This window comes from Archocentrus centrarchus, chromosome 4 (assembly GCF_007364275.1).
Source record: "Archocentrus centrarchus isolate MPI-CPG fArcCen1 chromosome 4, fArcCen1, whole genome shotgun sequence".
Classification (NCBI taxonomy): Eukaryota; Metazoa; Chordata; class Actinopteri; order Cichliformes; family Cichlidae; genus Archocentrus; species Archocentrus centrarchus.
The window spans coordinates 30,593,945-30,666,033 of record NC_044349.1 but is presented as its reverse complement, the minus strand read 5'-3'; the positions used below and the strand labels follow the sequence as shown (position 1 = coordinate 30,666,033).

Below are 72,089 nucleotides of genomic sequence, written 5' to 3'. Positions count from 1 at the left end.
TAACAATAACCAAAACCTAAAATAAATACACCCTGTATGGAAGTTAACCTCCTTTGTTGTCCCTTTAAATGATATACAAAAACACACACATGAAACAGAAGCTAAAAAGAACATGACGTACATTAGACAGGGATGTGTGCGTGTGTGTGCATGTGATACACAAGCATACCTGATACAGAGAATACCCTGTCTTTGATTTTCAACATGCTATTATTAAGACATAAATTGAGATCACCACTGGCGTCAATAAAAGAAGGTGTGGCAATGTTATCAGAAAGCAAAATTCCCCTGTGTGAAAAACAGTCCAATTCACTATTTAAGTATTTCAAACATGTTAAGCTTTAAACATATTGGAGATACAGCTTCATCCAAATGGTAAACAGACTGGTTCTTATTTCTACTCTACTGGAGCACTGTTTTCTACCACATGCCTCATTCACCCAATTCACACAAGCACATTTTTCTACATCAAGTGCTTTCTATCCAACATCCACACACATTCACATTCTAACAAATGGATTGGAGAGCAAGTTGGGGCTTCATTTTCTTGCCCACGCATACTTTGGCAGACTGGAGATGAAATTACCAAATATCTGGTGAGCAGATGACCTGCTCTGCTTCCTGAGCCACCCCCATCTGTACTTGGTGATCTATTTGAACTTTCAAATAAACATAATAAGAGACAAATGCACAAAGTCCAAAATGTACATGTATGAAACATAAAACAGAAATTTGAGCTAAATTATAATTAACTACAGGAGCTGAGTTTAAGTACAGTTACTTCACTGTATAAATATGGATGTGACCCTGAAGGTAAGACTGCTCCCACACTTCCTGCTGCAGGAGTTTTAAATGTCTGATTAATTTTACTGAACAAATTGGTTACTGTTTTTTTTCCAACAGTCCAGAGAAGCAGAATAAACAAAAGTACAAGCAAACAGAGCAATATGACAAGTGTTCTTAATATCATTCCTTTGTTCATTTTTGAGACAATTACCTCCCTGTTAAAGTTATGTCCCATTCTATGTTCTATGCATTCTGAAAATGCTGACATTTTCACAATAAATCAACCATTAATTAATGAGATCATGAGCTACATGAGATATTTTAAGAAAAATAATTGCCATTACATGCACATTAGAATTTGCAGTTCACAGTGGATCTATATAGGCACAAAAACCTTCACATCTTGCATTTTTTACAGAAAACAATAAAAGGGTTAAAATCTAACCCCACTGCAATGTTCACACTTTGCAAAGCCATCCATGGACTATTTGAATGGTCATGGCGAGATGTGGTGAAAATTTCCAGTGATTATTTTTACTGCTTGCAGCTTTGCATTCATTCTTATTCATCAAGGAACATTGAACTAACTATCTATCTATCTATCTATCTATCTATCCATCCATCCATCCATCCATCCATCCATCCATCCATCCATCCATCCATCCATCCATCCATCGGGTAGGCAGTTACGAGGTGCAGAGGCAGGGTACACCCTGTACAGGTCACCAGTCAGTTGCAAGGCCAACACAGAAAAACAACCAGTCTCAGTCACATTCACTCCTATGGGCAAGTTAGAATCACCAACTGAGCGAGCCCCACTTCACTGAACTATAGCATACACTACACAACATAACACTATAGAAATAGTGCATCATCCTTTGCATAAACGATTTGACTGCTTGTAGCTCCAGTCAAGGAGTTGCATTGATTATGGCTGTGAAATAGTTTTAGAGCCATAATCAGCCAGACAGACAAGTTTCCATGGTCAGTGCATCTTATACAACTTGTTTGTTGTGTTAAACCTTTTGAAAAGAGTGATAGAGTGAAAGCATAATTGAAAAGGTAGATACAGCAATATTTCCCTAAACTGTAAAGGACAGCAGATTAAATCTTCAGAGGGTTTTGAAGGAATTCAAAAATACTGTGACACAACATTTCATTTAGTCCTGTCTAAATAGACTAAATAGACTGGAAGATCTCCCCATGATTATTCATTCCATTCTCTATCAGCTTTTATCAATACAGAAACAAGCATTCATGGACTCATGTTAATTTAGTAAGGAAAGAAATCCAAATAAACGTGCATGAACAAATAACCTAAATAATTTCAGATGGTAAAAGAATAAATGGACAGGGACACATAAAAGGAGATGATTTTCATTCATTTATATTTAGAAATTAAAAAGCTATTGTGTATATTTTTGTTTCAGTGACCAGTTGAAAGAAGGGTGTGGCATAATGATTTGACAAAAGAGGGGCTTACTGTCTGAATGGCCATATTGCTAAAACGTAAACACACCCAATCCTGAGGTCACATGTGTAGTATAAAAGGTGTAGTTTAGCTCCTGAGCTTTAGTATCAGAGTCCAGGGAAACTAATTGCAGTACTTACCTGTTCATCACAATGAAGCTGAATTCTCTGATACTCCTCTTGGTACTGTCCAGCACAGGTAATGCTGCCTTTTCTTATCATCCAGGATCTAATTTAAAGATGTCAAGTCTAAATCTACAGTAAAAGAAACAAATATAACTTTAAAATAATTTTATATAGATGTCTTTCATTTAAAGTATAATACTTTCACTGTTTCTCCTGAGTGCAGCTGGAGCCCTTCAGTGTCAAACCTGCACAGATCAGATGTGCTCAAGCACAGCATCAAATAACTGTTCCTCAGAGACAATGTGTGTTACGACCACCATTCTAGGTAGACTTTTCTTCATATTCAATTCAATTTTTATTTCAATTCAATTTTATTTATCCAGTGCCAAATCACAACAAATTATCACCTCAAGGCACTTATATCTTCTGATACTTTTCACTAAATTGCAAAGACTGTGACATTATGTGTGTTTTCCATCAACATTAATGAACTGCACTTTGAATTTGCAGCTAATTCATCTGGAACTCTGGGAAAGCAAATATTCAAGGCATGTGCAACTTCTTCCTTGTGTCCACTTATGGGGACTCAGACATTTTCAGTTGACCTGGGCGTTCAAAGTGCTCTTGCATCTGCCAAGTGCTGCAACACAGATAACTGTAACTCAGAAACTCTGCCTGGTAAGTACAAATCAATAAGTTCCTTATTAAAGGCAGGATAAAAGAAAAAGGAAAGAAAAAAAATGTTCTGTTTGCTGAAAGTTTTTTTTTTGTTCTAAAATAAAATAATGCCCTTCTCTGTTTTAGACCCTGCTCCTCAATCAGGTAATGGTTTTTTATGTAACGTTTGTGACCCCTCGACCTCACAGTGCACCTCTACATTACAATGTGAAGGAGTGGAGAACTTCTGCTTTCAATCAACTAGTGAGTTGCTGTTGTTGTATACTTCATCAAAGCTCATCTTTAAAGGTTTTTTTTCCTAAAACTATTCCAGACTAACACTATTCCTGAAACAATCAGATGTTTCAGATCTCAGTCCCAGTGTCTTTTGAGACACTGTGGAAGAAAACTTGTTTTAAAGCATTTTTACAAGTATTTCTAACAAGTGTTACTTCATAATTTAACCTTGTAGATTTCATTGATAGCTGTTATTCATAAATGCTACAGATCTGAGCACTATCTGTAAATTAGTTAAAGAGCACTTCTCTGACCATTTAGAAACCAATAACAATAGTGCACAATAAACATTTTCTTTTATAACACTCTGAAGAACTTTATACAATGGCCAAAATTCAGGGTTTTACTCTTCTTTCAGATTAAAATTGCTGAAAAGGGTCTGTCCTGTTCTATCATTTTATACACTTCAGTTTTTATGCTGACCACTTATTGACCTAGACATGTAAAATGATGGGATGATGCCCTTTCTTATCAGTTAAAAAACAAAATATAGATATTGCCACAATTTTTGAAAATTTTTTCAAGCTCTTATACAAGTGTGATGAACTGCTAGTAATTAGCGTATTATATTATGCAAACTATGTATAAACATATGACTAAAATGAAATTTTATTCTTTTCAAAAGAATCCAAATTGTTTACATTTTATGTTTACATTTTAATAGAGCAGTAGCTAATGCACTAGCCAGTGTAAAACTAGAAAAGTACATGGATTAGCCACAGGTTTAAAGGTAGCTCCTCTCTTATAGAATGGTCAAAATATTTTTAGTTGAAAAGTTTGTGCCATTTACCAAAGTTAAGAATATGTATTTGTTAAACATTAGTAACTAAAAAAATAAAAATAAAAAATGGTAAAGGCAGCCTGGTAATTCATAATTTTTTTTGTTCCACCTTCACGGAATTTGAGTTTCCTCTAAAGTACACAGTGGTATCTTTCCATCAGAGCTTTTTAAAGGGCCAGTTCAACCAAAGGAATTAAATAAACATAACTAGGTAACTATATACTGACTACTAACTATATACTGAACTGTTTACAAGTTACAGGCTTGAAAAGATACAGTATGAATCATTATTCTCCAAAGCCAATGGTTATTATTTTTAAGAATTTTTGTAAGCCATTATCAGACTGTTTACGTTAACTATGAGAAATTGGAGATTAGTAGGAAATTAACAATGGGTTTCTTTCTGTCTTCCTCATTTTCTTTTGGGCTTGCTTTAATTCAGGAGAGTCGGTCATACACTAATTGTCCAGTCTGCATGTCCTTGGGCCATATTCTGAGCACAAAAGTGCCCAAATGAATTAATTGGAATGCTACAGATTACAATTAGACTTACGATAAAAGTGCTGTATGAATGTGTGTGTGAATTGTTGCGTCAGTTTGAATAAAAAGCACTTTGATGGCTTTACCATTTAATATTTTTTATGAGTCACTAAGTGATATCGAACTACATACAGTAATGGATAGACTGTATATCAGTAAGCACATTAAAAAAAATTTTAATAAGTAAAGCCAAAAAGTAAGCAACTAAAAAAGCAAAACACAAAATATATGGAATTACTGAAAATCTGCTTTTCCATCTGCAGTGAATAATGGTATCAAGAGTTTCCCAGCTTTCGGCTGTGCATCTGAAAATCTCTGTGGAAATGCTTCAGCTGTAAATGCTTTACCTTTCCTGAGAAATGTTGGTACCATAATGAGTGGCCCAAACTGTTTTGAACCTACAAAACCTGCAACAACAACTACAACAACAGCCTCCTCAACCACAACAGTTGCACCAATCACAATGACAATGGCAACCACAACACCAGCTGCCCCAACAACAACAGCGTCACCATCTACAACAGATGCCCTAACCATGACAACAACTGCTCCAACAACAACTGTGGCTCCCACAGGTTCCCCAACAATGCCAACAGCTGTCCCAACCACAACAACTGACACAACAACAGCTGCACCACCTACAAAGGAGGACCAAACCACGACAACAGATGCACCAACGACAACTGTGATGCCACCCGCAATAGCAGCGGGCCCAACCACAACAACAGCTGCCCCAACAACAACAACTGTCACAACAACAGCTGCACCAACTACAACAGCTGCATCAACTACAATAACAGCTCCAACAACCACAACTGCAATAGCAGCCCCAACCACAACAACTATCACAACAACAGCTGCCACAATAATGACAACTGTGACACCAACCACAACCACAGCTTTGCCAACCACAACAACAGCTGCACCAACCACAACAACAACTGCACCACCAGTAACAGCTGCCCTAACCATGACAACAGCTCTGCAAACCACAACATCTGCAAAAAATTCAACAGCTGCACTAACCTTTACAACTGTGATACCACCCACAACAGCTGACCAAACCACAACTGTCACAACAACAGCTGTACCATCTACAACAGCTTTACCAACCACAACAACAGCTGCACCAACCTCGACAACAACTGCACCAACCTCGTCAACAACTGCACCAACCTCATCAACTGCCATTACAACAGCTGTCCCAACTACCACAACAGCTGCCCCAATCACATCAACCACAATGACAGCTGCACCACCTACAATGCCTGGCCCAACCATGGCAACAGCTGATCTAACCTCAACAGCTGCCCCAACCACAACAACAGTTGCCCAAACAACAACAAGTGTCACAACAACAGCTGCACCACCTATATCAGCTGCCGCGACAACAACTGAGGATCCAACCACAACAGGTTCTCCAACCATGACAACGCATGCACCAACCACAGCAATGGCTGCCCCAATCACATCAACTATCACAACAACAGCTGCACCACCTTCAACAGCTGCCCCACACACAACAACAGCTGCCCAAACCATAATAACAATGGCCCAAACAATAGCAACGGTCACAACAACAGCTGTAGCACCTACAATGGCTTTACCAACAATAACAACAGCTGCAACAACAACAACAGCAACAATGACCACAACCACTGCGATAGCGGCCCCAACCACAACAATTATCACAACAACAGCTGTACCACCTACAACGGCTTTACCAACCACAGCAACAGCTGTACCAACCTCGTCAACAACTGCACCAACCTCATCAACTGCCATTACAACAGCTGACACAACTACCACAACAGCTGCCCCAATCACATCAACCACAATGACAGCTGCACCATCTACAATGCCTGGCCCAACCATGGCAACAGCTGATCTAACCTCAACAACTGCACCAACCCCAACAACAGCTGCCCAAGCCACAACTATCACAACAACAGCTACACCACCTACAATAACTGCCTTAACCACGACAACAGCCATGCCAACCACAACAACAGTGGTGCTGCCCACAACAACAGCTGCACAAACCACATCAAAGGCTGCCATAACTACAACAACAGCTGCCCCAACCACAACAACTGTCACAACAGTTGCATCACCTACAACAGCTTTCCAAACAACTTTGTCTCCCACTACAATAACAGGTTCCTCAGCTACAACAGGAGGTTCCCCAACCACAACAACAGCTGCACCACCTACATCAGCTGCTGCAACATTGACCACTGTGGCTCCCACCACAACAATGGATTTTCCAACCACAACAGTAGTCCGATCACCAACAACAGTTCCCTTAACTACCACAACAGCTGCACCAACCTTGACAACTGCAATGTCACCTGTAACAACAGCTGTGCCAACTACAACAACAGTTGCCCAAACAACAACAAGTGTCACAACAACAGCTGCACCACCTATATCAGCTGCTGCAACAACAACTGAGGATCCAACCACAACAGGTTCTCCAGCCATGACAACCCCTGCACCAACCATAGCAATGGCTGCCCCAATCACATCAACTATCACAACAACAGTTGCACCACCTTCATCAGCTGCCCCAACCACAACAACAGTTGCCCAAACAACAACAAGTGTCACAACAACAGCTGCACCACCTATATCAGCTGCCACGACAACAACTGAGGATCCAACCACAACAGGTTCTCCAACCATAACAACGCATGCACCAACCACAGCAATGGCTCCCCCAATCACATCAACTATCACAACAGCAGTAGCACCACCTTCAACAGCTGCCCCAAACACAACATCTGCCCAAACCATAATAACAATGGCCCAAACAATAGCAACGGTCACAACATTAGCTGTACCACCTACAATGGCTTTACCAACAATAACAACAGCTGCAACAACAACAACAGCAACAATGACCACAACCACTGCGATAGCAGCCCCAACCACAACAACTATCACAACAACAGCTCTACCACCTACAACGGCTTTACCAACCACAGCAACAGCTGCACCAACCTTGTCAACAACTGCACCAACCTCATCAACTGCCATTACAACAGCTGACCCAACTACCACAACAGCTGCCCCAATCACATCAACCACAATGACAGCTGCACCACCTACAAAGCCTGGCCCAACCATGGCAACAGCTGATCTAACCTCAACAACTGCACCAACCCCAACAACAGCTGCCCAAGCCACAACTATCACAACAACAGCTACACCACCTACAATAACTGCCTTAACCACGACAACAGCCGTGCCAACCACAACAACAGTGGTGCTGCCCACAACAACAGCTGCACAAACCACATCAACGGCTGCCACAACTACAACAACAGCTGCCCCAACCACAACAACTGTCACAACAGTTGCATCACCTACAACAGCTTTCCAAACAACTTTGTCTCCCACTACAATAACAGGTTCCCCAGCTACAACAGGAGGTTCCCCAACCACAACAACAGCTGCACCACCTACATCAGCTGCTGCAACATTGACCACTGTGGCTCCCACCACAACAATGGATTTTCCAACCACAACAGTAGTCCGATCACCAACAACAGTTCCCTTAACTACCACAACAGCTGCACCAACCTTGACAACTGCAATGTCACCTGTAACAACAGCTGTGCCAACCACAACAACAGTTGCCCAAACAACAACAAGTGTCACAACAACAGCTGCACCACCTATATCAGCTGCTGCAACAACAACTGAGGATCCAACCACAACAGGTTCTCCAGCCATGACAACCCCTGCACCAACCACAGCAATGGCTGCCCCAATCACATCAACTATCACAACAACAGTTGCACCACCTTCAACAGCTGCCCCAACCACAACAACAGCTGCCCAAGCCACAACTATCACAACAACAGCTACACCACCTACAATAACTGCCTTAACCACGACAACAGCCATGCCAACCACAACAATAATGGTGCTGCCCACAACAACAGCTGCACAAACCACATCAAAGGCTGCCATAACTACAACAACAGCTGCCCCAACCACAACAACTGTCACAACAGTTGCACCACCTACAACGGCTTTCCAAACAACTTTGTCTCCCACTACAATAACAGGTTCCCCAGCTACAACAGGAGGTTCCCCAACCACAACAACAGCTGCACCACCTACATCAGCTGCTGCAACATTGACCACTGTGGCTCCCACCACAACAATAGATTTTCCAACCACAACAGTAGTCCGATCACCAACAACAGTTCCCTTAACTACCACAACAGCTGCACCAACCTTGACAACTGCAATGTCACCTGTAACAACAGCTGTGCCAACCACAACAACAGTTGCCCAAACAACAACAAGTGTCACAACAACAGCTGCACCACCTATATCAGCTGCTGCAACAACAACTGAGGATCCAACCACAACAGGTTCTCCAGCCATGACAACCCCTGCACCAACCACAGCAATGGCTGCCCCAATCACATCAACTATCACAACAACAGTTGCACCACCTTCAACAGCTGCCCCAACCACAACAACAGCTGCCCAAGCCCCAACTATCACAACAACAGCTACACCACCTACAATAACTGCCCTAACCACGACAACAGCCATGCCAACCACAACAATAATGGTGCTGCCCACAACAACAGCTGCACAAACCACATCAAAGGCTGCCATAACTACAACAACAGCTGCCCCAACCACAACAACTGTCACAACAGTTGCACCACCTACAACGGCTTTCCAAACAACTTTGTCTCCCACTACAATAACAGGTTCCCCAGCTACAACAGGAGGTTCCCCAACCACAACAACAGCTGCACCACCTACATCAGCTGCTGCAACATTGACCACTGTGGCTCCCACCACAACAATAGATTTTCCAACCACAACAGTAGTCCGATCACCAACAACAGTTCCCTTAACTACCACAACAGCTGCACCAACCTTGACAACTGCAATGTCACCTGTAACAACAGCTGTGCCAACCACAACAACAGTTGTCCAAACAACAACAAGTGTCACAACAACAGCTGCACCACCTATATCAGCTGCAGCAACAACAACTGTGGATCCAACCACAACAGGTTCTCCAGCCATGACAACCCCTGCACCAACCACAGCAATGGCTGCCCCAATCACATCAACTATCACAACAACAGTTGCACCACCTTCAACAGCTGCCCCAACCACAACAACAGTTGCCCAAACAACAACAAGTGTCACAACAACAGCTGCACCACCTATATCAGCTGCCCCGACAACAACTGAGGATCCAACCACAACAGGTTCTCCAACCATGACAATGCATGCACCAACCACAGCAATGGCTCCCCCAATCACATCAACTATCACAACAGCAGTAGCACCACCTTCAACAGCTGCCCCAAACACAACATCTGCCCAAACCATAATAACAATGGCCCAAACAATAGCAACGGTCACAACAACAGCTGTACCACCTACAATGGCTTTACCAACAATAACAACAGCTGCAACAACAACAACAGCAACAATGACCACAACCACTGCGATAGCAGCCCCAACCACAACAACTATCACAACAACAGCTCTACCACCTACAACGGCTTTACCAACCACAGCAACAGCTGCACCAACCTTGTCAACAACTGCACCAACCTCATCAACTGCCATTACAACAGCTGCCCCAACTACCACAACAGCTGCCCCAATCACATCAACCACAATGACAGCTGCACCACCTACAATGCCTGGCCCAACCATGGCAACAGCTGATCTAACCTCAACAACTGCACCAACCCCAACAACAGCTGCCCAAGCCACAACTATCACAACAACAGCTACACCACCTACAATAACTGCGTTAACCACGACAACAGCCGTTCCAACCACAACAACAGTGGTGCTGCCCACAACAACAGCTGCACAAACCACATCAAAGGCTGCCATAACTACAACAACAGCTGCCCCAACCACAACAACTGTCACAACAGTTGCACCACCTACAACGGCTTTCCAAACAACTTTGTCTCCCACTACAATAACAGGTTCCCCAGCTACAACAGGAGGTTCCCCAACCACAACAACAGCTGCACCACCTACATCAGCTGCTGCAACATTGACCACTGTGGCTCCCACCACAACAATGGATTTTCCAACCACAACAGTAGTCCGATCACCAACAACAGTTCCCTTAACTACCACAACAGCTGCACCAACCTTGACAACGGCAATGTCACCTGTAACAACAGCTGTGCCAACCACAACAACAGTTGCCCAAACAACAACAAGTGTCACAACAACAGCTGCACCACCTATATCAGCTGCTGTGACAACAACTGAGGATCCAACCACAACAGGTTCTCCAACCATGACAACCCCTGCACCAACCACAGCAATGGCTGCCCCAATCACATCAACTATCACAACAACAGTTGCACCACCTTCAACAGCTGCCCCAACCACAACAACAGCTGCCCAAGCCACAACTATCACAACAACAGCTACACCACCTACAATAACTGCCTTAACCACGACAACAGCCGTGCCAACCACAACAATAATGGTGCTGCCCACAACAACAGCTGCACAAACCACATCAAAGGCTGCCATAACTACAACAACAGCTGCCCCAACCACAACAACTGTCACAACAGTTGCACCACCTACAACGGCTTTCCAAACAACTTTGTCTCCCACTACAATAACAGGTTCCCCAGCTACAACAGGAGGTTCCCCAACCACAACAACAGCTGCACCACCTACATCAGCTGCTGCAACATTGACCACTGTGGCTCCCACCACAACAATGGATTTTCCAACCACAACAGTAGTCCGATCACCAACAACAGTTCCCTTAACTACCACAACAGCTGCACCAACCTTGACAACTGCAATGTCACCTGTAACAACAGCTGTGCCAACCACAACAACAGTTGTCCAAACAACAACAAGTGTCACAACAACAGCTGCACCACCTATATCAGCTGCTGCAACAACAACTGTGGATCCAACCACAACAGGTTCTCCAGCCATGACAACCCCTGCACCAACCACAGCAATGGCTGCCCCAATCACATCAACTATCACAACAACAGTTGCACCACCTTCAACAGCTGCCCCAACCACAACAACAGTTGCCCAAACAACAACAAGTGTCACAACAACAGCTGCACCACCTATATCAGCTGCCACGACAACATCTGAGGATCCAACCACAACAGGTTCTCCAACCATGACAATGCATGCACCAACCACAGCAATGGCTCCCCCAATCACATCAACTATCACAACAGCAGTAGCACCACCTTCAACAGCTGCCCCAAACACAACATCTGCCCAAACCATAATAACAATGGCCCAAACAATAGCAACGGTCACAACATTAGCTGTACCACCTACAATGGCTTTACCAACAATAACAACAGCTGCAACAACAACAACAGCAACAATGACCACAACCACAGCGATAGCAGCCCCAACCACCACAACTATCACAACAACAGCTCTACCACCTACAATGGCTTTACCAACCACAGCACCAGCTGCACCAACCTTGTCAACAACTGCACCAACCTCATCAACTGCCATTACAACAGCTGACCCAACTACCACAACAGCTGCCCCAATCACAACAACCACAATGACAGCTGCACCACCTACAATGCCTGGCCCAACCATGGCAACAGCAGATCTAACCTCAACAACTGCACCAACACCAACAACAGCTGCCCAAGCCACAACTATCACAACAACAGCTACACCACCTACAATAACTGCCTTAACCACGACAACAGCCGTGCCAACCACAACAACAGTGGTGCTGCCCACAACAACAGCTGCACAAACCACATCAAAGGCTGCCATAACTACAACAACAGCTGCCCCAACCACAACAACTGTCACAACAGTTGCACCACCTACAACGGCTTTCCAAACAACTTTGGCTCCCACTACAATAACAGGTTCCCCAGCTACAACAGGAGGTTCCCCAACCACAACAACAGCTGCACCACCTACATCAGCTGCTGCAACATTGACCACTGTGGCTCCCACCACAACAATGGATTTTCCAACCACAACAGTAGTCCGATCACCAACAACAGTTCCCTTAACTACCACAACAGCTGCACCAACCTTGACAACTGCAATGTCACCTGTAACAACAGCTGTGCCAACCACAACAACAGTTGCCCAAACAACAACAAGTGTCACAACAACAGCTGCACCACCTATATCAGCTGCTGTGACAACAACTGAGGATCCAACCACAGCAGGTTCTCCAACCATGACAACCCCTGCACCAACCACAGCAATGGCTGCCCCAATCACATCAACTATCACAGCAACAGCTTCACCACCTTCAACGGCTGCCCCAAACACAACAACAGCTGCCCAAACCATAACAATAATGGCCCAAACAATAGCAACGGTCACAACAACAACAGCAACAATGACCACAACCACTGTGATAGCAGCCCCAACCACAACAAATATCACAAAGACAGGTGCACCACCTACAACAGCTTTACCAACCACAGCAACAGCTGCACCAACCTTGACAACAACTGCCCCAAACTTGTCAACTGCCATGCCACCCATGAGAACAGCTGACCCAATTACCACAACATCTGCCCCAATCACAACAACCACAATAACAGCTGCACCACCAACAATGCCTGGCCCAACCATGGCAACAGCTGCCCAAGCCACAACTTTCACAACAACAGCTACACCACCTATAACAGCTGCCACAACAACAACTGTGACTCCAACCACAACATCTACTCTACCAGCTGCAACAAGTGTTACAACCCCAACAGCTTCACCACCTACAATAACTGCGCTAACCATGACAATAGCTGTGCCAACCACAACAACAGCAGTCCCAAACACAACAACTGCTGCCTTAACTTTGACAACAGCTGCACCAAACTCGACAACAACAGCAAAAACCACAACAACAGCTTCTCTAACTATGACAACTGCGCCAACCTCAACAACTGCAATGCCACCCACAACAACAGCTGCCCAAACCACAACAACAGCTGCGCAAACCACAACAACAGCTGCGCAAACCACAACAGCTGCGCAAACCACAACAACTGTCACAACAACAACAACACCTGCACCACCTACAATGACTTTACCAACAGCTGCACCAACCTTGGTGACTGCAATGCCACTCACAACAACAGCTGCACCAATGACAACAGCTGGTCTAACCTCAACAATTTCACCAATTACAACAACAACTGAACCAACAACAACAGCTGCAACAACAACAACTGTGACAGCAACCACAGCTTTGTCATCCATGACAACGGCTCCATCAACCTCAACATCTGCTCTACCAGGCACAATAGGTGTTACAAAAACCACAACAGCAGCTGCACCAACCTCCACAACAACAGCTGCCCTAACTACGACAACAGCTACACCAACCTCAATAAATGCAATGCCACCCACAACAACAGCTGCATCACCTACAATGCCTTTACCAACCGTGACAACTACGGCTCCCACCACAACAACCGGTTTCCCAACTGCAACGACTGCCCGAACCATGACAACAGCTGGTCTAACCTCAACAACTGCACCAACTACAACAGGGGCCCCAATCATAGCTATAGCCCCACCATCCACAGCCACTGTCACAAAAACTACAACAACAGCTGCTGCAACAACAGCTTTGATGCCAACCACAACCACAGCTGTGTCATCCATGACAACAGTTCCATCAACCACAACAGCTGCCCCACCAGCCATGACAACTCTTACAACAACCACAACAACCACTGCTCCACTTATAATAGCTGGCCTAAACACAACAACAGCTGTGCAAACCACAACAGCTGAACCAACTTCAACAACAACTATACCAACCTCGACAACAGCAATGCCACCCACAACAACAGCTGCTCCAAGCACAACCACAGTTGGTCTAATCTCAACAAGTGCAACAACAACAGCTGCCCTAACTACAACAACAGCTACACCAACCTTGACAACTGCAATGCCACCCACAACAACAGTTGCCCCAAACACAAAAACAGCTGACCCAGTCACAACAATTGTCATAACAACAGCTGTATTGCCTACAACAGCTTTGCCAACAATAACAACTATGGCTCCCACCACAACAGGTTCCCCAACTACAACGGCTGCCCCAACCATGACAACAGCTGGTCTAACCTCCACAACTACACCAACTACAACAGGTGCTCCAATCACAACAACAATTTTGTCAACTACGACACCAACTTCACAAACTGCAACAACAGCTGCCCCAACCATGACAACAGCTGCACCAACCTTGGACACTGCAATGCAACCCTCAACAACAGCTTCCCAAACCACAACAACTGTTACAACTGCTGCATCACCTACAACAGCTTTACCAACCACAACACCAACTACCCCAACTACGACAACAGCTGGACCAACCTTGAAAACTGTAATGCCACCCATAACAACAGCTGCTCAGACCACAACAACAGCTGCCCAAACCGCAACAACTGTCACAATGGCTGCACCATCTATAATGGCTTTACCAACCATGACATCTGCACCACCTATATTAATTGGCCCAACCACAACACCAACTACGACAACAGCTGGACCAACCTTGACAACTGTAATGCCAGCCACAACAATAGATGCACAAACCACAACAACAGCTGACCCAACTATGACAACAACTGCACCAACCTCAAAACCTGTAGTGCCACCCACAAAAACAGAGGCCCCAACCACTACAACAGAGGCCCCAACCACAACTACTGAGGTCCTAACCACTGCAACACAGGAATCAACCATGACAACTGAGACCCCAACCACAACAACTGCGATAGTAGCCATAACAACACCTGCCCCAACCACAACAACTGTGACAACAACCACAACAACATCTGGACAACCTACATCACCTGCCCCAACCACAACATCTCTGGCAACAACATCCACATCCACATCCACACCCACAGCAACACCAACTACAATAACAGCAGCACCAAAGTCATCAACTGAGATACCAATCACAACAACTGTTCCACCTACAACAGTGGCCCCAACCACAACTGTCACAACAACCACAGCCGCAGCAACACCTACAACAATGGCCCCAATCACGACATCAGCTGCACTAACCGAAAAAACAGCTGCACTAACCTCAACAATTGACCTAACTACAATCACAGCTGCCCCCACAACAACCATAGCTGCATTAAATAAGACAACAGCTTTATCAACTGCAACAACAGGTGCACCAACAGATGCATCCATGAGAACTGGTGTAGCAACCATGACAACAGCCACGACAACTGCTACAAGAAGTGCCCCAACCACAACAGCTGTTACAACAGTTGCAGCAACAGCTTCATCAACCATAACAATCATCCCACCAGCCATGACAACAGTGATACAAGCCACAACAACAGCTGACCCAACCACAATAGCTGTCACAACTGCTGTACCACCTACAGAAGTTGCCCTAACCGCAACAGTAACTGCCCCAACAACGACAACTATGGCAACCACCATAACAACAGGTTCCCCAACCACAGCACCTACCATAACAACAGCTGCACCATCTACAACAGCTGCTGCAACAACAACAACAACAGCTGCACCAACCATGACAATGCAATCCACAACAACAGCTGCAAGAACCACAACCTCAATACCTCAATCACCCACAACTACAACAACAAGTAATGCATCCTCCATCAGAATGAATGTAATCCATTTTCTGCTTGGACTCCTACTCTTTACCCTGTATTAGAAAAAATTAACTCACAGATGGAAAGCTACACAACTATTTAAAAAAACTATTAAAGGACCCTTTGAAGCGCAGACCTAGGTTTATTTTTTAGTTGGAAATATTTTAGTTGGAAATCATAATGTGTAATATTAATAAATGTTTTAATATGCAAAAATATTTTTTGATATCCAAATATAATTATCTATGCAATCATATGAATAGAAATAAATATCTATATACTAATAATAAAACATGTTTTCAGGAATGTTCTTTTTATTTCAAGTGGACCACTAGTCATCTGGGGATTTTTTATACTTTGATTTAATATGAGTTTTACATTACTGCAAAAATCCAATTAATTTGATATTCTTTGACAGCATTTTTAAAATCAGTGATGATCTGCCATTTATTTGCTTTTGCAAAAATCCCATCTTCAGTAGATTACTTGTATGGGAGACAAAAATGAGGTAAGACAATATTTGTGTTTTGTATATCAAAATTAATCTGAATGCCACTTTTTTATGTCATTTTTCAGCTTTTTGAATTGCCTGTAGATTTCCTTCATAGAAATGCAAATGTGGATAGTTGAAAATAAAGAGGTATTGAAGTATTTTCACTTATACTAATTTCTAAACTTTATTTCTAGTCATCGGGTTTCAATAAAAAATAATTAAGTCCTCTGATCTTTAATGGTTCTAAAAGTTACTGACTATTTGCTTCCTCTTTTATAACTTCTTAAGTGCTTTGAGTGGTCAGTAAGACTAGAAAGGTGCTGTATAATTGTTTGTACATTATAAAGCAGTGTATAATGGGCTTGACACACAGGGAGTGACAAACCACAGTGACAAATGGCCTTCATTGCCACTGGGGTGAACCCCAGCACACGGGATGGGATAGCAATGGCAGCATTGCAAATCACGCACTCACATCACATGAAAGAAATTTGATTGGTTATGAAATTGGAGGGATTTTGACATTTTCAAACCAGTCCGTGTCAGACAAAGCAATGAAGATAAAGAGTCAGAAGATTTTCAGCCTGGTGTCAGCAAGTTCCCATACGGCTGCCTTTTTATGTGTATCTCTGTGTGAAGTGTCATATAATATAGGAAAGTCAAACACAGCTAAAATGATGCTTTTCTCCATGTTGAAAGTCATTGCAGACTGTAGCGTGTTGGGGCAGATAAGTGGTCCTGGGGTTGTCCTGGGGTTGTCCTGGGATGTCTCACAGCATGCAAAGAAACAGTTAAGTTCCCCTGCTAGCAGCACACTCAGGTCTCCTCCTGTCACATCACAGCCTTTGTAGTCTTTGATGTTTTGAATGCCCTGCCACACCTCCCATGTGTTTTTGCTGAACAGGTGGGACTCTAGTCTGCCTTGGCTTTTTTGAGGGCAGCTCGAGCAGCACTATATAGAGCTCTGTCGCCTGACCTGAAGGCAGAATTTAGGTTTTGAAGTGTGAACGGACCTGGTTGTTCATCTAGGGTTTCTGGTTAGGGAAAACCCAGACGACATTTCTGATACAGAACTTAATGTAGTACAGTACCGTCCCTGTGAATGTTTCCAGGTTCTCGTGTTCAAATACAGTGGTATGAAAAGGTTCGAGCACCCCTGATGATTGGTTATGTTATGTCCAGATAACTCAATTTTGGTTTCATCAGTCCACAGCATCTTATTCCAAAATGAAGCTGGCTTGTCCAAATGTGCTTTAGCATACCTCAAGTGACTGTTTGTGGCGTGTGTGCAGAAAAGGCTTCTTCTGCATTACTCTCCTATACAGCCTCTCCTTGTGCAAAGTGCACTGAATATTTTTTTTTAATTTTTTAATTTTTTTATAAAGCCCGTCATGTCTGGCAGATCTTGCAAACAGAACTGTGATCTGAATGCGTTGTTGTGCCAAACATATTTGATATTTCAAGGTGAGCTCTATAGGTTCTCTATAGGCTTCTCTTGTTAGTGTGTGATCCTTTATTTTATTTGAGTTATTTTTAGCATACTGTGTGACAAATTTTGCCAGACCTGACAGTCTTAGGAAAAAGAAAAGAAGAAAAGAAAAAGGGAGAGAGAAAGAGAGAGGGGAAAAAGAGAATAGAGAGAAAAAAATAGGAAAGAACACAAGTAAATAAACCAAATAATTAGTCACTTGTTAAACATAAAAGATACTGACAATACTTGCAAATTAAAAATTGTGTGGGGAAAACAAAAATTGCTTGGTTACACAAACCAACCATTTTGTAATATGATTACGTGAGTGTTTGTGTCTGTGTCTGTGTCATGAAATGTACTTACCAATGAGGGCACAACGCTGCAGCTCTGCCCATCAGAAGCTAGAGGCAGGCAAAGAGAGCCCCAGGAAGCCCAGGCCACCAGCAGCCCATCAAGACCTACGAAGACCTGCGGCCACTCATTCCAAAGACTACCGTACACCCAGCCCAGCAGACGGGGGAGGGAGGTCTCAGACGGAGTCCGCCCAGTCAAGGCGCAAGGGCACCAGAGAATCCGAGCCAGCCCCCCCCCAGCAGCCAGCTCCCTGAACAGCAGGGCCCCAGGGCCCCGGCACCCGAGGACCGCCCGAGCCCCCACAGAACCCCCCCCACGCCAAAGAAGCCAATGCAGCCCCGTGCCGCAGCCCCCAGGGGGGCTGAATAGTTGAACAATGCACAGTGACACCATCTGCAGCAAGATGATGTTGTAGGTCTTTGGAGCTCCTTCGCCTCTGTCTATCCGAGATTTTTCTTAGCCTGCCACATCGGGCCTTAACTGGAACTGTGCCTGTGGTCTTCCATTTCTTCACTATGTTCCTCACAGAAGAAACTGACAGCTGAAATCTCTGAGGGGTACCCAAACTTTTGCATACCACTGTATACAGTGGGTACAGAAAGTATTCAGACCCCTTTACATTTTTCACTCTTTGTTTCATTGCAGCCATTTGATAAAATCAAAAAAGTTCATTTTATTTCTCATTAATGTACACTCAGTACCCCATCTTGACAGAAAAAATGGAAATGTAGAAATTTTTGCAAATTTATTAAAAAAGAAAAACTGAAATATCACATGGTCATAAGTACTCAGACCCTTTGCTGTGACACTCATATTTAACTCACATGCTGTTCTTCTGATCCTCCTTGAGTTGGTTCTACTCCTTCATTGGAGTCCAGCTGTGTTTTATTAAACTGATTGGACTTGATTAGAAAAGGCACACACCTGTTTATATAAGACCTCACAGCTCACAGTGCATGTCAGAGCTAATGAGAATCATGAGGTCGAAGGAACTGCCCAAGGAGCTCACAGACAGAATTGTGGCAAGGCACAGATCTGGCCAAGGTTACAAAAGAATTTCTGCAGTACTCAAGGTTCCTAAGAGCAGAGTGGCCTCCATAATCCTTAAATGGAAGACGTTTGGGACGACCAGAACTCTTCCTAGACCTGGCCATCCAGCCAAACTGAGCAATCGTGGGAGAAGAGCCTTATTGAGAGAGGTTCCACAAAATCAACTATCACTGCAGCCCTCCACCAGTCGGGGCTTTATGGCAGAGTGGCCCAACGGAAGCCTCTCCTCAGTGCAAGACATATGAAAGCCTGCATAGAGTTTGCCAAAAAACACATGAAGGACTCCCAGACTATGAGAAATAAGATTCTCTGGTCTGATGAGACAAAGATTGAACTTTTTGGTGTTAATTTGAAGTGGTATGTGTGGAGTAAACCAGGCACTGCTCATCACCAGCCCAATACAATCCCAACAGTGAAACATGGTGGCGGCAGCATCATGCTATGGGGGTGTTTTTCAGCTGCAGGAACAGGAAGACTGGTTGCAATTGAACGAAAGATGAATGTGGCCAAGTACAGAGATATCCTGGAAGAAAACCTCTTCCAAAATGCTCAGGACCTCAGACTGAGCTGAAGGTTCACCTTCCAACAAGACAATGACCCTAAGCACACAGCTAAAATAACAAAGGGGTGGCTTTGGAACAACTCTGTGACCATTCTTGACTGGCCCAGCAAGAGCAAAAGCTCAAAATTCAATTCAGTTCAATTCTATTTATATAGCGCCAAATCACAACAAACAGTCACCTCAAGGCGCTTTGTATTGTGGGTAAAGACCCTACAATAATACAGAGAAAACCCAACAGTCAAAATGCCCCCCTATGAGCAAGCACTTGGTGACAGTGGGAAGGAAAAACTCCCTTTTAACAGGAAGAAACCTCCAGCAGAACCAGGCTCAGGGAGGGGCAGTCATCTGCACTTGGGCTGAGGGGAGACATGCTGTGGAAGAGAGCCAGAGATTAATAATACCTAATGATTAAATGCAGAGTGGAGTATAAACAAAGTAAATAAGGTGAATGAAAAGAAACTGCATTATGGGAACCCTCCAGCAGCCTAGGCCTATAGCAGCATAACTAAGGGGTGGTTCAGGGTCACCTGATCCAGCCCTATCAGCTTGATCAAAAAGGAAAGTTTTAAGCCTAATCTTAAAAATAGAGAGGGTGTCTGTCTCCCAAATCCAAGCTGGGAGCTGGTTCCACAGAAGAGGGGCCTGAAAGCTGAAGGCTCTGCCTCCCATTCTACTCTTAAGTATCCTAGGAACCACAAATAAGCCAGCAGTCTGAGAGTGAAGTGTTTGGGTAATATGGGACTATGAGGTCTTTGACATAAGATGGGGCTTGATTTTTCAAGACCTTGTATGTGAAGAGAAGTATTTTAAATTCTATTCTAGATTTAACAGGGAGCCAATGAAGAGAAGCCAATATGGGAGAAATCTGCTCTCTCTTTCTAGTCCCTGTCAGTACTCTAGCTGCAGCATTTTGGATCAGCTGAAGGCTTTTCAGGGAGCTTATAGGACAGCCTGATAATAATGAATTACAATAGTCCAGCCTAGAAGTAATAAATGCATGAATTAGCTTTTCAGCATCACTCTGAGAAAGGATGTTTCTAATTTTAGAAATATTGCGCAAATGCAAAAAAAGTGGTCCTACATATTTGTTTAATATGTGCATTGAAGGACATATCCTGGTCAAAAATGACTCCAAGATTTCTCACAGTGTTACTGGAGGCCAAAGTAATGCCATCCAGAAAATTTTAAAGGGGTCTGAATGCTTTTTGTACCCACTGTATGCAGTGCCATCCAGAGTAAGTATCTGGCTAACCCCCCCCCCCCACACACACACACACACACACACACACACACACTTACCGTATTTTGCGGACCATAAGGTGCACCGCATTATAAGACGCAATACCAATGAATGGGTCTATTTTCATATAAGGCACATTGGGTTTTAAGACACATGATAAAACAAATGTAGAGCGAAGCAAAAGTGTCAGGTAAGTCGAACTATATTCAACTCATTCACAATAACTCAGAATATTGTTCATTTGTAACAAATACAGAAAAATACACACATTTTAAATCATTCATCTTCCACAAATCCATCAAATTCCTCATCTTCAGTGTCTGAGTTGAACAGTTGGGCTATTTCGGCATCAATGCTGGCCGCTCGATCGCCAGATTACGCACAAATATACGGTCCAGCATAGATGAAAATAGGCCAAATCCATCATAGTTTTCTGCGGTTTTCTGCATACATTTTCTATTTTTGGAACAATGCTTACACTTCTTTTTGAATTTATCTCCGGTGGCTTTGGCTGCTTTCCACACCTGCTGCGCCGCACTCACAGCTTATTCCTGTCTAATATTGTCAGGAGAGTCATTTTGTGAATCTATGATGGACTATTTTAGAGAATTCAATGAGGCCTTTGAACTGATCTGCCAGACCATGCAATGGTGCAGTGGTGTGGATGCCACAGCCATCTGTGGTCAGACGGCAGTGCTCAACTACTTGAAAAGCGTATGTTGGGTGTTACCCCCCTCCACCCTGTCGTACGCTTTGTACGCTCTGGAAAATGTCAATATTTGTTAAGCTCCCTTACCAAAGTTGCACTAAAACATTTTGATAGATTATTGAGCACAGTGTAACACATAAAATTGGTTCAAGGTCAGTAAGCAAAACAAGAATTCATACATGAGGCGCACCAGATAACAAGGCGCAGTGTCGTTTTTTGAGAAAATTTAAGGATTTTCAGCGTGCCTTATAGTGCAAAAAATACAGTACATACATTTGTTATGAAAGTTTTTTTTTTTTTTTTGGACAGTTATCCTAAAAGAAAGAAGAAACTATTCCACTAGATTTGTACAATTGTAACAATACTGTACTAATTTAATGAATAGGCTACATGCTGACTTGCAGCGTGCATTTGTGCTCCAGGTGACCTGATGGTCCACCAGTTGCGGTCATTTGTAGATGAAGCTACAAAACAGAAATGCGACAGAAAGGACCTGTCCCTCTGGGGCAGAGAGGAGGGAAAGGAGAAGATTAGGAAGAAAAAAAAGACAAAGGTATGTTTCCATGAGTAATTACAATACATTTAGTTGGTAACCAACAAAAGCAGTTAGCTGGCATGTTGTTGTTTGTATCATGTTGTTATGTCTCTGTCAAAACACAACTTGTCAGCCTGTGTCACCATCCTCAGTGCGTTACTAGTTAATATATGATATGCTTGGATCTTATCATCACGGTCCTGGCTTTATAACCCAGCATTTTTAACTCAAAGACTTTCATTTTTCTATTTCTATTTGTTAATGTTACTGTCATGGTCCTGGGCCAGTTTCCCAGTGTTTTGAGTTCCTTTTTGTTTAGTTCTCTTTTGTTGTAATTTTGGGTTGTGTTCTTACAGTTTAGTGTTCTTAGTTTGTTGTGTCTTTGTGTAATGTCTGCTCCCCTTGTCACGTTTTCTGTGTTGGGTCTGTGTGTGTTATGTTACTCACTTCCTGTTTTATTTTGGTAGTCTTGTGCTCCTTGTGTGTTGTGTTCAGTTTACGTCTCCTGTGTTATTAGGCTAATTTGTTTCACCTGTTGGTTCCACTCTCCCTGATTTCCTTGTGTGTATTTAAGCCCTTAGTTTTCCTCTGTTCTTTTTTCGGGTCCTCGTCATTGTTTACGTCCAGGTGGATGTGCCTGCTGTGTGCTTTCTGTTTTGTATTTCGTATTTCGAGTTTGAGTTTCAAGTTTTCGGGTTTCTTGAGTTTTCATGTTGCTGGCTCCAGACCAGCCATGTGTCAAGGGATAAATAAAGATTCAGTACAAATCCAGCTCTCACCTTCTGTCCTGCTCTGAGGTCCTCCCTGCCTTGTTAGCCGCAGCAACCGTGACAGTTACTGTTTGATTCTTAGTTTATTGTGTTTTTGTAGTTTTGAATTTTTTTCTTTTTCTGCTAATTCCTGGTTGGTTACATTGTTTATATCCTCAGGCTTCTAAATTTAGTTATCTCAGTTCTGTCCTTGGCTGTTGTTCACTTTCTATTTAATCCTTTGTTTCAGTTTACTGAATTCCTTTCCCGGTTGTTTGGTGTTTCACTGTCTCTGGTTTATTCTCCTGTTAAGTGCATTTAGTCCTTGTCTCTGTTCTTTGTGCTATATTTAAGTCCTCCTCTTGTGTCTAGTTATGATCTTGTTGCTCTAGTGTTGGTGTTGTAGTCCCTCAGTGTGTCTGCTTCCCTGTGTTGTGTCAAATCAGCATTTGTTTCCATGTCTACTTCCTGTTTTACTTTGACAGTTCTGTATTCAGTTTTACTCCCCTTGTCTTGTTCAGCTGTACCCCTGGTGTGTCCTATCTCCCAGTTCATCTCATGTGTGTATTGTCTGTGTCCTCATGTTCTTTGTCACATTGTCTCATTAGGTCGTGTGTTTCCTGGTTGAGTTTCCCTGAGTATTCCTAGTTGTTGACTTATTAGCTTCAGTTGAGCTTTCTAGTTTCCTCATACCTGATGTGCATCCAGCAATAAAGTTGTGTATTTCTGAGTTCACGCTTTTCCTCCTGAGTCCTTTGTTTGGGTCCTTATCCTGCCTGCCACACTGCAGGATCATGACAGTTATATGTCAGGGTTGTTCAATATTTACAAGTTTCAGTGGATGGGACATGCTAGCTTGCCATATCTTGGCTTTATTGTTGTGTGCATGTTAAGACAAAACTGCATTTGTGAGCTGTGGTGGTTTAATCCAACTGGTTTACTCACTGTTTCTGTGGTGACAGCGTTTTGTTGTTTTCACACTGTTGTCAGGTTACATGGATGGACTAGTGGACCTCATTTGTGATCTTGGGGTGCCACCATGCCATTTTGTGGTATAGAAGCACTTCTTGTAGTACTGGGCCCAGTTGATGACCACTTGTGTTTTATATTATTCCACTGATTCTGAGCAATTCTGTATGCAGAAAAATTATTTATATAATTACAAATGGCTCATTTACTAGTCTTTATTAGGTGCATTTGCATAGTTATGCAAAAATATACATTTTTTGGATGGAAACGGCATGTCCAACATGTCCAAAAGCAGTTGAAACAGCCAAAATCACATATTTCCTAAAATGCCTATGCCCTCTAGATTGGATATGGCATACATTGAGACTTGCCCCACCCTCCTCAATGTCATGGACATAGTTTTACAATGTGTATCATATTGAAATACATTGTTTTTCAGTGGGCTTACACACATGAGACTAAAACAGTGATGCATCCCAAAACATTAATATTCAACTTCAAACCTCCAGCATTAATAATGGTTAGGCTCAGTGGGCAATAAAGTGGCATGAGGGGGGCCCCAAATCAAATTTTGTTGAGGGCCCCTTCAAGGCATGGGACAGCTCTACCCCAGTGAGACCTCAAATAGTAAATTTCTTGCAGCAGAAGAGGTGAGTGTGAACATACCCTATCCAAGAGAGGTGTTAGCTCCAGGATGAGTGGTTGGCGGAAGTGATGCACTGAAACCACTGATTTCGTCTGTCTATCAGATTGTGGGTGAAAACCAGAAGATAAACTTTTGCTCCTCCTAACACTTCATAGAAAGTTTTCTAAAGTTGGTAGGCATATATTATGTTGAATTTTGTAAAGAGAGTAACTCCCTGTAATGGCTCAGATGCAGAAGTTTTCAAATGCAAAGGATATTTATTTATGGTTATCTGATTCAGCCTTCTGGTCTATATAAAGTCTCAAGGTCTTGTCTTGTCATCAGACTCTCTTTAGCAGCAGAATCAATTAAAGCCTGGTGTGCATTATCCTGATTGAAGCTAACTATGGCATGCAATTGCTCTGACCATCTACTAGAAAAATCAAAACGTGACCAAACCCCACAACAAAAGAAACCCAAAAAAGACAAAGCAAAAACAAAACACGCATGGTCAAAAGGACCCTGGACCATGACACTATCATTGCACCTTTTTGAATCAGGTGAAGGCTTTTCAGGGAGCTTTTAGGACAGGATGATAAAAATGTATTACAATAGACCAGCCTAGAAGCAGTAAATTATTGAATTGGTATTTCAGTATCACTCTGAGACAGGATGTTTCTGATTTTATAAATATTGCGCAAATACAAGAATGGAGGTCAACATATTTGACGCTTAAATAGACTAGATCTTAAATACTGCTTTTAATGCATGAAAAAACTTTGCCCGTGGAAGTGATGCTGGAGTGCAGATCAAGGAACCAGAGTGGGGAAGGTGTAGTTAACAAGTAAGCTATACAGTGTGTAAATACGATTGCACACTTTATTTGAAACTTTTCAGGAAATGTTTTCATGTATCAAGGTCAAACATTCCAACAAACAGGTATTGAACTAACAAGTCACATGGAATGCTCTATGTTGCGCTTTCACATTCTGACATTTCCAAGGAACTCCGTCTCTACTTACTGGAGAGGAAAATGAAAAAAAAATTGTGTCCCAATAGTTAATATTTCTTCAATGCAACTACAACTAACCAACTCAATAAAAACAAGGAATATTGTGAATACGCGAGAAGTTTCAGCTGAAATGTAGCTTCCATTAGATAATGAAAATTAAGTTTTTGTTTATTTTCTACAGTGGCTGAATTCAGGTCTACACATGGGCCTCCAGTTAATCATTAATGCTTATGCTGCTAAATTTATGTTTTTCTTAGTAATTATCATAGCATTACTAACAGCATCAACAGACAACCATCTGCAGGATGGATAAAACCCTTGTGTACTGCATTAGCTGAACCCAAAGGTTTTATTGGAACTCGATCACAGAAATGAAAATTAGAGTGACTGAAGTAGGAAAAAATTAGTCAGGTAAAATACAAATACTTAAACACCAAAAAAAAAAAAAAAAATAGTTGATTTTGCCTGCTTAAAAACTGACTTTCAATTAAGTCTTTACTTCCCACAAAGTTTTCTTAATTTTCCCCTGTAGGGAACTGCTTGTCCATACAGGTTATCTTTATATAATCCAGCAGCCTTAAAATAAATAAATAGACAAATAGTGATCTGAAAAACAATGCTATGCAAATATTAACCATACAACTTTTTAAAGTGAATTAATGTATATTCGTAAGGTTTTAAAGAATACCATTAATATAGTGTGCCATCTTAAATAACATGAGTCTGACAGAGACAAATGCAGTTTCATTAAACAAATATAAATTTAAAAAAATAATCATATAAATATCAATTAAATTGTAGTCACAGAATTAAATTAATTGAAAAACAGACATGGTACTTATATTATCTGATTTATGTGGCATCACCCAGAGTCTGCCCCATTTTTCATAAATTTGGATTGGAATAAATATGGCAGATAAAAGTAAACTTAGCTTTAGACAGCTTTATATATTTTAATCCTATAATACGTACGTGAGTGAGATTTATAACACTCGCACTCACTTTCAGGTGGGTGAAAATCCCTCCATGTTAGTGTTCTTGGTTTAAGAGTCTTTTTGGTAACATTGTTTGTTATTCTTCACAGATGTTCCTGATTTCTAATGAAGGAGGAAAAGAAGGACTCCAAGCAGCAGATGCATCAAATGCAGCCTGTTACAACGTGCATCATTTGTGGTTGTTGTAGATGTGGCGGCTGTGGTAGCTGGTTTGGCAGTTGTAGTTGGAGCAGTGGTTGTACTTGGGGTAGAGGATGTACTTGGCGCTTTGGTTGTCAATGGCTCAGCAGTAGCTGTAATTAGTGCAATGGTTGTAGTTGGGGCAGTGGTTGTAGTTGGTGGAGCAGTTGTAGTTGGAGCAGCAGTGGTGGTTGGAGCACCAGTTGAACTTGGGGCAGCGGTTGTAGTTGGCGCTGCAGTTGTAGTTGGGTCAGCAGTGGTGGTTGGAGCAGCAGTTGAACTTGGGGCAGTGGTTGTAGTTAGTGCTGCAGTTGTAGTTGGAGCAGCAGTGGTGGTTGGAGCAGCAGTTGTGGTTGGGGCAGCGGTTGTAGTTAGTGCTGCAGTTGTAGTTGGGTCAGCAGTGGTGGTTGGAGCAGCTGTTGTAGTTGGTGCTGCAGTTGTAGTTGGGTCAGCAGTGGTGGTTGGAGCAGCAGTTGAACTTGGGGCAGTGGTTGTAGTTAGTGTTGGAGTTGTTGTTGGTTCCGCAGTTGTTGTTGGTACAGCAGTGGTGGTTGGAGCAGCAGTTGAACTTGGGGCAGCGGTTGTAGTTAGTGCAGCAGTTGTAGTTGGAGCAGCAGTGGTGGTTGGAGCAGCAGTTGAACTTGGGGTAGCGGTTGTAGTTAGTGCAGCAGTTGTAGTTGGGTCAGCAGTGGTGGTTGGAGCAACAGTTGTAGTTGGTGCAGCAGTTGTAGTTGGGTCAGCAGTGGTGGTTGGAGCAGCAGTTGAACTTGGGGCAGCGGTTGTAGTTAGTGCAGCAGTTGTAGTTGGGGCAGCAGTTGTGGTTGGAACAGCAGTTGATCTTGGGGCAGCGGTTGTAGTTAGTGATGCAGTTGTGGTTGGGGCCACAGTTGTAGTTGGAGCAGCAGTGGTGGTTGGAACAGCAGTTGAACTTGAGGTAGCAGTTGTAGTTAGTGCAGCAGTTGTAGTTGGGTCAGCAGTGGTGGTTGGAGCAACAGTTGTAGTTGGTGCTGCAGTTGTAGTTGGGTCAGCAGTGGTGGTTGGAGCAGCAGTTGAACTTGGGGCAGCGGTTGTAGTTAGTACTGCAGTTGTGGTTGGGGCCACAGTTGTTGTTGGTACAGCAGTGGTGGTTGGTGCAGCAGTTGAACTTGGGGCAGCGGTTGTAGTTAGTGCTGCAGTTGTAGTTGGAGCAGCAGTGGTGGTTGGAGCAGCAGTTGAACTTGGGGTAGCGGTTGTAGTTAGTGCAGCAGTTGTAGTTGGGTCAGCAGTGGTGGTTGGAGCAGCAGTTGTAGTTGGTGCTGCAGTTGTAGTTGGGTCAGCAGTGGTGGTTGGAGCAGCAGTTGAACTTGGGACAGCGGTTGTAGTTAGTGCTGCAGTTGTGGTTGGGGCCACAGTTGTTGTTGGTACAGCAGTGGTTGTTGGAGCAGCAGTTGAACTTGGGGCAGTGGTTGTAGTTAGTGCTGGAGTTGGTGTTGGGTCAGCAGTTGTAGTTGGAGCAACAGTTGTAGTTGGTGCTGCAGTTGTAGTTGGGTCAGCAGTGGTGGTTGGAGCAGCAGTTGAACTTGGGGCAGCCATTGTAGTTAGTACTGCAGTTGTGGTTGGGGCCACAGTTGTAGTTGGTACAGCAGTGGTGGTTGGAGCAGCAGTTGAACTTGGGGCAGCGGTTGTAGTTAGTGCTGCAGTTGTAGTTGGGTCAGCAGTGGTGGTTGGAGCAACAGTTGTAGTTGGTGCTGCAGTTGTAGTTGGGTCAGCAGTGTTGGTTGGAGCAGCAGTTGAACTTGGGGCAGCGGTTGTAGTTAGTGCTGCAGTTGTGGTTGGGGCCACAGTTGTTGTTGGTACAGCAGTGGTGGTTGGAGCAGCAGTTGAACTTGGGGGAGCGGTTGTAGTTTGTGCTGCAGTTGTAGTTGGAGCAGCAGTGGTGGTTGGAGCAGCAGTTGAACTTGGGGTAGCGGTTGTAGTTAGTGCAGCAGTTGTTGTTGGGTCAGCAGTGGTGGTTGGAGCAACAGTTGTAGTTGGTGCTGCAGTTGTTGTTGGGTCAGCAGTGGTGGTTGGAGCAGCAGTTGAACTTGGGACAGCGGTTGTAGTTAGTGCTGCAGTTGTGGTTGGGGCCACAGTTGTTGTTGGTACAGCAGTGGTGGTTGGAGCAGCAGTTGAACTTGGGGCAGAGGTTGTAGTTAGTGCTGGAGTTGTTGTTGGGTCAGCAGTTGTAGTTGGAGCAGCAGTGGTGGTTGGAGCAGCAGTTGAACTTGGGGCAGCGGTTGTAGTTGGTGCTGCAGTTGTAGTTGGGTCAGCAGTGGTGGTTGGAGCAGCAGTTGAACTTGGGGCAGCAGTTGTAGTTAGTGCTGCAGTTGCAGTTGTTGTAGCAATTGTAGTTTGGACACTGGTTGTCGTTGGTGCTGCAATTGTGGTTGGGGCAGCGGTTGCAGTTGGTGCTGTAGTTGTTGGAGCTGAAGAACAAGTTGGTCCACTGGTTATGGTACCAACATTTTGCATGAAAGGAAGAGAACTCAGGCTTAAAGCATCTGCACACAGGCTCTTAGACGCACATCCATAAGCTGGAAAGGTTTGGGAGCCATTGCTTACTGTCGATCAAAAAAGAAGAATTTTAGCAGATTTATTTTTAATTGGCTGCATTAGGAAACATCCGTATGTTTCTCGCATAGAGTAACCTCACACTTTTTAACATGTTCTGTTTGCAGTGCTGACACTCTTGACTGTTTGACCACTATAGGGTGTGGTTGTTTTTTTTTTTTTATAACATTTCTGATAACATCATCCTATACCAGTCATACTCATCTCACGGCCCGCGGGCCAAATCCGGCCCGTGATTGGCTGGTGACCGGCCCGCGGCCATTTCTTGTAATTGCTCAAAATTAAAATAATTTTCCCTTTTATTGTGTAATAAATGCTGAATAATTCCCCCTTGTGTTCACAAAGTGAACTGTCTGTAAGACAGAATCATTAGTTTGTACACGGCCCTTTAGGTCCTAATTATTTGGGCCTTTAAGGTAGTGAACAGTTTGCGCAGGTCAAGAATCACTGCTGATCTGCGAGGAAAAGACGTGTCCTTAAATGAATATCTTGGCAAAAAATGAGTGAGGTTAGTAAGCAGAGAAAAGTTGACGTCGAAAACAGACAGTTTAATAACAAATGGACAGATGATTTTGCATTCATTTTGCCACCTCATGCCAACGCAAAACCGTTGTGTTTAATTTGCCAAAAGACAGTTGCTGTATGCAAAGTTGCTAACATTAAGCGGCATTACGAGTCAAAACATGCTAGCTTCAGTGCAGCTTTCCCGGTTGGTAGCATTGCACGAAAAGACAAGACTGAGGCCTTAAAGTTGTCTTATGCTACCACATCAACAATCTTGACGACTTCCACTACTGCTGCTGAAAAAGCCACCGCTGCTTCACTGCGTGTAACCTGGGAGCTGGCTAAAAAGGGCAAGCCATTTGTGGACGCTGAGCTTGTGAAAGTGTGCACTTTGGGAATCGTGGAGGAGTTGTTTGCCGGTGACAAACACAAAGATGACATCGTTAACCGCGTGAAGCAGGTTCAGGATTCAACGGCGGCACGGAGACTAGAAACTTTGTATGAGGACAGTTTTTCTACTTTACTTGCTGAACTGAAGTGTGTGGATTACATGTCAATAGCTATGGACGAGTCTACAGATGCAACAGACACTGCACAGCTGTCCGTGTTTGTGAGATATTTTAACGGGGAGCTTTTCAAAGAGGAGCTGCTGTGCCTTTTTCCCATCAAGAGCAATGCAACAGGTGAGGCCATGTACAATTCTATGAAAAGTTTCTTTGATAAGAATTCTCTGGAGCTGGATAAAATCAACCTCCTTGTAACTGACGGTGGGCCATCTATGATAGGACGAGAGAGGGGCTTAGCATCACGTCTCATAGCGGACCACCCCACAGTTAGTTCACTACACTGCATCATTCACCAGACGGTGTTGTGTGCCAAACTGTCTGGTGAAATGAAAGGAGTGATGGACACAGTGATCAAAATTGTAAATCACATTCGCTCAACTTCAAGTTTACAGCACCGGCTTTTCAAAATGCTACTACAGGAGCAAGAAGCTCAATATTCAGACCTACTACAGCACAATGATGTCAGATGGCTGAGCAGGGGGCGAGTCCTACAGCGCTTCTTTGCACTGCGCAAAGAAATCACAGAATTTCTTTCCGGTCAAAAAACAAAGAAAGCAGATGAGTTCTCTCAGTTTATGCAAGATCAGGAATCTGTGGCTCTGGTTGCATTTCTGTGTGATATCACTAATCACTTGAACCATCTTAACCTGCAGCTCCAAGGTGGGGATTCGAATGTGGGAGAGCTCTTTGAAAACGTGAGCGCTTTTCAGACAACCTTGGGCGTATTCGTGACGGACATAGAGGGGAAAAACTTCACTTCCCTACCCTGCGTGATGTTCCTACAAATGGGATTGTGCTGTCACGAATGGTAGCACTGTTAAAAAATCTGTCAGAGAACTTCAGATCGCGGTTTCACAACTTCAAAATCCCACAGCAACTGCTACTGTTTGTGAGCAACCCGTTCGCCGTTGCTGTCACCGGGAGCTGCCCAGCACAGGCAAAAAACGCTGTGCCTGCTATCAGTGAGGGCGCTTTCCAGCTGGAACTGGTCCAGATGCAGGCTAATGATGTCCTAAAAGCCAAGTTCAGAGAGGAGAGACTGTGTGAATTTTGGGCACACTCTGTTCATCAGTATCCGAACTCTAAAAGACTCGCTATATACATTTTGACAATGTTCGGATCCACTTACATATGCGAGTCGGGGTTTTCAGGGATGAATCTAATTAAGGACAAAAAGCGCAATAGACTCACCGACTCACATCTCAACCAGTGCTTGCATATTGCCTTGACCTCTCAGAAACCAAACTTCAGTAAGCTCTCAAAGGAAATGAGATGTTACCTCACATTAAGCATGTAGTCAATAACTAATAGTATGTGATGCATGAAGAGGTTAAAACATAAACATCTGATTACATACCTGTGCTGTCTGTTCCAAACTTTAAAATAACTGAAATATAGTAAAGCAGTTTTTTTTTTTTTTAAATTGTATTTCTGAACTATTCCAACATTTGGTGGCTTGCACTGTGCAGTTATGTGTTTAATATATTTTATAAACAGCTTTCACACCAAAAGAGCTGAAATATGTTCATTCTATGCCTAAGAACTGTTAATAATCATTTTCATTTTTGAATTTGTCCAATATTTGCCTGCATAATAGGAAACGTTCCAGCTATGCTGTTCAAGATGGTTCAAAGTATATCTTGCTGAATTGCAGTGGAGCTAATAAAATGCATCAAAATATGAGCACAAGCTATCAGTCTTTTTTAAAGTTTGCTCATTTTATATGAATGTAGTTTAATGGCTGGCCCTCGGCCACTTCTCATTTTCCAAATGTGGCCCTCGGCTAGATCAAGTTGAGTATCCCTGTCCTATACTGACCAATGAACACTTTTCTTAATCAGTGAGGAGAGCAGAATCCTGATTTTCAGTCAACTGTTGATTCTTTCGTGTTAATGGTAAATGGACTAATTCTTATATTGGTTGGATTTCTACACTGAGCACTCATACAACACATTTGCATTTACCCATTCACACACTTCCATTTGAATCTAAGCTAAGTGCTTTTACTGTCTAACATTCACACTCCAACACTTGCACTGGAAAGCAAAGTTGGATTCAGTATCTTGCCCAAAGATACTTTGGCATTCAGCCCAGAACAGCCAGGAATCGAACCGCCAACCTTTCGATTGGTGGGTGACCTGCTCTATCTCCTGAGCCACAGCCACCCTAGGTTACTGAAAAAAATTTACTCACAATGTCAGAAGCCAAACTAATTTCCTCTATTTGCACAATTCTCTTCTGGTTGTTCTATTATCACATAAATGGCATTGTTTTCCATTAAGAGCTGCTAACTGATTTTTGCATCAACAAGAAATCAGGGTGCTGTCATTAATGTTTCATGTCTATTGCTGTGCTTTAGTGTTGATGGCCATTTATCTCATTTTTCAGCTGTTGTCCTGAAGAAATGATTGGTCAAAGCAATATGTATCATTATCATTTGTAAACCAATTACCAAATCACCATCTTCATCATCAAAGTTTTCATGTACAAAATAACATTTACTACAAATATCGATAGAATGCTTCTGAATTTTTCTATTTATTTTTTTTACTGACTTATTTAAAAAGGAACAAGAATTTTGGTTGAATTACTTCTATGTAGAAAAACAAACTCAAAGATGATCTTTATTAAAGTATACACCACAGAGACTCACTTGTTGATACAAAGCATTGGTCCTCCACTCCCTGACACTGTAATGGACTATTGCACTCAGAGGTGGCACAAACGTTACACAGTCGGCCATTACTTGACTGAGGAGCAGAATCTGAAACAGAAAAGAGCGTTTCATTTTAGAACAGAGAACATTTCAGCCAAAATCAGAATATTGTTTCCTTTTCCATTATAGTGTCTTCAATGAGCAAATTATTCATCAATTTGCACTTACTACCCAGAATCTCTGAGTTGCAGTTATCTGTGTTGCAGCACACGGCAGATGCGAGAGCACTTAGAAAACCCAGACTGACTGAAAATATCTGAGTCCCCGTGGATGGACACAGAGAGGGAGGGGCACATGCCTTGTAGATTTGTGTTACCTGAGTTCCAGATGAAGCAGCTGCAGATTCAAAGTCCAGTTTGTTAATGTTGACAGAAAAAACATCACAGTATTTGTAATTTAATGAAAAGTATCATATGACATGAAGACCAGACTACCTAGAATATTAGCTGTGATACACATCATCTCTGTGGAGCATGTATTTAGTACTGTGCTTGAACACATCTGATCTGTGCAGGTTTGACACTGAAGTGCTCCAGCTGCACTCAAGAAAAAACAGAAAAGTGATGATCACATTTAATAAATTTAATTGATGTGTTTTATATGTTTGTATGAGCAGGAAATTCTCAACATTTAAATGCAATATAGTAGATTTAATACAGCAATACTCATTTGAATAAAAAAAAAAACTCAAACTAGACCCTCTTTTACCTGCAGTACTGTAAAAATGAATGGAGTTACCTGTGCTGGAGAGTGCCCAGAGGAGAATCAGAGAAAAGATCGCCTTCATTGTGATGAACCGGTCAGTACTGCAAATTAGATTCCCTGGACTGTGATACTAAACTTCAGGAGCACCACTAGACTTTATATATTGAATAGATGACATCAAGATTGGGTGTGTTTGCATTTTTACAGCATGAATATTCCCACAGTCGTCTCCTCGTTCGTCAAATCGTAGTGGCAGCATACCTTACCACACCTTAAACAACACGCATCAATTTTTAAAGTACATCAAAACAAAAAATGGTAAAAGTCATCATTTTCTTCATTGTGAAAATCTAAATTGTCAGTTTTTTCTTTCTTCTTCTTCCTCACACTATGTTTTCTCTCCCAAGTGTTACTAAATTATATATCTAATTGGTTAAATTATATGTGTACTGAACAGGTGAACCTTAGGTGTGTTTACATTTTTAAAGCATGAACACTGAGACATGCAGTTTGTTCTTGTTCACATTATGTCAGTACACGCCCCACACCCTGTAAATTCAACGCATACTAGTGCGTCAAAAGTAAAAGGGCAAACAATGACTTGTATTTCCAAATTTAAATTGTCATTTGCGTTTGAATTTTTCATAGAGTTCACTTTTCTGTGTCTTTTTTTTTTTTCATATCAGACCACAATTGACTGATTTCACAAATTTCCTTAGACGAGCAATAGCTTTAACAGCTCTTCTCCAGTCTTAGATTTTGGTGAGACAGTCAAGTATTGTTCTCCTTTCTTGTACTTTAGTGCTGAGCACATGCACTGTTTTTAGCTCTGGGTCATTAGGAATACCTTCAATAACCTAGTTTCAATAGGTAGCTCACTTTGCCACAAAAACTCTGGACCTTTAAACCAATTAGATTTGAGTAGCTGTTGGTCCCCTTGATGCAGGGTCTGCAGGATTATTTTCAGATGGCATATGATGTCACTGATGTGGGTCTGTGAGTGACCTTATTCTTTGAATCCTGTTTGCCACAAACACGTGAAATCTTTTTGCATCATTATTCACGTATCCCAACACCACCTTGGCATCTGTTCAGAAATGTTCTTGAAGATCAGTTATCGCCAGTTCGCCTTTTAACATTACACTTGTTCTTGCTGCAACGATTGAAGCCGTTAGATTAAGTCTAGGAGCAGTAGTGACTTTGGTTGGGGCTACATGTGCCTTTCCGATGACTAGAGCACAATGGACATCCCTTTTGGAAGTGACTGTTCTTAAATAACTACATTGTCTGTAGCCTTTCACACTAGCGTCTGAAAAACTGTGTAATTCACATTATGTAATGTCTGTACTTTCAGGTAGGGTACACCTTTGAATTCTCGGCTTTGACAAGTTTTGAAGATCTAGAAGCCAGTATTCCCACTGTGTATAGATAGAGTTGATCAGAAATTGGCTTGTCCCATCCGACCTTCTCTTGGCATAACTGTTGCAGAATTTTTTTTCCTTTTAGGATGAAGGGTGTCACAAATCCCAGTGGGTCATACACTGATGCTACTGTGCACAGGATTCCTCTCCTTGTCATTGGATGCTCTTTACTTACAAAACAGGTCATTTCTTTTTTTGTTTAATAAGTCCTTCATAAATCCTGTTCACTACAGTCTACTTACAAATATAAGCAGAGACATTATGCATCAAAACATAATGTCGCTCTCCATGGCATCTCCAGACTCTGTCACGTCTGTCACACGTGCTCAGTGTGAACCTGCTTTCATCTGTGAAGAGCACAGGGCGCCAGTGGCGAATTTGCCAATCCTGGTGTTCTCTGACAAATGCCAAGCGTCCTGCACGGTGTTGGGCTGTAAGCACAACCCCCAACTGTGGACGTCAGGCCCTCATACCGTCCTCATGGAGTCTGTTTCTAACCGTTTGTGCAGTCACATGCACATTTGTGGCCTGCTGGAGGTCATTTTGCAGGGCTCTGCCAGTGCTCCTCCTGTTCCTCCTTGCACAAAGGCAGAGGTAGCAGTACTGCTGCTGGGTTGTTGCCCTCCTAAGGCCTCCTCCACGTCTCCTGATGTACTGGCCTGTCTCCTGGTAGCGCCTCCAGCCTCTGGACACTACACTGACAGACACAGCAAACCTTCTTGCCACAGCTCGCATTGATGTGCCATCTTGGATGAGCTGCACTACCTGAGCCACTTGTGTGGGTTGTAGAGTCCGTCTCATGCTACCACAAGTGTGAAAGCGCCACGAACATTCAAAAGTGACCAAAACATCAGCCAGAAAGCATAGGTACTGAGAAGTGGTCTGTGGTCCCCACTGCAGAACCACTGCTTTATTGAGTGTGTCTTGCTAATTGCCAATAATTTCCACCTGTTGTCTATTCCACTTGCACAACAGCATGTGAAATTGATTGTCAATCAGTGTTGCTGTCCGAAGTGGACAGTTTGATTTCACAGAAGTTTAATTTACTTGGAGTTATACTGTGTTGTTTAAGTGTTCCCTTTATTTTTTTGAGCAGTGTGTATATATATATATATATATATATATATATATATATATATATATATATATATATATATATATCCATCCATCCATCCATCCATCCATCCATCCATTCGCTTCCGCTCATCCTGTTCAGGGTCGCGGGGGGGCTGGAGCCTATCCCAGCTGTCACAGGGCGAGAGGCGGGGTACACCCTGAACAGGTCGCCAGCCTGTTGCAGGGCCAACACAGAGACAAACAACCTTTCACACGCACATTCATGCTCTCATTCACACCTATGGGCAATTTAGTGTAGCCAATTAACCTAACCCCAGTACGGTGGCGCAGTGGTTAGCACTGCTGCCTCACATTTAGAATAACATCTGGAAGGCCTGGGTTCGATTCCACCTTGGCCCAGGCCTCTCCCTCTCTCTGTGTGGAGTTTGCATGTTCTCCCCGTGCTTGCGTGGGTTTCCTCCGGGTACTCCGGTTTCCTCCCACATTCCAAAGACATGCACTTACTGGGGGTTAGGTTATATATATATATAATGTCACATAATAATAATAATGAAAGCTACAGCGCGTGAGAATACAGTGACATTATTAAGAAAAAACACAAATTTTTTGCGATGATGGTTGCAGTGTTGCCATTAAATACTTTTGCTTTCCTTTCATGGTAAATAGAAACTTGATGTATTCTGCACATTGTTGCTTTAGGATTCTGCCCTATCTATTCTGTATAGCTCATTCCTTCTTTATAAAGCCTGCAGAAGCACTCAAACTTCTTTGACTGGCTCTAGTTAATGTAAAACCTGTTTTTTTTTTGTTTTTTTTTAAAAAGGAAAAAGGTGAAAATACATTTGAACAGTCACATTATGGGGCCACATCGTGACACTTAATATATAATACGCCTCATTTTTTATTTGTTTTTTAATCTTTTTATTTGATTACTAAAGAATAATGAAAGATACAGCATGTGAGAACACAGTGACATTATTAAATGTTAGGAAAAATTAAATAGCCTGCATCATCTATGCTTTATTCACAAAATAAATAAATAAACTGTTGCAAAAGTAGCATTATCGACAATGTACTGCACAAGAAATCAAGCTTCAAGTGGTCCTTATAGAAACCTTCGTGTAGCTTTAATTCAGTGAAATTTTTTTTTTTTTTTCTCTTCAGCTCTCAGCGGAGACGGTCGCACTTTTCTTCTCTCCACAGCCCTTCCTTTTTACCCTGCTTTGCTGCTTGCTGCTTTAGAGTCTCTCTTCACACAACTTCCGAACTGGAATTTATAATTATGGATCTGGTTAGCTGGTCTCTCAACGCCATTGTTTTGATCAAATTTTCACCATGAGGAGATTGGGGGAAGGAGAACCCTATTCCCTCTTATCAATTGACATTCCAGCTGGCTACGTTATGGATTCCTGTGTGGTGTGGAAGATGACGTGCCTGGCCGTATTGTCAATGGAATACACACACATTTGGCTTATTGACACTGGGGTTTCCCCGAATTGGACCGGGAGATACCTGGTTTGTCGTTGCAATTCAGGAAGTCTAGGCAGCTGTCTGGCCTTGGTAAGGCTGCTTATGACGGGAACGCGGGAAGGGTACAGACTCAAACTCAGACTCTGTAAATGTGGAGCTGAGTCTGAGGGGTAAGATCTTGGAGATGTATGTATCTGTTTCTGCACAGTGAAGGAAAGAACCAAGAAGATTCGGATGAATTGGATTTTTCGCCACAGAGAGGTGCCTGTAAGACTGAAGGCTGTCAACAATTTAATCAGTACAGTCTGTACCAAAACAAGTCATAGAATCAGGAATTTGACTCCCTGGCAGCCTTGGACTGCCGCTTATCAAATTGTCTCCGGGATGTTTGTAAACAGATGCTCTATGCCCCCGCCGTCCTGTCTTCTTCTGACCTGTGTTGGACTGATCTCCCTGACCTAGCCACTGATGAACTCTACATCTTATCAGAACTGTTAGCTGAGGAGGGAGTTTGAGTCAGCTCCACAGTAGCCCGCACACGCTTCATGGACTTATGGTGGAATGTCCTTGGCTTATGGACTCATTGCCAGCCTTGACCAGGAATTATGTTGAGGTTAAAATGCCTTCAGTGTCTCAGCCTTCAACTCCCCAGCAACCTCAGCCGCTGCAGCAGACTTCAAGCCACAGTCTCCATCTCAGTCAGCTGTAGCTCCAGCCTCCCCTCGGTCTCAGTCAGCTCCAGTAGCTCTCCCTCAGTCCACAGTCAGCTGCTTCAGTTTCCCCAGTGTCAGCCCCTCAGCCTTAGCTTCAGTTCACTCGGTCCCCTCAGTTCCAGTTCCTGTCTCAGTCCGCTCAGTTTTGGTCCCTCAGTTCCTGCTCCCTCTGTAGTTTTGGTCCCCTTAGTTCCCCCAGTGTCCGCACCACCAGTTTCCCCTCAGCTTCAGTCAGCTGCAGCAGCTTCATCCCAGTCAGTTCCCCTAGTGTCAGCTGCAGCAGCTTCCCCCCAGTAGCTCACGTCAGAGCCTCAGTCAGCCATAGCAGTGGCTTCCCCGCAGCTTCAGCCTTCAGTGTTAGCTGCAGCAGCTTCTCAGTCAGCGCCCTTATTACCATCATCCTCTCCACCACCTGCACCCAAGCAATCCCCAAAGCAGCCCCAGCTGTCCAGGGAGACAGCTGTGTGCCCTGCACCGCAGCCCCAGCCTGCGCATCCGGCACCTTGCCCTGAAGGTCCCATTCAGCCCAAGAGTCCGGCTCAGTCTGAGCCGTGTCTGGAGCCCAAGGGTCACGCTCGGTCCAAGCCTCCTGTCTCGTCTCGCTGCCGCCGCTGGGAGCACGGTTGGCTTCCCGTCTGGTCTCCTCACTGCCGCCGGGAGCGCGGTCAGCCTCCCATCAGGTATCCTTGTCACCACCGCCGCTGGGAGCACGGGTCGGCCTCCCGACGAACCTTGTGTTCCCCAGCCTGTGAGTTCTGCCCCTTGGCCTGGGCAGCCCCTTGAACAATATGGACTGTTTTTCGAGCCTTGTGCCTTTGTTCTTTGTACGGGCCCTGTGTTTTTGTTTTCAGGTCTTTGGCCCTTGACCCCCCTGAACTGCTTCAGCCCTCTTCGTTCTGATCTCCTGAACTGGTTGTTGGACTGTTTTTTTTCTGGCTTTGTGCCGCAGATTTTGGTTCCAACTCTGTGGTTTTGCTTTGTTTGTTGGACTGTTATTTCCCTGGCAGACCCCCTGAACTATTTTGATTTGTTTGGACTTTTGGGTTTTGAAAAACTTTGTAGAAATAAATGATTCTCCAAACACATCTTCCTCTTTAATTTGGCAAACAGGAAAAGCTGTAATAAGGGGAAAAATCGTATCTTACTACTCATATAAGAAAAAATGGGAACAAAAACAAAGATATTGAGGAAAGAATCAAACAACTAACAGACAGAAACAAACACAACAATCATGGAAAGAATTACAAAATGCTAAATTACAACTGGATAATATTTTATCTTTAAAAAAATGAATTTATATTACAACAACTTAGATATAATAACTTTTTTTAAAAATTTAATAAATAAAGCAAATCAGCTCCAACCTAAAAAAGAAAAATCACTTATAACAGTCAAAAATTCAACTGGGCAATACACACAATCACCTCAGGATATTAATCATATTTTTTATAGCTATTACCGGAATTAATATTCAGCTGAAAATAAACCTAATCCAGAAAATATTCATTAATTCTGTCGTGCCTCAGGGGTCTGGTGTGTGTTGGTGTGTATGTGTGTGTTTTTTCCTCTGTCTCTCCTCCGTAATGTGGGCGTGTTTGGAGACTGGCTTACGGGCCTCGGGGCGGCTACCACCTGAGACTCCTCCTTCTTGGGCAGGCGTTCCGTGGCACTGCTCCACACCTGTGCCGCGTTGGGTAATCACGCAGACTTCTTAAGCTGCCGGCAGACCTTCATTCTTCGCTGGATCATTGTCTAAGTCACAGTCAGTGGTGGCCGCTAGTATATTGATTCTCTACTCGTTGTTCCTTGACTTACCTGCTTTTCGCTCCTTGACCTAGATCCGCTGTGGAAGCTCCTGCATGTTTTGCCCCCATCGCCATCTCGTCTCCAGACGCCGCCTGCCACGCTGCCTCGCTGCCTCGCTTCACCCCTGCCGGAGTCTGGCCTGCCTTCCCCCACATCACCCCAGCCATCGCTCACGCGCTCTGGATTTCCCTCGGCAAACCTCACACCACCAGTCACCACCCACCACCCAGCCTGCGCTCACCCAGCCCCTTTCAGGAAACTCTCACTCAACTACGCACTATCAATAAATCATTGTCACCTTTTAAGCGTTGTCTGTGTCCCCTCCTTCTCCACGTCCTGACAAATTCCTTTATAATGTAAATTTACCTCATTTATCTAAAGAAGATACAGATTTCTTTGACCTACCTTTATCTTCCAGTGAGTTACAGTGTCCCTTAAACCAAATGCCTAATGGCAGGGCACCAGGCCCTGATGGATTCTCTGCAGAATTTTAAAAGCATTTTTGGTTCATATTATCACCGCTGTTCTTCGGAACTGTGACAGAGATTAAAAAAAAACAACGATCTAATCCAGGCCTATTCAATTACTTTTTCTTCTGGGCCAGATTTGAAAATTTTGAGATGCCACTGGGCCGAAGACCCCTACTTATATTATTTCTTGAGATTTAACTCTAAATATGCTAACACCTCAACTAAGTCATAAAAATAAATAAAGGAATTCACAATAAAGGCTTTATACTAGGGGTGGGACTTTAACGGGTTAATTTCGATTAATTAATTACGGGGAAATTAACGCGTTAAAAATTTTAATGCATTTTAATCGCACTTTGCACCGTGGAACGTTTCTCAGTGCACGAGTTCCCGGCATACAGATTATATCGACGCGCAATGTCCAAATTAGGGGCCGCATCCTGCGAAGGACCCGGCCCACGTCTTTCGCAGCCCACGAACGCCACAAAGGCCGGAAGTGAGCAGCTAGCCTTCATATCAGCTGCCGTCACCTCTGCGTAGCTCATGTCGCCTAGCAACCGTGAGTGCGAAGCACAGCTGTGTAAAAGCAGCTGGTTAAACGGAGAACGAACTTTTTCTCCTTTTTGTGGTTTAAGTCTTGAATTCAAAATAAGCTGTTAAAACAAGCATAACACATTTCAACATCAAGGAATACAGCTGAGGGAATGATTAATTTCCAACTATAAGTGAGACATTAATGTTGAATAAAACTATCCAGTTATGATGCTTAACTTTAATTTCAGGTGTTTGCTTATCACAGGAGCACTTCCACCCTTCATTGGTCTGTGTAGTAGACTGGTGGGAAAATAAAAAAAATTTTGAAGTTTAAGCTTATGTATATTGATTCATTCATCAACTAAACTTAAATTAATATTTATCATGTCAAATATTGAAATGCGATTAAAATGCGATTAATTTCGATTAATTAATTACAAAGCTTGTAAGTAATTCGATTAATTTTTTTAATGGAGTCCCACCCCTAATTTATACTGCATCATTTATTGATGAGCAAAATAATTCAAGTGCATTGCAAATTTTAACATTTGGTCCAAACCTTGACCAGAATATTTTTAACAAGGCATTGTAACGGGGGCTAACTGCAGGTGGAGAGTCTAGCAAGATTAGCTAGGGCTAGCACTAGCCACGCCTGGGTAACTCATAAACATAGCCGACAAGATTCCGAATACAGTGCCTTTATTTGGCAGAACTTACGACCATCAAACGCCAGGTCTCCACGGCTCTACATAGCCAGATCATACTTGACAATAGGCACAGAGAGTCCCGCCATCAGCTTGTCACAACGTAGAGCTCGCGCTCCAAGATGTCGGCTGGGTGGGCATCAGCGGCGTTCTGCAGTGGTTCTCAGTCCAACACACACAACAAGGAAGAAACACCACCTTGTGGCATCATTCAACCTTGCAACATATCCCATCCCTGTTGCTCTGGCTGTTACATATTCCCCCCTGGTTACAATAAGGCTGTCCTCAGCTGTACACAGCAGAAAAAAATCAGCCACCCAGTCACGGTCACACCAGGGGAGGTTAGCTTTGCCTTAATGGACGAGCCGGACAAAAAGCAAATTATCCACTTACACAGACATCCGTGGCTGGCGATCGGGAAATCGACTGAATCCAGTCCAAACCTCGGTCGGTGTGCTCGAGAAGAGGTCCAAGAAACAATGTTCGGGCGCCAATTTGTAACGGGGGCTAACTGCGGGTGGAGAGTCTAGCGAGATTAGCTAGGGCTAGCACTAGCCACGCCTGGGTAACTCATAAACATAGCCGACAAGATTCCGAATACAGTGCCTTTATTTGGCAGAACTTACGACCATCAAACGCCAGGTCTCCACGGCTCTACATAGCCAGATCATACATGACAATAGGCACAGAGAGTCCCGCGATCAGCTTGTCACAACGTAGAGCTCGTGCTCCAAGATGTCAGCTGGGTGGGCATCAGCGGCGTTCTGCAGTGGTTCTCAGTCCAACACACACAACAAGGAAGAAACACCACCTTGTGGCATCATTCAACCTTGCAACATATCCCATCCCTGTTGCTCTGGCTGTTACAGCATCTATTCACCACACATATGTTAAATAAAAAAAAAAATGTAATAATAACAACTTTTTGCAACAGTAATGTCTTCTATAACATTTTAGATGTATTTGCAAAAGTGCATTTGTTGAACTAGAAAGACCAACTGATGCAGTGCATTAAATATTTCAACAAAAGAAATTGCACCAAGTGAACTCTTAATAACTGTAAAATTAAAGATTCTTCTGCATATTCAAAGTAATGCTGACTTAATGAGTTCAGTCTTTGGGGTAAAATAAAAAGATTTATCAGTCCAAGTCTAGTCCATCGAAACTGGCTATTGGGACATGGAATGTCACCTCTCTGGTGGAGAAGGAGCCTGAGCTAGTGCGTGAGGTTGAGAGATACCAGCTAGATATAGTTGGGCTCACCTCAACGCATGGCCTGGGCTCTGGAACCAGTCTCCTGGAGAAGGGCTGGACTCTGTTCCAGTCTGGAGTTGCCCTCGGTGAGAGGCGGCGAGCTGGGGTGGGTATTCTTGTATCCCCCCGGCTTGCTGCCTGTACGTCGGAGTTTTCACCGGTGGACGAGAGGGTAGTTTCCCTGCGCCTTCGGGCTGGGGAACAGGTCCTGACTGTTGTTTGCGCTTATGCGCCGAATGACAGTTCAGGGTACCCACCCTTTTTGGAGTTGCTGGGCGGGGTGCTGGAGAGTGCTCCATCTGGTGACTCCATAGTCTTGCTGGGAGACTTCAACGCTCACGTGGGCAATGACAGTGAGACCTGGAGGGGCGTGATTGGGAGGAACGGCCTGCCCGATCTGAACCTGAATGGTGTTTTGTTATTGGACTTCTGTGCAAACCACAGTTTGTCCATAACAAACACCGTGTTCGAACACAAGGATGTCCATAAGTGCACATGGCACCAGGACACCCTAGGTCGCAGGTCGATGATCGATTTTGGAATCGTATCATCAGATCTGCGGCCGTATGTTGTGGACACTCGGGTGAAGAGTGTCCAAAACATATGGCCGCAGATCTGATGATTTGGACACTCGGGTGAAGAGAGGAGCTGAGCTGTCAACTGATCACCACCTGGTGGTGAGTTGGATCAGGTGGCGGGGGAAGATGCTGGACAGACCTGGCACACCTAAACGTATTGTGAGGGTGCGCTGGGAACGCCTGGCAGAAGCCCCAGTCCGGGAGATCTTCAACTCCCACCTCCGGCAGAACTTCGACAGCATTCCGAGGGAGGCTGAGGACATTGAGTCCGAATGGACCATGTTCCGCACCTCCATTGTTGAGGCTGCTGCTCAGAGCTGTGGCTGCAAGGTGGTTGGTGCCTGTCGTGGTGGTAACCCCCGAACCAGATGGCGGTCACCGGAGGTGAAGGGAGCCATCAAGCTGAAGAAAGAGTCCTATCGGGCTTGGTTAGCCTGTGGGACTCCGGAGGCAGCTGACAGGTATCGACAGGCCAAGCGGAATGCAGCTCGGGTAGTGGCCAAAGCAAAAACTCGGGTGTGGGAGGAGTTCGGTGTGGCTATGGAAAAAGACTTTCGAACGGCATCGAAGCGATTCTGGCAAACCGTCAGGCAACTCAGGAGGGGAAAGCAGTGCTCCACTCACACGGTTTATAGTGTGGGTGGGGTGCTGCTGACTTCAACTGAGGCTATAGTCAGACGGTGGAAGGAATACTTCGAGGCCCTCCTGAATCCCACTGACACGCCTTCTGTAGTGGAAGCAGAGTCTGGGGATGAGGGGGATGACTTGACCATCACTGGGGGTGAGGTCACTGAGGTAGTTAAACAACTCCTTGGTGGCAGAGCCCCTGGGGTGGATGAGATTCGCCTTGAGTTCCTGAAGGCTCTGGATGTTGTAGGGCTGTCTTGGTTGACACGACTCTGCAACATCGCGTGGAGATCTGGGGCAGTGCCATTGGATTGGCAGACCGGGGTGGTGGTCCCCATCTTTAAGAAGGGAGACCGGAGGGTGTGCTCCAACTTTCGGGGGATCACACTCCTCAGCCTCCCCGGTAAGGTCTATGCCAGGGTGCTGGAAAAGAGGGTGCGTCCGTTAGTCGAACCTCGGATTCAGGAGGAACAATGTGGTTTTTGTCCTGGTCGTGGAACGCTGGACCAGCTCTTTATCCTCTCAAGGATATTCGAGTGTGCGTGGGAGTTTGCCCAACCAGTCTACATGTGCTTTGTGAACTTGGAGAAGGCATTCGACCGTGTCCCTCGGGGTGTCCTTTGGGAGGTTCTGCGGGAGTATGGGGTGTCTGGCCCATTGTTGCGGGCCATTCAGTCCTTGTACAACCACAGTGAGAGCTTGGTCCGTATAGCCGGTAATAAGTCGGATTCGTTTCCTGTGGGTGTTGGACTCCATCAGGGCTGCCCTTTGTCACCGATTCTGTTCATAATTTTTATGGACAGAATTTCTAGGCGTAGCCAGGTGGCGGAAGGCTTCTTCCTTGGTGGCCTCAGAGTCTCATTTCTGCTTTTTGCAGATGATGCGGTTCTGTTGGCTTCATCAGGGGGGGGGCCTCCAGCTCGCAGTGGAACGGTTTGCAGTCGAGTGTGAAGCGGCTGGCATGAGAATCAGCACCTCTAAGTCTGAGGCCATGGTCCTCAGCCGGAAAAGGGTGGAGTGCCATCTCCGGCTCAGGAACGAGTTCTTGCCTCAAGTGGAGGAGTTCAAGTATCTCGGGGTCTTGTTCACAAGTGATGGGAGAAGGGAGCGGGAGATTGACAGGCGGATAGGGGCTGCTTCTGCAGTGATGCGGACGCTGCACCGGTCCGTCGTGGTGAAGAGGGAGCTTAGCGTAAAAGCGAAGCTCTCGATTTACCGGTCGATCTACGTTCCTACCCTCACCTATGGTCACGAGCTTTGGGTAGTGACCGAAAGAGTAAGATCGCGAATACAAGCGGCAGAAATGAGTTTCCTTCGAAGGGTGGCTGGCCTCTCCCTTAGAGATAAGGTGAGGAGTGCGGCCATCCGGGAGGGGCTCAGAGTAGAGCCGCTGCTCCTCCACATCGAAAGGAGCCAGTTGAGGTGGCTCGGGCATCTGATTAGGATGCCTCCTGGCCGCCTCCTGGGTGAGGTGTTCCGTGCATGTCCCACCGGGAAGAGGCCCCGTGGTAGACCCAGGACACGCTGGAGAGATTATGTATCTCGGCTGGCCTGGGAACGCCTTGGGGTCCCTCCGGATGAGCTGGAGGAGGTGGCTGGGGAGAGGGAAGCCTGGGCTTCTCTGCTTAGGCTTCTGCCCCCGCGACCCGGCCCCGGATAAGCGGAAGAAAATGGATGGATGGATGGATGGATCAGTCCAAGCAGGGTTAAAACGGCGATTTTCATTGTCAATTTTACGTTTTTGAACTGTCAGTGATATATTTTGGCGGTTGTTGCACTTGGAGAGAGTATTCTGGGCTGGCGTTGCTAATGGTGCGTTCAAGTACAAGAGGAAGGGCGGGAATTTTTAAAACTGTCACAGCAAATATGATTTAAATGCGTTTTTGCAGCTTACATTGGGTCAGTCAGGGGGTGGGCCAGTCAAAGTGGGTTCGCGGGCCAGATGTGGCCCCAAGGCCGCTAATTGAATAGCCCTGGTCTAATCCCTTCCCATATGAACACAGCAGCAATAAAATGGTTACTCAAACTTGATAAAGATCCTACTCTTACATCTAGCTATCGCCCTTTGTCTTTAATCAATACAGGTATTGAAGTTATTGCTAAGGCACTTGCATCTGGGTTGGAAACAGCTTACAGCTGCTTCCTTCAAAAATCCATAATGACTAAACAGGATTCATCAAAGGAAGACATTCTGCCAATAATATTAGAAGGCTACTCAACCTTATTAGACTGGCACAGCTTCAAAAAACAAAATCAATAGCAATGTCACTGGATGCAGAAAAAGCCTTTGACAAAGTTAACTGGTCTTTCTTATTCACAGCTCTTTACAAATTTGATTTCGGAAAATCATTCATTCACTGGATAACAACTCTGTGTAATTCACCAAAAGCCACAGCCATAGAGGTGCCAGACAAGGATGCCCACTCTCACCCTTACTTTTTCCAGTTTTCATTGAATCACTAGCCACTGCAATATGCCCGAAATACACTGCTCAAAGAAAATAAAGGGAACACTCAAATAACACATCCTAGATCTGAATGAATGAAATATTCTCATTGAATACTTTGTTCTTTACAAAGTTGAATGCGCTGACAACAAAATCACACAAAAATCATCAATGGAAATCAAATTTATTAACCAATGGAGGCCTGGATTTGGAGTCACACACAAAATTAAAGCGGAAAAAGCGGAAAAACATACTACAGGCTGATCCAACTTTGATGTAATGTCCTTAAAACAAGTCAAAATGAGGCTCAGTATTGTGTGTGGCCTCCTCATGCCTGTATGACCTCCCTACAATGCCTGGGCATGCTCCTGATGAGGTGGCGAATGGTCTCCTGAGGGATCTACTCCCAGACCTGGATTAAAGCATCCGCCAACTCCTGGACAGTCTGTGGTGCAACGTGACGTTGGTGAATGGAACGATGTCTCAGATGTGCTTAATCAGATTCAGGTCTGGGGAACGGGCGGGCCAGTCCATAGCTTCAATGCCTTCATCTTGCAGGAACTGCTGACACACTCCAGCCACATGAGGTCTAGCATTGTCCTGCATTATAAGGAACCCAGGGCCAACCGCACCAGCATATGGTCTCACAAGGGGTCTGAGGATCTCATCTCGATACCTAATGGCAGTCATGCTACCTCTGGCGAGCACATGGAGGGCTGTGCGGCCCTCCAAAGAAATGCCACCCAACACCATTACTGACCCACTGCCAAACCGGTCGTGCTGAAGGATGTTGCAGGCGGCAGATCACTCTCCACGGCGTCTCCAGACTCTGTCATATCTGTCACATGTGCTCAGTGTGAACCTGCTTTCATCTGTGAAGAGCACAGGGCGCCAGTGGTGAATTTGCCAATCCTGGTGTTCTCTGGCAAATGCCAAGCATCCTGCATGGTGTTGGGCTGTGAGCAAAACCCCCATCTGTGGATGTCAGGCCCTCATACCATCCTCATGGAGTCAGTTTCTAACCGTTTGTGCAGTCACATGCACATTTGTGGCCTGCTGGAGGTCATTTAGCAGGGCTCTGGCAGTGCTCCTCCTGTTCCTCCTTGCACAAAGGCGGAGGTAGCGGTCCTACTGCTGGGTTGTTGTCCTCCTACGGCCTCCTCCACATCTCCTGGTAGCGCCTCCAGCTTCTGGACACTACGCTGACAGACACAGCAAACCTTCTTGCCACAGCTCGCATTGATGTGCCATCCTGGATGAGCTGCACTACCTGAGCCACTTGTGTGGGTTGTAGAGTCCGTCTCATGCTACCACGAGTGTGAAAGCACCACCAATGTCTATTCCATTTGCACAACAGCATGTGAAATTGATTGTCAATCAGTGTTGCTTCCTAAGTGGACAGTTTGATTTTACAGAAGTTTGATTTACTTGGAGTTATATTGTGTTGTTTAAGTGTTCCCTTTATTTTTTTAAGCAGTGTATAATATCAAAAGGTATTCAATCCTCTCTATCAGAACATAAAATTATGTTTATATGCTGATGATGTTTTGCTATTTCTACAAGAACCTACAAACTCAGTGCAGGAAGTATTTAATCTCATAACAACCTTCTCACAAATATCAGACTATTCTAATATATTCTATATTAATAGGATGAATAGCTACTATAAAAATGAAAGTTTTACCCCAAATCAACAATTTTTTCTCAATGGTTCCATTCAAACCTACACCCAAATGGTTTTAACTGCTAGATTCAATCATCATAAAGTTCTACTGGAAAAATTAAAAAAGCAAAAATTTGTGTTTCCACTCTCCAGAAAAGCAAAAAGTAATGGAGGTTTGGATGCAACTAATTTTTTGTAGTACTACTTAGCTAACCAGATACAATATATTATTAAATGGATTCACCCAAATAAAGCCCACAGCTTGGTATTGCTATGATTTTGAAAAAACTGCTACAGCACCCTGCCAATACCTACAGGCTACTATAAAATGGGGTGTTATAAACATTCGTAGTTTGGCACACACCAGACAACTGAATAATCACCCTACAGAGGTCAGATGTTATTCATGATATTGTGACTGGTCACTGTGTTTCAGCATAATATGTGCAAAGATACATATTAAACTGAACTTTATTGTAATAAAGGCAGTCAAAATATAGCTCAGTTATTCATTTCTTTATGAGTCTGAAATTATTTTAGTATAAAGCATGCTTACTGTATTTTTTGTTGAATATTTCCTTCCCCTTTGTAGCAAGGACATCAACTGGCTCTCTGCTCCTTTGCTGCTCACGTCATGTACTTCTCAGTTGGCCTTTTGACAGTCAAATTACATAACAGCTGCGTCCACCCCAGTGTCTCAAGATTGGATACCATCAACAATGTTTAGGATAAGAAGACTTGTTAAATATTAAGAATGCATGACAGTACCATCTATAGGTGCAAATGTTGAGACAAAATACTGTAAAGAAAATGGCTGTTCCTAACAACCTGAAGCTGCTAATTCTCTCTCCATTTGTGTTATCCATTCATAAACCATTTTCTTCCGCTTATCCGGGGGTTGAGTCACGGGGACAGGAGCCTAAGCAGAGGAGCCCAGGTTTCCCTCTCCCCAGCCACCTCCTCCAGCTCATCCGGAGGGACCCCAAGGCGTTCCCAGGTGTGGGGGACCGAGTCTAAAACAAGAGGAGTCACAGGTAATATTAGAAAAATAGGGTTTTTTATTTTAACCCAAAAAATTACAATTACAATATACTGAGCTCATAAAAGAGGTCAAAAAATGAACAAAACTGAACTCAGGCAAAAATGTGAACAAACAAACTAGCTGCACAAACAAAACATAACTGACCCAGCTAAGACATGACACACAAGGGTATATATGCTGGCTGATCAGACCATTAACACACAATAGGGATAACTAAACAGAATACACCAACTATACCAAACACCACAATACAGCTAAGTTTGTTAATAAACTAAAACCCCAAAAAAACATAAAGCAAAATCTTAAAGCTCCCAAATACAAATATTCATTTCAATGGAAAAGCTTTATTTAACTAAAGAAACTCGAAGTCCCCTCCCCTCTACAAGAACTGGTGGTGCAGTCCAATTTGTCCATTGTGTTCAGGTGTGGTCAGCCCTGGCCACACCTGTCAGGCAACTCCCAAGGATCACACCAGGTAAGTACCGGTAAAGGAAACAAAAACTAATTATGAGCATAAACAAAAATTAACCATGGGTTGAGAAAAATACAAGTGAACTAAATGTGCGCGGTTACACATAGAACAAATGCATTTAAAACAACCAATTTATTGCAAACTAAAATGATGGTTTTTATATGAATAGTTCATAAGGGAGTTACTGACTTTGATGGAGTGTGGCCATAGGTTTGGCCACCACACCAGGCCAGCCAAGAGATATAATCTCCCCAGTGTGTCCTGGTTCTACCACGGGGCCTCCTCCTGGGGTAACATGCCCGGAACACCTCACCCAAGAGGCAGCCAGGAGGCATCTTAATCAGATGCCTGAGCCACCTCAAGTGGCTCCTTTCGATGTGGAGGAGCAGCGGCTCTACTCTGAGCCCCTCCCAGATGGCTGCACTCCTCACCTTATCTCTAAGGGAGAGGCCAGCCACCCTTCGAAGGAAACTCATTTCTGCCGCTTGTATTCGCAATCTTATGCTTTCGGGCACTACCCAAAGCTCGTGACCATAGGTGAGGGTAGGAACGTAGATCGACCAGTAAATCAACAGCTTCGCTTTTACACCAAGCTCCCTCTTCACCGTGACAGACCGGTGCAGCGTCCGCATCACTGCAGTAGCAGCCCCGATCCGTCTGTCAATCTCCCGCTCCCTTCTCCCTTCACTTGTGAACAAGACCCTGAGATACTTGAACTCCTCCACTTAGGGCAGGAACTTGTTCCTGAGCCAAAGAGGGCACTCCACCCTTTTCCAGCTGAGGACCATGGCCTCAGATTTAGAGGTGCTAATTCTCATGACAGCCGCTTCACACTCGGCTGCGAACCATTCCACTGCGAGCTGGAGGCTACTCCCTGATGAAGCCAACAGGACCGCATCATCTGCAAAAAGCAGAAATGAGACTCTGAGGCCACCAAGGAAGACGCCTTCCCCCACCTGGCTACGCCTAGAAATTCTGTCCATAAAAATTATGAACAGAATCGGTGACAAAGGGCGGCCCTGATGGAGTCCAACACCCACAGGAAACAAATCCAACTTATTACCGGCTATGCGGACCAAGCTCTCACTGCAGTTGTACAGAGACTGAATGGCATTGTACAAAACTGCATTGTTCCTCCTGGATCTGAGGTTTGACTAATGGGCGGACCCTCCTTTCCAGCACCCTGGCATAGACCTTACCGGGAGGCTGAGGAATGGGATCCCCCGAAAGTTGGAGCACACCCTTCGCTCTCCCTTCTTAAAGATGGAGACCACCACCCCGGTCTGCCAATCCAATGGCACTGCCCCAGATCTCCACACGATGTTGCAGAGGCGTGTCAACCAAGACAGCCCTACAACAACCAGAGCCGTCAGGAACTCAAGGCGAATCTCATCCACCCCAGGGGTCCTGCCACCAAGGAGTTGTTTAACCACCTCAGTGACCTCATCCCCGGTGATGGGCAAGTCATCCCCCTCGTCCCCAGACTCTGCTTCCACTACAGAAGGCGTGTCAGTGGGATTCAGGAGGTCCTTGAAGTATTCCTTCCACCGTTCAACTATAGCCTCAGTTGAAGTCAGCAGCACCCCACCCACACTATAAACCATGTGAGTGGAGCACCACTTTCCCCTCCTGAGTCGCCTGACAGTTTGCCAGAATCGCTTTGATGCCATCCAAAAGTCTTTTTCCATAGCCTCGCCGAACTCCTCCCACAACTGAGTTTTTGCTTCGGCCACTGCCCGAGCTGCGTTCCACTTGGCCTGCCGATACCTGTCAGCTGCCTCCGGAGTCACACAGGCTAACCAAGCCTGATAGGACTCCTTCTTCAGCTTGATGGCTCCCTTCACCTCCAGTGACCACCATCTGGTTCGGGGGTTACCACCACGACAGGCACCAACCACTCTGCAGCCACAGCTCTGAGCAGCAGCCTCAACAATGGAGGCGCAGAACATGGTCCAATCGGACTCAATGTCCTCAGCCTCCCTTGGAATGCTGTTGAAGTTCTGCCAGATGTGGGAGTTAAAGATCTCCCAGACTGGGGCTTCTGCCAGGCATTCCCAGCGCACCCTCACAATACGTTTAGGTGAGCCAGGTCTGTCCAGCATCTTCCCCCACTGCCTGATCCAATTCACCACCAGCTGGTGATCAGTTGACAGCTCAGCTCCTCTCTTCACCCGAGTGTCCAGAACATACGGCTGCAGATCTGATGATACGATTACAAAACTGATCATCGACCAGCAACCTAGGGTGTCCTGGTGCCATGTGCACTTATGGACATCCATATGTTCAAACATGGTGTTCGTTATGTACAACTGTGGCTTGCAAAGAAGTCCAATAACAAATCACCATTCAGGTCCAGATCGGCCAGGCCGTTCCTCCCAATCACGCCCCTCCAGATCTCACTGTCATTGCCTATGTGAGAGCTGAAGTCTCCCAGCAAGACTGTGGAGTCACAGGATGGAGCACTCTCCAGAACCCCGCCCAGCGACTCCAAAAAGGGTGGGTAGTCTTTAACTGGGCGCATAAGAGCAAACAACAGTTAGGACCCGTACCCTGGCCCGAAGGTGCAGGGAAACAACCCTCTCGTCCACCAGTGAAAACTCCAACGTGCATGCAGCAAGCCGGGGGGATACAAGAATACCCACCCCAGCTCCCTGCCTCTCACCGAGGGCAACTCCAGACTGGAACAGAGTCTCATCGTTCCTTGTTGGAATTCTGATTCGAGGACTTTGCTCCTGTCATAACTGTTCTCTCTTATTAAGAAATGACAGAGACAAAGCAAATCAGCACTGACAAAGATAATATTGAAGAGAACCACAAATTTGATACTGTTTCGCCAGCAATTGGGCCCAGCACCAAAAGAAGTGCAGTAAATATGTTATTATGCTGTTAAACTACAAAATGGTGTGGTGTCACCCCAAGACCACAAATGAATCATGAGTAAATTCTACTAGTCTATCCATGCAACCTGACCACTGTGTGAAAACAACAAAACGCTGTCACCACAGGAACAGTGAGTAAACCAGTCAGACTAAACCACCACAGCTTCCAGATGTACAGCTATAACTGAACATTCATGCATGAATAAAGCCAAGATATGCCCAGCTCTCACGTCCCATCCACTGAACCTTGTAAATATTCAACAACCCTGACATATGTTGTGATTCTGCAGTGTGGCAGGCAGGAAAAGGACCAAAACGCAGGACACGGGAGGCAAGGTGTGAACTCAGAAGAACAGCTTGATTGCTGGTTACACATCAGATACAAGCAAATTACGAAAGCTCAACTGGAGTTAATAATTCAACAGGTATACACGGGGAAATTCAGAACCTGGAAACACACTAAGGCCTCTTTCCCACCAACAGGGTTCCGGAGCCTGTGCCGTAATTTGAACCGATAGGCGGGTTTTCCACCGCCGAAGCCCTCAGTGCTCGGCCGAAAAACGGGTTCAATTCCGGCCCCGCAAACTAGCTAGTCTGGAACCAGGAACGCGTGCCGAAAGAGGCAGAGGGGCGTGACTCTGCCGTCTTCACATCAAGTTTTCTACCGTATTACATGTGTATTACATGAGAAAAGCGAAGCAATTTTCACGGCTGTGAATTAGGTTGGGCTCTAAGGCTGAACTTGCTGCTTTGTATCGTTCATATCACAGATAAAAAGACACAAAGTGTGTACTTGTTGTCTTGCTCTAATCGCTGTCTGTGTTTACCTCTGTGCTGCACACAGATGCTGCAGTAGTTTGGTTTGGACCGTAAAACGTATTTGCAGCACAAGAAAGGGGAACGTGTTCTCCCACGTGTGTGCGCTTCTTCTACCGTGTCCAGACGAGGACCTGCCCACTCTCATACGTAAAGGAGCAGTTCACAGAAATGCGGTGGGAATGCGGGCCCGTTCTTAATCGTTTCGCCGGTTCCTTGGGATCGGCACGGGAACTTGCTCCGGCTCCCGTACCTCGGTGGTGGGAAAGTAGCATAAGTGATATTATGTGACAAAGAACCGGAGAACAAAGACAATACACACATGAAGAAATCAAGAACTAGGACACACCAGAGTGCACAACTGAACAAGACAAGGGAAGCAAAACCCAACACAAAGCACACAATACACAGGATTGCCAAAGTAAAGCAGGAAGGAGACATAGAAACAAATGCTGACTTGACACAACACAGGGAAGCAGACACACTGACGGACTAAAACACCTACACTAGAGGAACAAGGACATGAGAGGTAACTAGACAAAAGAGGAAAGAACACCAAGCCAATGACTTAAACTGCAGCATAAGGAACAGAGACCAGGCCTATATCTACTTAACAGGAGAATAAACCAGAAACAATAAAACACTAAACAGATATGGGAACACAGGTGGAGCCTGAGAACTGAAACACGGATTGAATAGAAAGAATAAAAGCCAAGAACAGAACTCAGATAAAACTAAGAAGCCTGAAGATATAAACACTGAAAACAACCAATAATTACCAGGAAAAAGGTACAAGATTCAAAACTACAAAAAGGGACATGAGTACTCAAACAGTAACCTGAAAAAATAAAAAACTTAAAGTCCAAAAACTGAAAACTGTGGCTCATAAACCATAGACCATTCCAGCAAGATCCAAGCAAGATCCCTGCCAACCCCTGCCCCCCGCCCCATTGGGATAGGTCTTCTCTGTGACATTTCAGTTTTGTAGCATCATCCAGAAATGACCGACTGCTGCACCATCAAGATCACTTGGGGCACTGCCCGTGTGAATGCCTGCCCAAACCAAATTCAGGGTGACACACAAAGTTAGTAAGTAGTCTACTCATTAAAGCAGTGTTATTGCAATTGTACAATTCTGGAGTGTTGTGATAGTTTCTTCTATCTTTTGCAACACTGGCGTGTTAAAAAAAAAGTTTCACAAAAAATTTGCAGCCGCATATGTCACCTATGTCTCAGGCTGGCCCTGGTGGACAGTACAAGTATCCAGAAGGTTCATGATTTAAAACTTGATGGTGCACTTCTCTTTTGCTGGGACATCTTTTGTAATCTTTATGGTAGCGGTTTATTGGAAAACGCATACATGAATCGCATGCGCGTTAGCCAATGTGTCTCTTATGTTCAGAAACTGTGCCACTTATTAAAAGTGCCAGCGTGAAAATGCCATTGTAAAATAAAGATTTTAAACCAACACACCCACTCAAAACTGGAGTGAGATCACAGAAAATAAGTAGTCTTAGAGCCCAATAGAATCAAATCCTGAGCCACACATCCACTTCCCAACAACGTGCTCACGAGTTTTCTCTCAAAGCTGCTTGGATTTTAGGTCAACACAAAAAGTAATTTACTGACGCAGGGGTTGTCAAAAAATTGTTGCCACCAGACTAACCTTGTTTATCCTATTTATATTTCTTATTTCTGTCAAACAATTGTTGCCAACAGACTAACCTTGTTTATCCTATTTATATTTCTTATTTCTATCTTGTATTTATTATGTTGGCATCTGGAGGATGGCTCCAACAAAATTTTATTGTAATGTGCAATGACAATAAAGATATCTTAACTTCTTAGAATGCACGAGTATAGTAGAAGAAACACTGCTTGACGGAAAACAAAGGCAAGAGATTTGTGATAGAGCAAAACAAAAGTGAAATACCGACTCAAGTTGTGCTAAACCAGCTAGATGAAGCCATGCATGATGCACCATGTGTCGGCTTAGTTGTGGATGAGTCCACTGATGTGACAGTGCTTAGCTGTATGTCAGGTTCTTCAGCACAGACCAGAAAGCATTCTGTCAAATCCTGTTAGGTGTATTTGTTAGGTGCCCTTCAGACCAGTATAAGAGGAGAAGACATCTATTTGGCCATTAAAATAAGGAGATGTTTACGAAGAGGAATAGAGTCAAAAATGTGGTTTCAGTAACCATAGGTGGATATGATAGGAAGAGAGAAAGCAGCTGTAGCAAGACTGAAAGAGGACAGTCCTGAGCTCCTAGCTTACCATTGCATCATTCATCAAGCTGTCCTCTGCACTTCCCTGTCAGATGAGCAAGCTGAGGTGATCAAAATGATCAGTTTTCTCAGGCCATCCTTTTCATGCCTTAATTGCATGCTCAGGGAATTCCTCCAAAAAGTTGATGCCAATGTTGATGATCTTTTTCAGGACAACAGTGTGACATGGCTCAGCAAAGGCAGGGTGTTAGGGCACTTTTGGTCTATTAGGAGGGAAGTAGTATATTTTTTTGCAGCGCTAAGAAGCCAGAAAGCAACACAGAAAATGACAATCAGATGGCCAATATGGCCTTGTTGGTTGCTATCACTTCACATCTGAATGAATTTGAGGCTACAGGGCAGGGGCAATTCAGTTTGTGAACTAATGACATCTGCCTGCCACTTTCAGAGGAAAATTGAAGTGTTCAAGGAAGATCTGCAGGGAGACTGCACACTTCCCATCAGTGCAGGAACTGGTTCAGGGACAGAGAAATGTCTTGTCTTTTGTTGGCTTCATTGATACGCTGACTGTAAACTTCAGTAACCATTTTGACAGCAGCTCATTATATTCATTCAGAACCCATTTTTCATCACAGATGTCATAGGGTTCTCAATGGAAGTCACACAGCACTTTAAATGAGTAAATGCTGGGCCTCTCCAGATGCAACTGGTTGATCTCCAAGCAGTTGTGGTATATTAATGAAGTATTGTTTATAGACAGTGTGTGGTGTGCTTGTGGATTAACAGTTACAGGAAGTGCTTGGGCAGGGGTGCCTCATTGATTTTTATTGCCCCCCACCCCCTCAAAATGACAATGTTGGGGCTCAGGCAATTCTTTCTTTTTGGTATAACTTCCCCAGCCTTAGAAAACACTCTCTCACAGAGGACTAAAGAACCAGGGGTGCAAAAACTAAAGATCTTATGTGTACAGGTAAGCATACAGGTGCTTCTGATTATACCTCTATGACAGTGGCTCAGACTCACCTCACATCACCAAAAACTCTTCCTCTATTTCCCATGTCTTTTTCAGCAACTCGAATCACATAATGAGGCAGTCACATGATTTCAGAAATCACTACTGGCCACACCGCTCATACATAACAATCCTAGGTATGCTGAACTTGCTTAATACTACAGGCTCCTGCTGTCTTGAGTCAAAATACACCCAGACTAATATGTACCCAGTTTACTACAGTCATGGTGCTGGTATATTAGCTCACAGTGAAAGGTGTTATTTAAAAAAGAAAAAAGCTGGTTTAACAGGTTTGGTATAACAATGGAAAGCAAGTTCAGTTTCCAGTAAATCTAAATTTCCTGCAGTGGTTCCAACACTTAAAATGTTGACAGTTGGTTCAACTGAATTAAGTATGCTCATTAGCATCCTAAGACCCTGTGTCCTCATCATATTTGGGCTTTTCTGCACCTTATATTTCACTCTGCTCATGTTGACTTTATTGTCTTAAGCGGTAAAATAAGTTTTGGTGTTACATTTCTTCAGTTTATGGTTTAGATTCTTTTCCACTGTATTCCTCAACTTAGTTATTTTCAGTCTAGACTCCTTTGAGTTTGCTATGCTGTCCTTAGTTGAAGAATTCTTTATTATAACTTTTGATGTTTTGGAGTTCAGTTTTTCTCGCACTTTTCTGTTTAGTTATTGTCTGTCTCTGTACCCTGTTCAGGTATCTTGTCTGGGTCTCTATTAGGGATGGCACGATACCACTTTTTTATGTCCGATACCGATCTTTTAAATTTGGATATCGGCCGATACCGATATAAATCCGATATTTAAAATTTATCTAGGCATTTAAAAACATTAAAAAAAATTTTTTTTTAAAAGAAGTCAACAGTCTCTCACACAACAAAATCAAAGTCTTTTAGTTGTCCCACATACAAGACTAAGAACCAGGGTGGACAGAGCTTTTTAGGCAGTGGCACCAAAGCTCTGGAACTGTTTACCACTCCAGCTCCATTTAGCTGTCTCTGTGGCATCATTTAAAAAATAGTTGAAAACTTTTCTGTTTAACCAGGCTTTCTGGTTTCTGACTTTATTTTTATTCTTTTAATATGGTAATGTTATTATGTTTTCAACATAGTGTTTTCTGGGGGTGGGGGTGGGGGGTTGATATTGTGTTTTAATTATTGTACAGTGCCTTTCTGTCTGTGAAAAACGTTATATAAATAAATTTTACTTACTTACAACAATAACTATCACCTGAATCCTGTTGCTTCTGTGTGAGAAGGTGATGCATTGGCTTATGGAATGTTGCAAATTTCATTAGGGCTGCAACTATTGATTATTTTAGCAATTGACTATTCTATTTATATTGATTACCTAAGTAACTGGATAAGAAATACTTTTTTCAACGGTTCATCTGCATATTTTAACTTCCGTACTGTAGTTTTTCCTTGTGTGAAACAAACAGGGTGGATGGAGCAGCTACAAAGTTCTCTTTTCTTCACTTACTGATCAGGTGGTTGATGAAGGACCTCCAGCTGTTTCCCAGTAAAGGTTTATGGAGGTTACAGGGATGAAAAAGACGAAAAAAAAATTTCCTTCTGCTCCATCTGAGCCGGCTGCGCCTCTTTCCGCTTGTGCAGACAGACTGCTCGTAAATCAGCTGATTGCTGCTGTTTTGTCATCAGTGTTTATGTTGACAAACTGGGGGCTGCGTGAGCGTAATCTTGTAATGCTTTATATTTACAAGCATTCTCCTAAATACGTTTCTACTGCAGGTCTATATTTAGTCACAAATCAGGGATTAAAGTATCAAAAATATTTTGACGGGGAAGGGGTTCTTCCGGTACCGGACGGTCACCAGTGCTAATAGCTGCGCTCGCTAGCAGTATGTCCGGGAGCTGAAGTAGAGAAAAAAATAACAGCTGATTCTCAGCACAGCGAGCACAACATACAAACAAGACAGAGAGCGGTGGAGGCGGAAAAACATGTCAGCGATGATCGCTCACTGTCAAAGGGAATCTGTCGCAGCGACGGCGAACTTTATAGAATGTGCGGAGGGTTTTTTCCTAACTCCTGATCCCCCACTCCAATCCAGTAGGTGGTGGTAATGCAGCTCTAAGCTGGTTTGGTTAGCCGCAAACCCACAAGAAGAAGAAGACAACGGAGCACTGTAATGCAGCTAACGTGAGCGAAACGTTATTTAATGTATCGGATTACATTTTTTATTTCTCTCCGATATCCGATCCAGTAATTTAGGCCAGTATCGGACCGATACCGATAATTAATATCGGATCGGCGCATCCCTAGTCTCTATGTGTTTGTATCCGTCTGTGTATGTGCTTCCCCGTGTGGTGTCATGTGTGTGTTTGTGTCATATTTGTTAATTGAGTGAAGGGGAAAGCACATCTAAAGCCTAATCACAGTCTTTGTGAACCTGTAGTTTTGTGAGGTGCATGTAATTTTTCTTGAAGGCCTTTCACAGCTCTACTGGTACTGAAATCCAATGTTTGACTATGGCTTTCTGAATACAAGTGGGGCTGCAACTATTGATTATTTTAGTAATCGAGTATTCTATCGATTATTCCATCAATTATGTCACGTGTCAGACTCAAGGCCTGCGGGCCACATCCGGTGTTGTGCGAAATTCTGTTCCCCTGTGAAATTCTGTTCCCCCTGTGTCGGGAGAGCGCAGCCAGAGAGGCAGATCCGACAGTCTTCATGGTGCCTCTGATCGATTTCTCTGTAAAAGTATTTTACTGTGTTCATTCCTCTCATCAAGAACAACAACTCCTGTGAATATGAAAAGATTTGCTCTTTATTTGCCAAAGTTACACGGGGGGAACCAAATATTTCAGTCATCCAAAATATTGTGTTCCCCCTTCATGACATGGGAACAAATTAATTTAGCAGCAAGTCTTTTACAGTGTAATTTTACCGAGAAATCGTTCAGAAACGCCGTGAAGACTGTCGGATCCGCCCCTCTGGCTGCAGTTCATGCTCCCGACACAGGGGGAACAGATTTTCACGGAGGAACAGAATTTCACACAACACCAGTTGTCATTTCATTTATGTAGCCTCAAAATCAAGTGCGGGCACTACCATAGGGAGATCAAACTCGCACATTGTGAACTTTCCCTGCTCTGTGATAGATTGTAAATTGCAGTGAAATAATACAGGCGCAAGCAGCAATAAAAGCAACGATCTATCTGGGCGTAGTCTCTGGGGCGGGCTCCTGTTGGCTAAATGCAGTGAGAGAAGAGCTCCCAAAGTGAAGCCCAGTGCCAGGACATCTCAGCCCGGTGCAGCTGTTCTTCCCTGCTGTCTCCACTCTCTCTAATTAGCTTATATGTACACTGCTCAAAAAAATAAAGGGAACACTCAAATAACACATCCTAGATCTGAATGAATGAAATATTGTCATTAAATACTTTGTTCTGTACAAAGTTAAATGTGCTGACAACAAAATCACACAAAAATCATCAATGGAAATCAAATTTATTAACCAATGGAGACCTGGATTTGGAGTCACACACAAAATTAAAGTGGAAAAACACACTACAGGCTGATCCAACTTTGATGTAATGTCCTTAAAACAAGTCAAAATGAGGCTCAGTATTGTGTGTGGCCTCCATGTGCCTGTATGACCTCCCTACAACGCCTGGGCATGCTCCTGATGAGGTGGAGGATGGTCTCCTGAGGGATCTCCTCCCAGACCTGGATTAAAGCATCCGCCAACTCTTGGACAGTCTGTGGTGCAACGTGACTTTGGTGGATGGAGCGGGACATGATGTCTCAGATGTGCTCAATCGGATTCAGGTCTGGGGAACGGGCGGGCCAGTCCATAGCTTCAATGCCTTCATCTTGCAGGAACTGCTGACACACTCCAGCCACATGAGGTCTAGCATTGTCCTGCATTATAAGGAACCCAGGGCCAACCGCACTAGCATATGGTCTCACAAGGGGTCTGAGGATCTCATCTCGATACCTAATGGCAGTCTTGCTACCTCTGATGAGCACATGGAGGGCTGTGCGGCCCTCCAAAGAAATGTCACCCAACACCATTACTGACCCACTGCCAAACCGGTCATGCTGAAGGATGTTGCAGGCAGCAGATCGCTCTCCACGGTGTCTCCAGACTCTGTCATATCTGTCACATGTGCTCAGTGTGAACCTGCTTTCTTCTGTGAAGAGCACAGGGCGCCAGTGGTGAATTTGCCAATCCTGGTGTTCTCTGGCAAATGCCAAGCATTCTGCACGGTGTTGGGCTGTGAACACAACCCCCATCTGTGGACGTCAGGCCCTCATACCATCCTCATGGAGTCGGTTTCTAACCATTTGTGCAGACACATGCACATTTGTGGCCTGCTGGAGGTCATTTAGCAGGGCTCTGGCAGTGCTCCTCCTGTTCCTCCTTGCACAAAGGCAGAGGTAGCGGTCCTGCTGCTGGGCTGTTGCCCTCCTAAGGCCTCCTCCATGTCTCCTAGTGTACTAGCCTGTCTCCTGGTAGCGCCTCCAGCCTCTGGACACTACGCTGACAGACACAGCAAACCTTCTTGCCACAGCTCACATTGATGTACCATCCTGGATGAGCTGCACTACCTGATCCACTTGTGTGGGTTGTAGAGTCCGTCTCATGTTACCACAAGGGTGAAAGCACCACCAACATTCAAAAGTGGCCAAAACATCAGCCAGAAAGCATAGGTACTGAGAAGTGGTCTGTGGTCCCCACCTGCAGAACCACTCCTTTATTGAGTGTGTCTTGCTAATTGCCAATAATTTCCACCTGTTGTCTATTCCATTTGCACAACAGCATGTGAAATTGATTGTCAATCAGTGTTGCTTCCTAAGTGGACAGTTTGATTTCACAGAAGTTTGATTTACTTGGAGTTCTATTGTGTTGTTTAAGTGTTCCCTTTATTTTTTTGAGCAGTGTATTTAAACCCTCAGTCCTTGTTGTATCTGTCACGGTGCGTGAGCAGATTATGTGGCTTGTATAAGGAGGTTAGGACTCAGGAGACGGCAGGTAAGCATGATGAAAAGTGAGCATTTATTGAGACTGAACTTGAAGCAGCGCAATAAATCAAGGGAAATGAACAAACTGAAAAATAAACCTAAACTGAGAGACAAACTAGAAAAACCAGGAATACCGAGAACCAGGGTACAACCACAGAGGCACCAATGATCTGACAAGAGACAAGGGGAAGACCAAGACCATAAATACACAGAGAAATAATTGGGGAACAGTTCAATTCAATTCAATTTTATTTATATAGCGCCAAATCACAACAAACTGTCGCCTCAAGGCGCTTTGTATTATGGGTGACCCTACAATAATACAGAGAAAACCCAACAGTCAAAACGACCCCCTATGAGCAGCACTTGGCGACAGTGGAAAGGAAAAACTCCCTTTTAACAGGAAGAAACCTCCAGCAGAACCAGGCTCAGGGAGGGGCAGTCATCTGCCGCGACCGGTTGGGCTGAGGGGAGAGAAAGACATGCTGTGGAAGAGAGCCAGAGATTAATATCAATTAATGATTAAATGCAGAGTGAAGTATAAACAAAGTAAATAAGGTGAATGAGAAACAGTGCATTATGTGAACCCCCCAGCAGACTAGGCCTATAGCAGCATAACTAAGGGATGGTTCAGGGTCACCTGATCCAGCCCTAACTATAAGCTTTATCATAAAGGAAAGTTTTAAGCCTAATCTTAAAAATAGAGAGGGTGTCTGTCTCCCGAATCCAAGCTGGAAGCTGGTTCCACAGAAGAGGCGCCTGAAAACTGAAGGCTCTGCCTCCCATTCTACTCTTAAGTATCCTAGGAACCACAAGTAAGCCAGCAGTCTGAGAGCGAAGTGCTCTGTTGGGGTGATATGGGACTATGAGGTCTTTGAGATAAGATGGTGCCTGATTATTCAAGACCTTGTATGTGAGGAGAAGAATTTTAAATTCTATTCTAGATTTAACAGGGAGCCAATGAAGAGAAGCCAATATGGGAGAAATATGCTCTCTCTTTCTAGTCCCTGTCAGTACTCTAGCTGCAGCATTTTGAATCAGCTGAAGGCTTTTCAGGGAGCTTTTAGGACAGCCTGATAATAATGAATTACAATAGTCCACCCTAGAAGTAATAAATGCATGAATTAGCTTTTCAGCATCACTCTGAGAAAGGATGTTTCTAATTTTAGAAATATTGCGCAAATGCAAAAAAGCGGTCCTGCATATTTGTTTAATATGTGCATTGAAGGACATATCCTGGTCAAAAATGACTCCAAGATTTCTTACAGTGTTACTGGAGGCCAAAGTAATGCCATCCAGAGTAAGTATCTGGTTAGACACCGTGTTTCTAAGATTTGTGGGGCAGAGAACAAGAATTTCAATTTTATCTGAATTTAGAAGCAGGAAATTAGAGGTCATCCAGGCCTTAATATCTTTAAGACATTGCTGCAGTTTAACTAATTGATGTGTGTCATCTGGCTTCATTGATAGGTAAAGCTGAGTATCATCTGCATAACAATGAAAATTGATGCAGTGCTTTCTAATAATACTGCCTAAGGGAAGCATGTATAATGTAAATAGAATTGGTCCTAGCACAGAACCCTGTGGAACTCCATAATTAACCTTAGTGTGTGAAGAAGACTCCCCATTTACATGAACAAATTGGAGTCTATGAGATAAATATGATTCAAACCACTGCAGTGCAGTACCTTTAATACCTATAGCAAGCTCTAATCTCTGTAATAAAATGTTATGGTCAACAGTATCAAAGCTGCACTGAGGTCCAACAGGACAAGAACAGAGATGAGTCCACTGTCAGAGGCTCTAAGAAGATCATTTGTAACCTTTACTAATGCTGTTTCTGTACTGTGATGAATTCTGAAACCTGACTGAAACTCTTCAAATAAACCGTTCCTCTGCAGATGATCAGTTAGCTGTTTTACAACTACTCTTTCAAGAATCTTTGAGAGAAAAGGAAGGTTGGAGATTGGCCTATAATTAGCTAAGGCAGCTGGGTCAAGTGATGGCTTTTTAAGTAGAGGTTTAATTATAGCCACCTTGAAGGTCTGTGGTACATAGCCAACTAATAAAGACTGATTGATCATTTTTAAGATTGAAGCATCAATAATTGGAAAGACTTCTTTGAACAGTCTAGTAGGAATGGGATCTAACAAACATGTTGCTGGTTTGGAGGAAGTAACTATTGAAGTTAACTCTGAAAGATCAACTGGAGCAAAAGAGTCTAAACAAATACCAGCAGTGCTGAAAGCAGCCGGACATGAAGAATAATCTTTGAGATGGTTATGAATAATTTTTTCTCTGATGTCTAAAATTTTATTTGTAAAGAAATCCATGAAGTCACTACTAGTTAAAGTGAAAGGAATACTCGGCTCTACAGAGCTCTGACTCTTTGTCAGCCTGGCTACAGTGCTGAAAAGAAACCTGGGGTTGTTCTTATTTTCTTCAATTAATGATGAATAGTAAGATGTCTTAGCTTTACGGAGGGCTTTTTTATAGAGCAACAAACTCTTTTTCCAGGCTAAATGAGCATCTTCTAATTTAGTGAGACGCCATTCCCTCTCCAGCTTTCGGGTTATCTGCTTTAAGTTGTGCGTTTGTGAATTATACCACAGAGTCAGGCACTTCTGATTTGAAGCTTTCCTTTTCAGAGGAGCCACAGTATCCAAAGTTATACGCAGTGAGGATGTAAAACTATTGACGAGATAATCGACCTCACTGGGAGCAGATTTTAGGTAGCTGCTCTGTACTGTGTTGGCACATGGCACTGAAGAGCATAACAATGAAGGAATTAGATCCTTAAACTTAGTTACAGCACTTGATTCATTTAAACTAACATATTCATCCTGCTGTAACCAGGTTTCTGTAAGGCAGAATAAATCAATACGTTGATCAATTATTAAATCATTTACTAATAGGGACTTGGAAGAGAGAGACCTAATGTTTAACAATCCACATTTAATTGTTTTATTTTTTGGTGCAGTTGATGAAGCTGTATTATTTATTGTTTTTGAATTTTTATGCTTAAATAGCTTTTTGCTGATTTTAGCTTTGGTTTTTGGTGGTCTGGGAGCAGGCACCGACTCTATGGGGATGGGGTTTTGGGGGGATGGCAGGAGGAGAGAAGCTGCAGAGAGGCGTGTAAGACTGCAACTCTGCTTCCTGGTCTCAACCCTGGGTAGTCAGTTTTTAGGAGGGTTAATAAATTTGGCCAGATTTCTAGAAATGAGAGCTGCTCCATCCAAAGTGGGATGGATGCCGTCTCTCCTAACAAGACCAGGTTTTCCCCAGAAACTTTGCCAATTATCTATGAAGCCCACGTCATTTTTTGGACACCACTCAGACAGCCAGCGATTCAAGGAGAACATGCGGCTAAACATGTCGCTCCTGGTCTGATTGGGGAGGGGCCCAGAGAAAACTACAGAGTCCGACATCGTTCTTGCAAAGTTACACACCGAGTCAATATTAATTTTAGTGACCTCCGATTGGCGTAACCGGGTGTCATTACTGCCGACGTGAATAATGATCTTACCAAATCTACGATTAGCCTTAGCCAGCAGTTTCAAATTTCCATGAATGTCACCTGCTCTGGCCCCTGGAAGACATTTGACTATGGTCGCCGGTGTCTCTAGCTTCACGTTTCTCAAAACAGAGTCACCAATAACCAGAGTTTGTTCCTCGGAGGGTGTGTCGCCGAGTGGAGAAAAACGGTTAGAGACGTGAACAGGTTGGTGGTGTACCCGGGGCTTCTGCTTAGGACTACGCTTCCTCCTCACCGTCACCCAGCCGGCCTGTTTTCCCTGCTGCTCGGGATCTGCTGGGGGGGAGCTAACGGCGGCTAAGCTACCATGGTCCACACCCGCTGCAGGGGCCTGGCTAGATACAGGATTTTCCAGGGTGTGGAGCCGAGTCTCCAATTCAGAAAGCCTGGCCTCCAGAGCTACAAACAGACTACATTTATTACAAGTACCGTTACTGCTAAAGGAGGCCGAGGAGTAACTAAACATGTGACACCCAGAGCAGGAAAGTGCAGGAGAGACAGGAGAAGAAGCCATGCTGGTAGTGAGTCGGCTAAGGGCTAAGCTACTAGCTGAGCTAAGCTAGCGAATTTCTAAAAACAAATAAAGTGAGTAATGTGAATACAGGTGATTCAGCAAAGAGTATGCTATTTAAAGTAGGTGAAGATTACACTAAAATATGTTATTATCCAGATAAATCGAGTTATACAGATATAACAGCTAACAGACAGCAAAACACTGTGCTCCGAAACAGGAACAGGAAGTGATACAATACCGCAGTGAGAGCCAACACCCAGTGCTGAATCTATCAGGCAACAGGTGAGGGGCACAGCTGAAACTACTTACACAGATGAGACAAGAGGAATCAAAACTGAACACAAAGCACGTGGGAGAAGGGACTGTCAAAGTAAAACAGGAAACAACTAAATGAAGACAGAAACGCAAACACACTGCACAGGAAATAAACAAAACAACAAAACACATCAGACCACAGACATGACAAAGGGGCAGGACAAGCACTACAACACAGACACACAGGGGAGACAGCAACAAAGGGAACTAGGAATCAGTGTGTAAATAGCAAAGAGGAAAGAGAGGAACTAAGATGAATAAACAAGAGCAAAACAAACTGGGAACGGAGAACTCACTGAACTGACAGTTCAGATTATGTTTATGTGTTTAAATAATTGTACAATAAAAATTGAATCTATTGATGGAATAGCAACCTCATTTCATTCATTGTTTTGAGAAATTCATTATTTCTTCCATTACTGGATAAAAATGAGATTTACAGAAAAACTGCTTTAATGTTTCCAGTTTAGCCATTTTAATCTGATCTAAGATCAGCTGAAGCTGATCAAAGATCATCTTCACTGATAGATGACGGCGCTCTGACAGCCACAATAGAGAGGTTTCATTGAGTTACTGTTAAAGGTCAGAGTTTAGTCATAGTTTCATATTTAGCTGAAAACATTCAGAGCAGCTTTCCAAGTCTGTAATGAATGTAAAGTTTTACCAGTAAAGGCAAACATGTTATAATAAATGCCTCAGCTTTATACGTTTTAAATATTTCAGTACATTTTGGGAGGATGAGGCATTTCAATTAAAGAATGCGGATCGTATAGGGAAAATGAAGCCATTATGAACAGATCCTGACTGGATGAGCTGGAAAATAACTGGAGCCTGAACTGGACCTGGGCCTTATCCGGGCTGAATCCATGATCCTGTTCCGTTTGAACCCTCCTGCTGTGCAGATGGACTCGGACAAGGTTTGCGGATCCCTTATAGAACCAATGATTTTGGTGATTTTCAGTGGAAAATATTTGGAAATTTATACTCTGAATTTCAGACTTCAATGACATCATTTAAGTCACTTAAATCTATTTCATTCAGTTTTCAAGTCTTCAAATCATTTCAGTATCATCTTCACTCAAACATTCACATCTTCTGATCCAGACATTTTCCATCCAAAGTGTGTTCAGTGTCTAAAGCTTCATCCAGATCAGTGTGATGTAACAGTGATGCTACAGTAACTACAGTAAATGTTTCAGAGGAACTGACTGACAGTCTGACAGCTGCCTCATTATAAATCTGCTATATCATCGTGTCTCCATCCTTACAGCCTGCTGACGAGTGAACGACTGTAAAAGCTTCGTGTTACGTACAAAAATAATGAACTAACGTCTGACTGGGATTTCAGTGCTTGCAGAAACATAAACGTCTGCAGATGAATTTGCTCCTCTGATCGCTTTGCAGCGTCTTTATGAATGAGGAAATGAATGGGAGTATCAGACAGGTGGTTCAGGTGCAGCAGGAGGGGAGGAGTCAGAGAGACACTCAGTTTGTTGGATAAAACCTGCCAGTGAGCAGGTTAAGTTCACAGAGTCTGTTACCCCGGTAACTGACTCAGAGTTGCAGTTAGCTCTCTTTCTGGAACTGAAAACCCGAGTTTCCCTCATTTTAGGGTTAACAAACCCAGAGTTGTTAGCAAAACCTGCTTTCTGGAATATCGGGGTGGTGTGGTAAGTTGCTGTTGCTCAGTGCTCATCTTAACATTTGTCCCTCCAATTTTAATGCCACTGTAGCTTTCACACAGTCATACACATTCTTCCCGCTACCAGTACATAAGATAAGATATGATAGTGTTTATTTGTCACATGCACAGTTATACACAGTACAATGCACAGTGAAATGTATTTTGTACCTGCAACCATATATACACACACATATAAATAAGAAGAATAAAAATAAAAATAAGTAATTCGCACTATACACTATACTCTATATACTATATATATATACTATATACTATACTATACACACTTTTACATGGAATTATAGATTATAATATTTACATTGTGCAGTAATAGTCCAGTTAGGGCTCAGAGTTGAGCAGACGGATGGCTTGTGGGTAAAAACTCTTCTTCAACCTTTCAGTCTTAGTCCTCAGGCAGCGGTAACGCCGGCCTGATGGGAGCAGGGAGAAGAGCGAGTGTCCGGGGTGGCTGGGCTGTTTTAGGATCTTCATGGCCCTCAGCCTGCACTGCTTGGTGTAAATATCCTGCAGGTTGGGGAGGGTGGTTCTGATGGTCCGTTCAGCTGAACGAACCACCCTTTTTAGAGCCATGAAGTCCTGCTTAGTGCAGTTTCCCATCCAGGTGGTGATGCTCCCACGCATGATGCTCTCAATGGTGCAGGTGTAAAGGTTCCTGAGCACCTTGAGTGGGAGCTTGAAGTCTCTCAGCCGCCTGAGGAGGTAGAGACGCTGTCTGGCCTTCTTCACAGTGATGTTAATGTGATGAGTCCAGGACAGGTCATGTGAGATGGTCACTCCCAGGTATTTGAAAGTGTCCACTCTTTCCACCTCAGCACCACTGATGACAAGTGGATGGTAGTCCCTCTGCTGCTTCCTGCTGAAGTCCACAATCAGTTCCTTCGTTTTGCTGACATTGAGCAGGAGGTGGTTCTCCTGGCACCAGTTCTTCAGGCGGGAGACCTCTCTCCTCACTCACAACATCACCCCAAGCATTTTGAGTGGGAGGAGGAGGGGGTGGGTGGATCTTCCCACATGGTTTCATGCACCCTGTAGCTGGGCCTGGATCTGTGGCTTACTGAGCCCTGGCCCCCGTGGGACATGGCTGCAGAGGGTGGGATTTACCCATCCCTACTACTCCTTGCTGCTCCCCACTGATCGACACTGCCTGTGTCTGGGTCCTGGGTGTGTGGCCGGATGTCTTGGCATGGCTTTTGGCCTGCTCCCTTGGCAGTTGTGGCCTGGGGGCTGGCTCAGGTCTCTTTGGCGTGAGAGCCGTGTGTGTGTGTGTGTGTGTGTGTGTGTGTGTGTGTGTGTGTGTGTGTGTGTGTGTGTATTTTCTCCCCTTTTTTTGCCTCTTTCTCTCTCTTTCTCTTTTCTTCTTACCCCTTCCTTCTTGCCCATCAGACCTGGCATGAATTAATAAAATAAAACATTAGCAAAAGTATCCTATGGAAAACTTATTGAGCTCTTCTGGTAAAAGCAAATATGTTTGGTACAACAGCGCATTCGGATGATCATTCTGATTGTGAAAACATGCCAGGCTAAAAAGAAACAAACTCACCAAAATGTTTGATAACGATGGACAAAGATCACTCCTAATGATCATTATGAACAAACACTGAACAAAGACTGTTGGAATGCACGAAACATCTTTGCAATAAATAAACACTGACCAACACCATATTTTGCAGAGCTATGCTTATAGAATTCATTGCTTTTCATTTATTGATGGTTTGAAATAAAAAAAACACTTTTGTCAGGGATTCAACAGTTAAATTTTCAAATTGCTTTTTTTCTTTCCTGTATAATACCAAACTAGCTTTTAATATTCGCAAATGATAGTTTCTCCAGGTAAGCTAGCTGCCATGTCTCTATAGATGACACAATTTTCTGCATAACATGGCTTTGGCTGTGGCTGTAGCCATTAGATTACAGCAGTAACACTGTTTTTAAAGGTTTTACACTTACTAGAGCCAGTCAAAGAAGCTTGAGTGCTTCTGCTTCTTGCAGGCTTATAAAGAAGGAATGCGCTATAAAGAATAGAAAGGACAGGGTCCGGAACAGACAATGTTTCTATTTAAAGTGAAACAAAGTGTCAAACAAGAAAACTCTTCTCATTCACTTCTTTAGACACATAAAAGTCACTGTTCACCTCCTTTTTTTTCAAGCACAAAAACAAACAAAAAAAAAAAGCAGGTGTGATTAGGAGTACCGCCATAGAACCAGTGTGTGAATGTTCATATATGGAAACACCCAACCCTGAGGTCACCTGTTTGGATATATAAAGTGTAGTTGAGTCATGGTTTAGTATCAGTGCCCCAGACACTAATCTGCAGTACTCAGCTGTTCATCATGATGAAGTTGATATTGCCTCTGATTCTCCTCTGGACACTCTCCACCACAGGTAACTCCACTCATTATTACAATACTGCTGGTAAAAGAGTCTGAGTTTGAGTTTATCTGTATTAAATCCAGTGCATTTCTCATATTTTATATATTCAGAATTTGCTGCTTATTCAAACATTCAAAATGCATCATATCAATGATATTTTATGAAAATGTGATCATCACTTCTCTGTTTTTCTCCTGAGTGCAGCTGGAGCCCTTCAGTGTCAAACCTGCACAGATCAGACGTGTTCAAGCACAGCACCAAATACATGCTCCACAGGGATGATGTGTATCACAGCTACTATTCTAGGTAGTCTGGTCTTCATGTCATATGATACTTTTCATTAAATTACAAATACTGTGAAGGTTTGTTTGTCAGTGTTAACAAACTGCTCTTTGATTTTTTGTTTTTATTTTTTTAGCTCTTTCATCTGGAACTCAGGTAACACAAATCTACAAGGCATGTGCCCCTTCCTCCCTGTGTCCATCCACGGGGACTCAGACATTTTCAGTCAATCTGGGTTTTCAAAAGGCTCTCGCATCTGCCATGTGCTGTAAAACAGATAACTGCAACTCAAAAACTCTGGCTCGTAAGTATGAATTGATGAAAAAGTGGTTTATTGAAACAAGATAATAGAAAAAGAAACAATATTCTGATTTTGGCTGAAATGTTCTCTGTTCTAAAATGAAATGATCTTTTCTGTTTCAGACCCTGCTCCTCAGTCAAATAATGGCCGAGTTTGTAATGTTTGTGACCCCTCCACCTCTCAGTGCACCTCTACATTACAATGTCAAGGAGTTGAGAACCAATGCCTTCAATCAGTTAGTGAGTTATTATGTGATATACTTTAATACTGTTCATCTTTAAAACTCATATTCAATCTAGAAATTTCAGGATTTTCTGCTATTTTTTAATGTGATCTGAAAAATTAAATGTTGGAAGGAAGTTATGAAGTATTTCACCAGGATTCATAACAAATGTTGTTTTATACGTCACAACTTTGAAGATCAAGATTAGATTATAAACTCATCACAGATAAGGTAAATTAGTTACAAAGAACTCCCCAGATGATTTATAAAGAAAATGTCCTTC

General features: G+C 43.7%; 2 protein-coding genes across 2 annotated transcripts in view; one reads left to right on the top strand and one right to left on the bottom strand.

Annotated features, from left to right (window-relative positions):
- Window positions 1–33,553: 33,553 nt before the first annotated feature.
- LOC115778589 (phospholipase A2 inhibitor and Ly6/PLAUR domain-containing protein-like) lies at window positions 33,554–34,429 on the bottom strand. The gene is made up of 4 exons (XM_030726703.1): window positions 34,381–34,429; window positions 34,077–34,178; window positions 33,811–33,978; window positions 33,554–33,690 (listed from the first exon to the last, which is right to left on the bottom strand). The coding sequence occupies exons 1-4, from the start codon at window positions 34,427–34,429 to the stop codon at window positions 33,554–33,556; spliced, it is 456 nt and encodes a 151-aa protein (XP_030582563.1).
- Window positions 34,430–70,963: 36,534 nt separating this feature from the next.
- Window positions 70,964–72,089, top strand: part of LOC115778905 (phospholipase A2 inhibitor and Ly6/PLAUR domain-containing protein-like) — a 2,275-nt gene continuing 1,149 nt past the window's right edge. The window contains exons 1-4 of the mRNA XM_030727279.1: window positions 70,964–71,012; window positions 71,205–71,306; window positions 71,419–71,586; window positions 71,706–71,822. Coding sequence (XP_030583139.1) covers window positions 70,964–71,012; window positions 71,205–71,306; window positions 71,419–71,586; window positions 71,706–71,822 — 436 coding nt within the window. The remainder of the gene's footprint in view (window positions 71,013–71,204; window positions 71,307–71,418; window positions 71,587–71,705; window positions 71,823–72,089) is intronic.

Coding starts and splice junctions, on each gene's coding strand:
- LOC115778589 (XM_030726703.1), bottom strand. CDS start 34,429: ATGAAGGCGATCTTTTCTCTGATTCTCCTCTGGGCACTCTCCAGCACA. Junction 33,979..34,076: donor TATCACAGCTAATATTCTAG/GTAGTCTGGTCT, acceptor TTGAATCTGCAG/CTGCTTCATCTGGAACTCAG. Junction 33,691..33,810: donor CAACTCAGAGATTCTGGGTA/GTAAGTGCAAAT, acceptor TTTCTGTTTCAG/ATTCTGCTCCTCAGTCAAGT.